General features: G+C 33.4%; 2 protein-coding genes, 1 long non-coding RNA gene and 2 pseudogenes across 4 annotated transcripts; all 5 read left to right on the plus strand.

Annotated features, from left to right (window-relative positions):
* The first annotated feature begins 2,707 nt into the window (after positions 1-2,707).
* Positions 2,708-3,661, plus strand: LOC144553759 (S-locus-specific glycoprotein S13-like). The gene has a single exon (XM_078301958.1). The coding sequence runs from the start codon at positions 2,708-2,710 to the stop codon at positions 3,659-3,661; it is 954 nt and encodes a 317-aa protein (XP_078158084.1).
* Positions 3,662-4,888: 1,227 nt separating this feature from the next.
* On the plus strand, positions 4,889-6,011 carry LOC144554606 (G-type lectin S-receptor-like serine/threonine-protein kinase At2g19130). The gene is given in 2 exon segments (XM_078302922.1): positions 4,889-5,669; positions 5,672-6,011. Coding segments are annotated over 2 exon segments (1,047 nt in total). The 3' UTR covers positions 5,938-6,011.
* Positions 6,012-7,544: 1,533 nt separating this feature from the next.
* On the plus strand, positions 7,545-53,727 carry LOC144554607 (putative aldo-keto reductase 1; annotated as a pseudogene). Its single transcript, XR_013511663.1, has 8 exons — positions 7,545-7,620; positions 51,150-51,317; positions 51,656-51,854; positions 52,024-52,196; positions 52,369-52,465; positions 52,815-52,968; positions 53,178-53,355; positions 53,548-53,727. The product of XR_013511663.1 is annotated as a putative aldo-keto reductase 1 (transcript).
* Positions 28,002-29,009, plus strand: LOC144554626 (uncharacterized). Its single transcript, XR_013511670.1, has 3 exons — positions 28,002-28,073; positions 28,175-28,273; positions 28,917-29,009. It is a non-coding gene; the product is annotated as an uncharacterized LOC144554626 (long non-coding RNA).
* On the plus strand, positions 40,928-48,389 carry LOC144554622 (G-type lectin S-receptor-like serine/threonine-protein kinase At2g19130; annotated as a pseudogene).
* Positions 53,728-72,089: the final 18,362 nt, after the last annotated feature.

A 72,089-nucleotide genomic window follows, 5' to 3' on the forward strand; every position in this document is an offset into this window, starting at 1 on the left:
ATTGGTTGTTCACTTTTGATTGACTCGCATGTGCATACTTTTTCTATTGATAGATCGAGTCCTTAAAAAGCAAGAATGATGAATTACCAAAATTAAGAGCTGAGTTGGATAACAAAGATGAAATTCAAAAGAAGCTCGAATCTGAGGTACTAATCGTGGAGTATTATTTTTCATACTTTTTTAATTGGTTGTTCACTTTTGATTGACTCGCATATGCATTTGTTTTTCTATTGATAGATCGAGTCCTTAAAAAGCAAGAATGATGAATTACCAAAATTAAGAGCTGAGTTGGATAACAAAGATGAAATTCAAAAAAAGCTCGAACCTGAGGTACTGATCGTGGAGTATTATTTTTCATACTTTTTTAATTGGTTGTTCACTTTTGATTGACTCGCATATGCATTGGTTTTTCTATTGATAGATTGAGTCCTTAAAAAGCCAAAATGATGAATTACCAAAATTATGATCTGAGTTGGATAACAAAGATGAAATTCAAAAGAAGCTCGAATATGAGGTACTAATCATGGAGTATTATTTTTCATACTTTTTTAATTTGTTGTTCACTATTGATTGACTTGCATATGCATTGGTTTTTCTATTTTGATAGATGAAGTCCTTAAAAAGCAAGAATTAATGATGAATTACCAAAATTAAGAGCTGAGTTGGATAACAAAGATGAAATTCAAAAGAAGCTCGAATCTGAGGTACTGATCGTGGAGTATTTTTTTTAATATTTTTTTAATTGGTTGTTCACTTTTAACTGATTCGCATATGCATTGGTTTTTCTATGGATAGATTGAGTCCTTAAAAAGCAAGAAGTCGTTCAAATGTTGGAGGGTGTTGTTGAAGTTTTGATGCCTCCAATTCCGAGTTTTCTCCAAAGGCTTGTGAATCTTTAGAATGATTCCATGTACTGTGTTGTTGGTTAAAGACTACAACAGAAGTTGGTGCCTGTTGAATTTTCATGTACTGTATTTTATTATTGTTGTTGTAATTTCCTATTTCCGTTTTATTTCATTAAGTTATGAAGTACTTCTACTTATTAAGAACCTCGTTATTCTATTGTTGAATTGGAGTTGGATATTAAATTATTGTTGACCGTTAGGCATATTCTATATCCTTTCTCATTTTAACTATTACTCCTTGCTGCATGTGTTAATTTTTTTTATTTTTTTCTTAATTAAATTGAAATTTTTGTTATGTACTTGCTTCATGTTTAGTTATCTGTTTCATAATGATCTGCTTAGCAGGCATCCATTTTTCTGAACTTGATCAAATATGGATCAGATAGTACATACCGAACATTGAAAAGAGCAAAATGTATTTTTATGACATTTAGATATAAGCCCATTATAACTTGTTCAATTAGATATTTCCCCATTCAAAATTGAAAATTAGTTATTTACCCATCTAAATATAACTATTTTATTAATATACCCATTCTTGATTTTTTTCACTAAAAAAATTAAATTAATATTAATAAAATATCTAAGTGACAATTTTGCCCCTTACTTTAAACTATACTGTTATTCTGAATCAATTCCAGGCTGCCTTCCTTCAGTACGTGAAAATTTGAGAAACTAAAAAGCGGAAGTTGAAAGTACATAAATTTTCATATGTACTCATAGTCTAAATTTCGTACGAACTTATCTTCAATACTTGTTATTCTTGTTTTGTTGTTATTCTGGTACACATTTTTCATTTCTCAAGTTTCTAACTTTCGCATATTTTCCATTTATTGTTATTATGGTACTGAACTTCCATATCTACTCATTTTAAATCAATGACTATAGCAGTAAAAATCAATTTTCATATATTCCACCTTTTATGATCTACTGAAATGAGTAAATCAGAAAACTGAACAGTTTTGCCACATTACCAGAATACCAGAAAACTGAAATGAGGTTCGTGCGTGTGACGGGGTAAAGCTGGATGGAAAGTGCAGCGAAGGGGGAGGATCACATGTGACGGTGGAAGGTCGCGCGGGGAGAAGGAGGGTTGATCCTTGAGAGAAGCTAGCTCTGTCTCATAGCTGGGTGAGATCATATACTCTCCATTATCTATTTTATTGAGGTCCATGACAATCTCAACCATAGCAGTAAACCTCCGTAATGTATCCTCTTGCATTCAAAATCAGTATTTACTAATTTGTATAGGTGCCAATAGTAAGGTACTATACTGCTGTACCAATTTAACAAAGAAATATTATTTTTAAATTGGTATATAATGTAGGTGCCACCGATTCAGGAGCCGTTTCCCATGCCAGCAGCACTGATACGGTTCATTAGACCAAGCAAGCTAAATTTTTTGTTCATAATAATTCCCATAATTGCCATAATTGCTATTATCTGCCAGTAAATGGACATAGGAAATGAAAGACCCGAGTGAACCAATGGCGAGGTCAAAATTGGAAGGAAGGTATCAAACAGGCTCGATGGAACATCTTATAATCCTGCCTAGATCTTGAACGAGATCTCTCAACCCATACTCGGACTTTTTTTTCTTTCAGTCACCAGTACATTGCATCTTGAGATAGCTTCATAAAGAGCTTTAATTCAACGGATTTTGCACTTTCAATTGGAGCAAGGCACTCCTTGCAACCAAGTGCTACCAGTACCAATGCATTATTCATTAATTAAAGAAGAACAGATATTCAGAGGAAAAACTTGCCGATGCACTATTCATTTTCACTATCATCATCTTCATCATGGTAAGTCGTCTCTGTAAAGCCAACGACACCCTCCTACCTGGTCAGACTCTTTCTGGAAGCCAAACCTTAGTTTCCAAAAATGGTATCTATGAACTCAGCCTTTTCGGTGGTTTTATGGGGTCTTATGACCACTACTTGGCAAGTCGAATTGCAAACTCTTCTAATTCTTTGTTGTGGGTTGCCAATAGAGGCAATCCTATTCAAGATCATCTTATGTCTGAACTGCATATTTCTTCTACGGGCAATTTAGTACTGACCAAATCTCAAGAACTGATCCAGTCAACACATCTGACAAGATCGAATGAGACAACCTCCACCATTGCAGTTCTTCTTGATACCGGCAATCTTGTACTAAAAGTAGAGGATAACATTTCTAGAATGGTATGGCAGAGTTTTGATCACCCAACTGATACTTGGTTCCAGGGAGCACCACTTGGATTTAATGCGGTCACCGGAAAAAATGTTCACCTCACATTATCTGATCATTATTCAGGTTCTATTGAGTTCAATTTGGAGTTAGATCCAAGTAGAGCTAGGGGGTTCATTATAAGACAATTATCAAGAAATGTTACATATCATGGTATATTTCCACAATTAATTGATATAGGGGATCATGGTATATTTCCCAACAAAAATCATACATTCATACAATTATACAACTGGTTCGTTATGATGTATTGGCCTAATGACCCTTCCAATTATACTACTCTTTGGTCTAGTCCTGATACTCGGTGCGATTTTGATTCAGTTTGTGGTCCATCTAGCTTCTGTTTTGCAGCTGGTACCTATGCTGGTACCATGGTTCCGGAAATCGGAATCGGAATCGGAATCGGACTTTTAACCGCCGAGTCAGAATCGGATAAATCGGCCGGAATCGGAAGAATCAAATCTTTAACTCGGATATTTTTGGCAGAAGTCTTGTTTTGTAGCAAAAAAATAGGAAAAAATTAATAAAAATAATATGTAAAAAAATTATGTTAATTAAGACAATATTACACTCAAATAATCCACTAATTATATAATTTATTACAAATATTATAAACAAAACACATTTTTATTGCCAGAAGCTATATCAAGCTGACTGAATTATCTCATTGTCCTCTGTATTAAAATACAAATGAAAATATTATTGTACAGAGTCAAAAAATAAAAACATTAATATAATGTCAAATAAAAAATTAGTAGGATGTCATTTCTCAATTCCTGTCATTCTTCCATTTTATTTTTGTGAAATGTAAAAAAATTATGGAGTCCAATAAAAAATTTTCTTTTTCATTTCTTCTCTTTTGAGGGGCCCACATATCTTTAATCTCTCACTCACGTGGATGAACCTGGAATCCAAGAAAAAAAGAAATTCAACCCGGGGCCCACATATCTCTACTTTTTCATTTATGCATTGACCTTCTTCTTCACGATGTCCACATGGGTCAAATTCAACCCGTTCGCCCTTTCCTCTGCACTACTTGCTTAGAAAAACCAAATTGAACAAAAAATAACGTAGAATCGGTGAGACAATCAACCCAAAACGTGAGAATCTGTCTGGAATCAGTGCAGACTTTCTTCACTCAGCCAATTCATCACTTTTCAACCAAGATTTTCGAAGAAAACTTGCTCGCCGTGTAAGTTTGTTTAAAACTCAGCTCAACTCGGTCTAACACGGCTCAACTCGGTGTAACTCGGCTTGACTTGGCCGGAAAATCAGATAACTCGGCCGAGTCAAGCACTGTTCATCCGAGTTTTGCCGAAAAACTCGCATAGGCGTGAGACTCGGGTGAAACTCGGATCGGACATGGCCGATTCCGAGTTGACTCGGAATCGGCCGATTTCCGGAACCATGGCTGGTACCTCATATGCAAAATGCTCTTGTCCTGATTATTTCCATCCTACAAATCCAGAACTATGGGGAAATGACTACGGTGACGGTTGTTCAAGAGATATATCACTCAATTGTCATATTAGTAGAAGTTCCAGTTCTGATCATGTATTCTTCCCAATAGAAAACATAGATAAGTATCATGATAATCCCCAATTGCTTGTGCTAAAAGATGAAAATGAGTGTGCCACAGCATGTCTTAATAATTGCTCTTGTACCGCTTATTCATATCAGAATAACTGTAGCCTATGCTTTGAAGAACTAAAAAATACTGTCCTAAGAAGTGACTAGCAATTTGCAACATTATGTCAGCCATAGGGGTTGCAACATTATTGGTTGTTGGGTTATTGGTTTCTTGGAAGCGCAAAGCAATTTGCTTTATCTTCAACTGAAAGGAAATAACTGGGGACCAACTGGTAGCATTTTCATATGCAGAAACAAAAAGTATCACCAAGAATTTCTTTCATAAGCTTGGAGAAGGAGGCTTTGGTAGTGTTTTCAAGGGATCATTACCATATTCAACTGCCGTGGCTGTTAAGAGAATGAAAAATGCTTGCTCTGAAGAGAAGCAATTTAAAATGTACGTGCAAACGATAGGAATAATTCAGCACATAAACCTTGTTAAACTTCTTGGATTTTGTTCCGAAGGTCCTAGGCGGTTGTTGGTGTATGAGTACATACCAAATGGTTCTTTAGATTCTATTCTCTTTTCAAATCAATGTGTTGGTTTAAAGTGGAACACCCGTTATGAAATAGTGGTTGGAATTGCAAGAGGTTTAACTTATTTGCATGAGGAATGCAGAGACTGCATTATTCATTGTGACATTAAGCCTGGGAATATACTTCTCGATGCCAACTTTTGTCCTAAAATTGCTGATTTTGGTATGGCAAAACTACTGGGGAGAGGTTTTAGCAGAGCATTAACAGCAATGAGAGGAACAATTGGCTATCTTGGACCTGAATGGATTTTTGGGCAACTGATTACAAAAAAAGCCGATGTCTATAGTTTCAGCATGATGCTTTTCAAAATCTTATCAGGGAAAAGAAATATAGAGAAATTCCAAAATCCATAATGCACTTACTTCCCTCTTATGCTGCTATGAAAACTAGGCAAGGAGAGATTGTGTGCCTGTTAGATGATAGGTTGCAGGGAAATGCCGACATGGGGGAGCTAAACATAGCTTGTAAGGTTGCTTGTTGGTGCATTCAAGAGATGGAAGCAGATAGACAATCAATGTGAGAAGTTGTACAAATGTTGGAGGGTGTTGTTGAAGTTTTGATGCCTCCGATTCTGAATTTTCTCCAAAGGCTTGTGGATCTTGAGAATGATTCCCTGTACTCTGTAACTGGTTAAGGTTTACACGCAAGAAGTTGGTGCCAGTTGAATATTCATTAGACTGTTAAGTTTGTTTCTATTTTTTTTGTTGTTGTAATTTTCTATTTCCGGTTTATGTAGTTGCATAAGTTATGAAGTACTTCTACTTATTATTAGAAGTTTAGAACCTCATTGTTCTATTGTTGAATCTGAATTGGATGGTAATTAAATTATTAGTGAACGTTAGGCATATTGTATATCCTTTCTCATTTTAACTAGTACAACTTGCTGCATGTGTTAAGTTTTTTTTCTTAATTAAATTGAATTTTATATGTACTTGCTTGGAAGTATAAGTCTCAATATAAATGCTGTAATTTAGATAATGTTTAATTTTATGTTTCATAATGATCTGCTTAGCACTTGGCAGGCGTCCATTTTTCTAAACTTGATATCTTTTGTCAAGGGGTAACCCCAACCCGGAAAAATCTCTTGTCACCAAATTTCGTATGTAATACATCTGCAACAAATTGTGTAGCGGGTAGAACTAAAGTAGGTATTGGTTCGTGTCAGCTGCTTCACTTTCACTATCATTACCTTTGTCACAGAATAAATTTGGCACAACAAAAATGCGGTGATGTGTTTAACCATGACAAAAATACGGTGCCTATTCGGGGATAGCACAGGGGCGCAGTATTATTTTTGCTTTGAGATTCGTACAGAACGTATTTGAACGGTTGAGATTTTCCATAAAAACACTTAAAGTTTGAGATATCTCAGAAGATGTGAATTCTGAATCTGTGTGGATCTGAGAACTTTGCATAGCTTTGTTGTGTGTTAAAGTCTTACATTTACCCTGTTTAAAGAATCACACACCAAAAGTTACACAATTTTAGCCTTGTGTGAAAGGTCTGTAATGCTGGCTTCAGGTGATGACGCACAACACCAGTGGTGGTGGAGAGGTCCGATGACTGGCGAAACACCTTGAGTTTCTTTGAGAGTTCATCATCAGTTGCCTTGGCGTATAACAAAGAAACTTCTGATAATTTTACAATTTTATCTATCGGCAAACTATATATAACAAAGAAATTTCCCAAATTATATATTCATCAATGATGACATTTTATTCATATTGTAACACTTATCAAGTGAATTATATTTTTAATTGTCTGAATTTAATTATCATCTTTAAGCATCAGCAAACTATAAACAAATTGGCAAATTATATCAAATTTGTTCATTATCAAGTACATGCTATTTCTTTGCAAAAGTCTTTATATAATTTGGCCATATTAAATTAATTTAAAAACAGTACTAAAAATTGTTCATTATCAAGTACATGCTGTTTATTTAATCCTTAAAATCTATTCCACAAACTTGTTTATAATGTGAACTCAGGTTAATAACCCCACTTTTGCTTTTTTAATAGCCGTAGTCGTTTTCCTTGTTGAAATTTTTATAGACTTTTTGAATAATTTATTTGTTAAATTATTCAAAGTCAAATATGACTCACTTGCATATAATTGATCTCCGCCAGTATTACAAAACTTGATGCGTCCAGTAATTGTTTGGGAGCCTGAGGTCAACATTAAATATTGAAAGCAAAATGGATTGCAAGAATTGTTTTAAAACTGGAGATGATTTCTCTGTATTTGTTCAAGAAGAAAAACAGAGCAAGCACAGATGGCCACTTCTAGAGTGAAATTGGGATCCCAGGGATTAGAGGTACTAATTATTTTGACACTTTTTTGTAATTTCTTTTTAAAAACCCTTTCATGCACAGTTTTACAGAGATAATTGCGGTTATTTTTGCAGGTATCAAAGCTGGGTTTTGGATGCATGGGGCTCTCATATGCTTACAACTCTCCAGTGTCTGACGATGACGGTATATCGATAATAAAAAAACACGCATTTGACAGCGGCATCACCTTCTTTGACACTTCCGATGTGTATGGACCTCATACCAATGAAATTTTGGTTGGCAAGGTTAGTTCTTGTAACATCCCAAAAAAAAAAAAAAAAATTGTTGGTCTTTTAGTAAAATATTTTGTTTGTGTTAATGAAAATATAAAGAGATAATTAGTATAAGAATTTGATTTGCTAATATCTGAATTCTAATTGTTTGGAGATAAACTAATACTTTTTATTTCCTTTCTTTCATTATTTAATTGAAGAATTATAAATTAATTTGCCTAAATGAACAAACTATAGTAAATATTAATTGCTACAATTATTTATTTACCATTTTTGCGGGTGATTAAATAGGAATGCAATTTCGGACATTTAATTGTCTATGCCGTCTCCTCTTTACATATTTTGATTAAATATATAATTAGACAGTAAATAATAAAAAGGAAATAAAAGTGAAAACGACGCCTTGTAAAAGGCGGTTATGCACGGCAACTTTTCTATTTCCTTTGTCGGTTCATATTTCGCTCTCTATAAATTGAAACCTCCTCTGTTTTAATTGAAACCGCTCCATTTATTTTCATTTATTCAACCTCTTACTAATTCCCCTGCATTATCATCTTTGTTCAAGATTAAAATAACCGCCTCCTCAATTATTTAATTCTTTCTCATTTCACCCTGCTTTTGTGGCAAACTCATCAGCAGTTTATCAAACTATTCGACTAGGTATGATTTGTATCTATCTCCTATTTGTGCTTACTGACAAATAATAATTTAATTATTCATTTTAAAATGAATACACATCTTAACATTGTGATAAATTTTCTAAATATTGATTATTATTCGATTGTATATCTGATCGAGTTCTGAATTCTGACTACGTCGCAGTGATTCTGAGTTGTCATTGCAATCCGATTTGAAATTCTGAATATCTCACTATCACGTAACCGGACTTCTCTATAACTGTGATTTCGTTTTGTATGGTTGTTTTGAATATTGGTATTGCATATTGAATTATGATGGTACCCTGATCTCAAATCAATCTTGGAAAATACCGCCGCACCTTGTAGTTGGTCAAATAAATCATCAATGCGAGGAAGAGGGTATTTGTTTTTGATTGTCACTTTGTTCAATTCTCTATAGTCCACACACAACCTCATACTCCCATCCTTCTTTCTCACAAACAAAACTGGTGCTCCCCAAGGTGAGGTGCTGGGTCTTATGAATCCCAACCCCAATAATTCTTCAAGTTGTGACTTTAATTCCTTGAGTTCCACTGGTGCCATGCGATATGGAGCTTTAGAAATAGGTCGTGTTCCTGGTTGAAGGTCGATGCGGAATTCAATCTCTCGGTCAGGGGGTATCCCTGGTAACTCTTGGGGAAATATGTCGGTGTACTCAGAAACTACCGGCACTGTGGTAATCTCTATTGTGTCGGTGTGGTGTTGCATTACCGTTACTAAGTATGCAGGGCATCCTGTCTCTATCAACCTCCTTGCGTTCATAGCAGATATAGTGGAACATCGTTCTCCCTGCTTTCGAAGTTGGACTACACAATCGGGGAGTCCGGGTCTCTTGATTACCATCTGTCTTTGGGCAGTTAATACTTGCATTGTGTTTTGTCAACCATTCGAACCCTAACATGAGGTCATAAAGACCTGTCTCCGAGACAATTGGGTTTAGGGAGAATTCTCTCCCTGCGATTTTTAGGGTTAGTCCTACGCAACGAAGTTCCGGGGTTGTGTATTGTAATGCTGGCGTCTGGATTTGCAACATTTTTCCAGTAGTTTGGGTAGGTATGTTGTTTTTATGTACCCACTCCTTAGATAGTACAGAATGACTACACCCGGTGTCTATAAGCACGTAAACAGGATACCCAGATAGTTCTAGCATACCTGTCATGAGGTCCGTTGCCACCCCTTCCTCTCCTGTCGCTTCCTCCTCAGGTTCAGCTTGGTCCCCACAATCACAACTGTATTCATGTGCATGCACTCCTACTCGACCGTTGTCCTGGTTTCCATTCCTGTTGTAACCCGCAGGTCCTCCGGTGAAGGGCGCTCGGTTGGTAACATTACCAATCGGTGGTCTAGCATAGCCTCGGTTAGAACCCCCATTCCGAACTGGGTTGTTATGTACAACCGGTCCTAGACACTCCCTGGCAATATGTCCTGGTTTACGGCATCGATGGCATAAGCCATGGAGTACGTTACACAGGGAAGTTGCATGGTTTCGGCCGTAGTGGTCACATTTTTCTTCAAGGTTAGGCTGGTAGTTGTTTCTAGATTGGGAGAATTTAGAGTTCTCCTCAATCCTTGGTCGGACATTCCTAGGGCCATGGTTCTGGTGGATGCGGGCTTCATAGGACTCTGCGGTGGATGCCCTAGACATCAGGTCAGCCAGTCTCTCTACCCCTGGTAGGTCAATGAGTTGGGCGAGGCGCGGGTTCAGGCCACCTAGGTACTGTTGTTTCAAACGGAATTCATCCCGAACTATGTCCGGTGCGTACCTCATAAGGTTTTCGAATTTGGAGTTATATTCTGTCACCATACTACTTCCTTGTTTCAGGCTCGTAAATTTTTGGCGGAGTAGTTCACGAGACCTGATATCCATATACCTTCCTTCAAACACCCTCTCGAACTCAACCCAATTTATAGGACCCGCGTTCTGGCGCTTAATTTCCTGCCACCAGAACCGTGCATGTCCTTCAAATAACTGTGTAGCTAACTCCACCTTGTCCGCTTCTGGAGCCCGGAGGATTTGGAATTTGTCTTTGATGTTAGAGATCCAGTTTTCAGCTGTGGAGAAGTCACCGGTTCCATCGAATGTCGGAGGTCGCAGAGAGTTGAATGAGCGATAAAGCTCAAAGAAAGGGTCTACTTCACGGGGCCTTCTTTGTTCCGTCTCCATGGCTACTCGAGCAACTCTCTCGAGACCCTGTAAGAGGGTCTGTAGTTGGTTGACAGCCTCTTGGGCATTGGTCACAGGTGGGACAGTTCCTTCAGTGTTGCGATCACTTGTTCCTCTTAGGGGGCGTCCTCTCACCATTTCTATAAATTGACAAAATAGTCTACTTATTATTGGGGAAATGGTTTTTTTTTTTTTTTCGCAATTGCTTGAAAATATGTCTACCCATTTACCTCACAAGATTTTAGAGATACCTGTTGTCAATTGAATTATGGTAGTGTTCTTTAGTTTAATCAGAGACCCTTGGTTTATATATAATACAACTAGACTACTTATGTTATGAATTATTAATTCCCCCGAGATTAATGTATTAAATATATTACTGTATTAATTGCTCTAACTTATTAATTATATATGTATTATCTCAGACTTTACATAGTACGAATGATGACCATTATAAAAATAATAATGACATATGGGATTTATAATGTAATAGTGAACGTTGTATCTAAGTTTATTTCTATATATCTACAAATGTTATCATTATCTTTTTACTTGTCACTTCATTATTATTATATACATATAGTAATACAATAAATTCATATCACATAAATAAACTGAATGATGAGTGAATAATACTACAGATGACGACACTAAACCAGACAGATTTTTCATATGAGATTCGAAATTGGTACATAGGTTATATATATATTAGATAATTATAACTTTAAAAATAGATCATTCAGAACATCAAATTTCAATTTGGAATCCACTAAGATAACGTCATAGATAACGCGGACTAAAACAACGTTGGATTACTTTAACTTAACTAAGATACATTGTCATAATTAAGCAACTCTAGTTCACTCTTACTTCTCTAACTACTAAACTTAAATAAACTTAAACAGGGATACAACTACTAAACTTTTTCGTATTACAACTTAGTTCCCATACAACCTATCCAGCCTTGACAATTCCTTTGCTCTCTCGGCCTCGCTCGTGGTTATCGGACCGGTTATTTCTATTGGCTCCACTTCTAGTGCTGATCCTATTCCTCTTGATAATTCTAATTCAGCACTTATGTCGGAATCTTCTTCATCCAGTAATTCTTTACGGTTGACATCAAGTAAGGTTTCGATGGGCCGGAGTACCATCATGCCGTTAGCTTCCTTTTTAAATGCTGCTTCTCGAAACTCCCGTCCGACTATTCTAAACGTGAGTCGATGGTGCAGGTTGTCCACAATAACATTGTTATCCTTCAGCCAATCTAGTCCTAAGATTAACTCATAGTTCCCTGCATGACCTACGATTGGGTCTACTGACCATAACCCGTTATGGGTGTTGATGTAGAGGTTAGGGCAGTAGAGTTCCTCTTCTCTAATTACTTGGTTTCTAGTTCGGAATGTGTGAACCCTCCCTGTTTTGAAGATCTTGAATCCAGCTCCTATTGCCGCATCATGTTTTAGGTATGAGCGTAAACTACTTGTCGATATGTGTGTATGAACTGATATTCCGGCTAGATCACACATTCCGTCTAGCCTCTTCGGTACTTTCGAGTAGAAATTCGGGTGCAACTTCTGTTTATCTACCTGTGACTTCAGAAGCATGTTCTACAAAATGTAGCGTATTACTACAAGTTAGTTTATTATATTTATTATTATATATATATTTCTAAAGACCAGACCTTAGTATGTTCTCTCTTAATGGTTAATTCATTGATATTGTATGTGCTGGCTCTGATACCAACTTAGTTGTCACACCCCGAGACAACCCACCACGTAATGATACATAAGGCGTGTGCACATCACATACATTATCAATAGATAATACTTATGCAATATGTAAAAGTCAAACGAAGTCTTTTAACACCACAAGTAGTTCAAACACACAACATAAATTCAACATGAGATCAAGACAAACATGGCAAACAAACCGATAATTGCCATGTCAATCAATGTATCCACTTCTAAAGAGAGAATTTAAAGTTTAACTAAAGAAATTAAAAAGATAATTGAGCAGTCAGCTCGTTGCCTTCCTGATCCGCATCCCTCCTATTCATGCTCCTCGCCGGCTTCATCATTTCATGGAACCCACATAAGTGGAAACGGGTGAGAGATCGAACAGTCTCTCAGTACGGGATTTAGTTCCAGTCCCAGAATTTATCAAATTTACTTATTATTACAAATAGGATATAATTATTATATCCTCACATGTCATGCAATATTTAAAACACACACACACACACACATACAATTCTTTAATTATCTTTCAAGTTTTCCATTAATCTATTTATTTGCCAATCCAGTGGGAAATCCATCCAACACCGGAAGACCGCCACTCCGCTGGGAAATCCATCCAACAACGGAAGACTTCTCACTAGGCGGGGAATCCACCCTACGCTAGATATTGGCTGTCTCACTAGACGGGGAATCCACCCTACGCTAGGTCTTGACCCGTGACGGGAAATCCATCCAATGCCACGTTGACGAGGGGTCTAGTCGAACCTAGACCCAATGTATACATTCCAACATGCATTCAACACATGTTGGCCCCTTTCCTTTAGTATATCCGTTACCTTTTACGTTTGTCATTTAACACTACACGATATTATGCTCAACACACCCTACTTACAAGTCTCATGATCGATATGAAATAATCATATTGTAATTCTAAACAAGCCAAAGGGATCGTTCGATTCAACATGCACAATTCCAAACAATTAAATAAATAATATGCATACAAAACGGTAAGTACAATTTGACAAGGTCCAGGAAATCCGTACCTGCTATTGTGGTGTAGTTCGCTACCGTTTCTTCATCACTCTTTACTTTAGAACTCAAACCTAAATCATGTAACAAGGTTTCTAAATTAGTACTTATATATTTTTATTTGACTGTCATTCAAGATATAATCAAATATATTTATTGCCATCTAATCTAACTTATATAAACAAATTTCATAACATAGTCGAATTCCAAACTAACTCTCGGACTATTATCAAATTAATTTATATATATGTATATATATATATATATAATACTCAAATACAAACCGAAAGGAAACAGAAAAAAAAACAAAGGAGACATACATGAAAAGACAAGGAGGCATAATATGACTATCTACACGTAAGCATGAAATATATATATAAGTATTATAAAATAATTCAATTTCAAATCCGAAATGCAAACAGACAAAAACTAACGACACAAGTTTCTACATTGATTAAATACAAAAATTGAAACGTATCTGACTATCTAAGCAAGGTATCTAAGCAAGGCATGTTTATATAAATATAATATAAGACAATCAAATTCCAAATGAATGTAACAAAAAGAAACAAACAAAACGCAACTCAAATAACTATTAGTTTAATGAAATTGAAAACATTGGTTTGCACGGATTGGTCAGTATATGAATGAAAAAGAACAAAAAAAATTGACAACAAGGATAGAGTTTGATGACCTCTGTGACTATGGCGGAAGAAAAGGAATAAACAATTGAGAAGAATACAGAATCGGTGAAGATGCGGAAGAAAGAAATAGAGAGATGCGAACAGACGGTTATTATCACATATATAACGCGGCTTCTAACTTGAATCAGGGGTTAAGTGCCGACTATTCTGAGCAGTTGCGACTCTTATTTCGAGTTACTAATCAGATATATATATATATACACAACTATATATCTATGTATTGTGGCTGTCGGTTATTTATACTAAACTTTGAGTCTTGTATTTTCGGGTTATAATCATACACTATTTACATACTATTTAAATACTGCTATATACATATATACGATTAAATTTTATTTTTTTGAGCATAACTTTACATGATTTGTGACTATTCAAAGATGATAATACGTTAGTTCTGGGTCTCTGGTTTTGAATAATCATAACAGTTTAGAAAGAGGAGAAATATATATATATATAAGGTTGACTAAGATCAAAGTGGTAGTTCCTGACCTTTGGTGCTACCAATTCGTTTTTTAATTTTTAAAGTTCAAAACGTCAATCCGAACCGTTCTAGTTGTTCTCCATATTAAATTTTTGCTGATCCAATGGTGGCTTCTAATTTTACTGTTTTGTTAAGTCACCGTTGGATCAGTGATTTTCAAAGTGACTTAATAAATAGTAAAAAAATTCAAAAAAAATGTAAAATTTGGTCTCCAAGCACAATTTAATATGAAGAACAACTTGAACAGTTCGAATCGACGTTTTAAACTTTGAAAATTAAAAAACGAATTGGTAGCACCAAAGCTCAGGAACTACCACTTTGATCTTAGCCAACCTCTCTATATATATATATATATATATATATATATATATATATAATTATTAACATCGTACCTTAATTTAATATTTTAATTTTCGTGGTGTTACAGCATTTCCCCTTAACTCCTCAAGTATGCGTAAAAGCCACATACTAGTAGGAGCAATAAGGAGAAATGCTGTCGAACTTTTCTCAAACACTAATTAAATCCCGCTAATAGTTCACATCCTAAATGAGACACAATATTCAAAGAGCAGTCCCAAACGAGGGACTATCCAAAATTAATTCCTATTGGATTAATTTTGAACGGGCATGGACCTAAAAGCATCAATAGGTCGGTTATTGGATCACAATACACTAATTATTTACATTATCTAAACAAATCAAGCATGCATGCATTAACAAATAATTGACATAAATAATTAAGCAATAATAAGTAGCAGAAAATTAGAGAAAGAAAAGAGGAAGACTAACCCTAGCAAGATAGAGAGGAGAAATGAAAATTAACTTCAAAGATCTCAGCTCCGGTCTCGATCCTTGTGCGCAGAAATCAGACCAACATTCAATATAGAGAGAGGGAGAGAGAGAGTATTAATTGATCAAAACAGCATTGGAAGAAGGCCTTTTTGTAATCCTAAACCTTTCTACACGGACATTTAGCTATAAATCTGTGTAGAAAGTCGAGAGAGCTACACGAACTTTTATATAAACAGTCGTGTAGAATTGTTTTTTTAACACTTTTAATTAAAAGAAAAAAAAACTTTTTTTTATTCTACCTTTCTACACGGCTCTTTATTAAACGTCCGTGTATGTCACACCCCGGGACAACCCGCCACGTATTTCTACGTAAGGCGTATGCACATCACATACATTATCAATAACAACAAAACATAATGCCACATTTATTTCATAAACAACTGAGTTTAACAAACGATCATGGTGGACATGGCTAGTAGCACACGCACTGCCATGCCTGCTCAATGTATCAATTATTGAATCATGAAAAAGAAATATAAAAACTAAACAATATGTGGCAATTATTAATCATGGGTCTTTCCACTTAGTCTCACTCTTGTCCTTGCTCGAATCCTTCCTCTTCATTACCTGGAACCCACATAAAAGTGGAACGGGTGAGAGATCAAACCTTCTCTCAGTGCGGGATTTAGTTCCAGCCCAGAGCTTATAAAACCTTTACTTACATTCACAAATATGATAAGAAAATAAAATGCGTATGCTTCTTTTTAATGCAATGCATGTTCTATCATTTCTTACTACTTTCATTTATTTAAACAAAAATCCGTTAATCTTATTCATTTGCCTCACTAGACGGTGAATTCATATGCCGCTAGGTCTTGGCGTGATAGGACCGCTTCCGCCTACAATCACGTCCGTGAAAGGACCGCTTGCGCCTACGATCACGTCCGTGAAGGGACCGCGTCAGCCTACAATCACATCCGTGACATGACCGCTTTCGCCTACAGTCACGTTAATGAGGGATCCAGTCGAAACTAAACCCAATATATACATCCCAATATGCAAGCATATTGGCCCCTGTTCAATTACCATATTCGTTCTTTTTGGAAAAACACATTTATTCAATCACACAGTTCATGCCATGCTCAACACATCCTATTCATGCAAGTCCATTGGTCAATATATGAATCCTATCATTTCATGCAAGTTATTTGTGTCTACTCAAGTCATACGGATGGTTCGACAACAACATGCATAAATTCAACTAATGCAATAATAATAAACAATTGAATGACAATAGGAAAGTAAAATAGTTTTATAAAGTCTAGGAAACCCGCACCTGATCATATTTGAATAAATTCCTGATCGTCTCTTACGTCTCCTAAATCTTTAGAAGTCACACCTAATAATTAAACATACTTCTAATCAGAACTATTTACATTCATTTGTTGTCATTTTCTAAAATTCTACACTACTCGTTGTTTTATATTCACATACTATAATCCTAATTCTTAATATTGTGTATAACAAAGTTAGCCAAAATATAATTTAGTGTGGAATTAATTACAAAATTCTCTTGGTTACATTGGTTCAATTATTATCCATAATTTAGAAAGGAATTTATAATCTTTATAACTGCTGAGATTTATTTTTAAATCTATATATAAAAATATAATAATTGTGAGTAAATATGAAAATCAAACATTTATTTCTAACTTTAAATAATGGAGTATCTATATAATATGCTTGTTGAAAGTTAACTAAAATCTATATAAAAAAAACATTCTTGATATCAATATTCAATTATTAAAATTTACAATATACTAATAAATTCTAGATGATTAATTGTCTACATGAAAAAATACTTAATAATAGATTAAAGTTTCAGATTATAATAGATCTAGAGAGAATACTTACTAATAAAAGGAACTTTCAGATTTTCTGTTTTGAGAACGGACAGCAGTCACTGTTTTGGCCATATCTCGGTGGTGGAAACTCAGATCGAGGTGAATCTAGCGCTCAGTCGTCCGTATCTTCGAGTACTACAACTCTCGTGTTGAACACTTCTTCAAAATATGGACGTACGGGTAGCAGTTCTCTGCGGAAGTCAGCTGGCTGGTTTGGGTCCAGCAGGGTTTGAGGGGGGATGTTTATATAGAGATCACACTAGGGTTGTCTTCAGATATTGGTTTGTTGGATTGGGCTTTAATGGACCATAATAAATCAATCTTACCGACTTGGGCTAATGACAAATTATGTTTTCTGCAGTTTTAATTTTCATCCTTAAAGATAAAGTTACCTAGACTTATAGGTTCGTAATTTGGGAAAATTTACTACATAATAGTCATAGGATTTTATGTTATGGTTTCAACCAGACTGATTTTAACTTAATCGGAATTTCCAGTGAGTATGAATTGTTAAATTAGTCAACATAGGTCTGCAATTTCCGAACAGCATTGTTTACTGATTTTAGAATTTTATGGAGAATTCTACGTTCGGAATTTGGGGTAGGTTTATAAACAAAAGTTGTAGATACTGAAGTTAGATTTTCAGGTATTAAATTTTATTAAATTCCGAATTAATATGAGTGAGCTGCGATTAGAATACTAACGACTGTCTGTCTGAAAAATTCAGCTGAAGTTAAATTTAGAAGGTTATCAAAAATATGATAGTTCAAATCTAGGTTTTAATTATAGGTTTGATTAGTATTTATGTCCTATTTATTGCTGTCAGGTAAGAAAACATTTATTTTAGAAATGTTTGTATTTTTTTCTACAAGATTTATTACGATATTTTTTATATAGATAACTATGTGTGCAATCCTAACTCAAGGTGTGTGTGTATTAGCTTGGTTTCTCATTTGGACTCTTATTTTACAAAGTGCTTAAACTTTCTTTACATTCTAAAATGTACCTAGTCATGATGAAGTGTTACATATATATATTATAATAATCTTTATGTTCTCTCGTAATGATTTATGTTAATAACTAAAACGTTAACGTGACGGAACGTTACAGTGTAGCATTGTATTTTTTTTTGTTTTTATGTTTTTCAGATAGCAAAACATTTCCAAAACAGAGAAAAACATTTAAAATCCAGAACTCCAAAACATATATAGCAATTTGAACAAAAAATTCATATACACTAATTTATACAAAAATTATACAAATTCATATTGAGCATTAATTACAAAAGTTAAATTCATATAAACTAAAAATTTCTATTAAGGACTGGAAGAGGTGGGTATATGAAGGACCCTCAGAATTGGATGGAGAGTCGGATAAAGTGTCGGACGATCTCATCAGACTCTTCATCGACTCCCCATCCGGCTCTGGTCCTTCATCCGACTCTTCATCCGACTCTTCATTCGGCTCTGAAATTATCCTCCAAAAACACTTTAGCGCACAAATTAGACCAATTAATTGGGGAAATAAAGCAATTTGCATGGGAATTCGAGATGTAGGTTATCAATTATATCAGATCGGTCATCTTATGAGCTCCAAAAATAGTAGCTCATCTTTATAGATTTGCGATCTGAAATAATTGATAAACCTAAATCTCCACCCAATTGTTAACTGCGAGAGGGAGAGTATAAATTGATCAATACATGTTTTAATAAAGAAAGAGTTGAATAAATAGATGGACAAAGGACCATCAAAAAAAAGGGATCGAACAGGTGCATGACGAAGGACCTTCAGAGCCGGATGAAGAGTCGAATGAAGAGACAAATGATCTCTTCATCCGACTCTAAAGGTCCTTCATCCGACTCTTAAGGTCCTTCATCCGACTCTGAAGGTCCTTCATCCACCTCTTCATTTTTTTTGAAGGTCCTTCGTCCACCTCTTCATCCGACTCTGAAATCCGACTCTTCATTTGGCTCTGAAATTATCCAGTAGGGTTCTTTCCTTTTCCTTTTGGTGCCAGTAGGGTTTACAGAGAGTAATATGAAGATACATGGTTTAATAAAGAAAAAGTTGAATAAAAAGTTGGATGAAGGACCTTCAAAAAAAAAGGGAAGAGGTGTATATATGAAGGACCTTCAGAACCGGAGGAAGAGTTGAATGAAGGATCGAACGATCTCGTTCGACTCTTCATTCAACTCCTCGTCCGGCTTTGACCCTTCATCCACCTCTTCATCCGCCTCTGAAGGTCCTTCAACCACCTCTTCATCCGGCTCTCTGAAATGATCAAAAAATCCTAAAATCCTAAAATAACATTTCTACACGGCTCTTTATTAAATGTCAGTGTAGCTCTCTAAAAGCTTTTCACACTATTAATTACACAAAAAACCGTGTATAATTTGCACCTTTCTACAAGGCTCTTTATGAAACGGCCGTGTTGCTCTCACAAACTTTCTACACTATTATTTAAACAAACATCCATGTACAATGCCGACCTTTCTTAACGGTTCTTTAATTAAATATCCGTGTAGCTCTCTCAAGGTTTTCTACACTGTTATTTAAATAATAACCCGTGTACATTTCCTAATAAACGTCCGTGTAGCTCTTTCACGTCTTTCTTCACTGATTCTTTAGTAAACATCCGTGTAGAGATCCCACACATATTTCGGACTTCCAAAAAATTAGAATTTCTCCATGGTTTTTAGGTAAAATTATCAAATCCGTGTAGAATGTGCAGTGTACAATGACCATTTATGTAGTAGTGATACCAGTTTAATTATGTAGTAATGATTTCGTTAATCTTAATTTCATATTGAGGTAAATTTTAAACCATATTGCTTATTTCCTTATTCTGACGGCTCATATTGGTTATCCAATCATCTCATACTAATTTTCCTTCTGATTTTTGGTTAAATTATATGCCCAATTAGAAAAAAATCATAATTAAGTTACTGGTTAAAAGCTCTACAAAATAATGAAACAATGTTACACAGACCACACTTCATAATACCAAAAAATGGTGTCTATTGATTTGTATCTCAAAGACAAGTACATCTTACTGGTAATGAACTAATTATTTTTCATTACTGAAAAATAGACAAATCACCCAAGATTTGTGGGGGAGCATTTGGAGAAGAACAAACAATTGTTTTTTCGGCTTGAGAGCCTAGCAAAGAAGCACAAATGCACAACTGCTCAACTAGCTCTGGCATGGGTTCTTCACCAAAGGGATGATGTGGTTCCCATCCCAGGTTTGCTTGATTTATTTTCTTTCATTCCTTCTGAAATAATTATTTTTTAGAAAACAAACATTCCTTCTCAAATGGTTGTAAACAATATATGCTTGTTGTTATAAACTTTTCATGGAAGGCCAATTGCTATAACAATAGCAAAACAATGACTAAAATAATAATACTGACAATTGAAATGTAATTTTCTTTTTGTGGGTTATATCAGGAACAACCAAAATTAAGAACTTGGAGAGCAACATAAGTGAACTGAAAGTGAAACTCTCAGATGAAGACATCAAAGAGCTAACTGATCTGGTAAATGTAGATGATGTGGCAGGTACTAGATCACTAAGTGGAAATGAGCTTGCAAACTGAAAATATGCAAATACACCACCTCTTAATCTGTGAGAAAAATGAACATCTTTGACGATTTACTATTTTTGTTTACTTTCCGTTTTAATAAATTGGCAGACGATCAGCTATTATATTGTAGTTACTTCCATTTTATTTTTGTTTTGTTGGTAATATCTCCTCCAATTACTCTCAATTTATCATAAACTTGACAGTAAACTACAAAAAAATGGCAAAAAATAAAATGACCCGCCATAACTAAAATAGTCACACAATACCTTACAAAGAGGAAGCAGCAAATGATCTCTCCAAAGTAGCTGTTAATGTCATAAGGTATTTATAAAGGATAAGTGGATCACTAACCCCAATAAATAAAGTCACAAAATGGGTCCTATCATTTTTCAATGTCCAGTGAATTTGATTGCTGTGATCGTTCACACAGGCGTTTGGAATTGTTAGTATTACATAAATATCAGATGATAAAAAATTGGATATATTGTAAAACAAAGTAAATATGATTTATGTGGATGTTCATTATGTAACTTCTAATATTAAGTCTCAATTTATAATCCACTACCTCATTACTATTGGTATTTATTTTTTCCTTTATTATTATAACGTCTCATCATGTACAATTTCTAACCTATAAATAGAGACTTTGTAAACATAAAAAAAATGGACACAAAAGTAGATAATAAAATTATAATATTGCTCTCTCTATCTATCTCTCTTGTTATATATTTACTTTTTTTTTGGTTTTAACTTTACTTTAATTTTACAACAATTTTATATATATCTTAAATTTTTTATTGTTCTCATGCTTGAATACCAAAAAAAAGAAAAAAAAAACACCTGCTCTGTGAGGCTCTCAAGTTCTTTCCGATTTTAAATTAAAAATATAAGAGTATCACAAGTTGATAAGGGGATCGATAAAAGACTGCTATTTTACAGCCCTTGGGTTTGGCACCAGGTTACATGCTACAATCACTTTAGAAAATTGCAAATAAGCGATAGACTTGAAAATTTAGTTGTTTCAGAGAATATGGTTCTCTCGACAATTGATCCGGGCAACGCAATTAAAATTGTCAATAAGTATCTCCGATCCTATAAATGATACAATACTTAAGTTTTGCTCACCAAATTTTCTTTGATTGAATAATCGATACAATACCGCGAGCAAAGCTAGCTTGTACTATGATCATCAAGAGAATTTGATGAGTGTAACTCTAAAATCTATTAAAACCGTTGAAACTGATCAATTTCACAAGTGATATGTGTACATATAAATTTTAAAATTTTAAAATTCGTTTCGTATAAAATAAAATGGCAAAAAATAATGCAAAATAAATGTATTAAAATAACATGTAGAACTTCACTTCTTTTACCTTTCAAAATTGTACTAAATAAATTCAAAATGTTCAAAATTTTGCATGTAAACACATTACTCGTAAAGTGGATCGGTTTCAATGTATTGAATTCGTCACCAATAAAAAATAATAGATTCAAGAGTTATGCTCACCAAGTTTCACCATATTAAATTCACTGTTTTTCATAAAAAGAAGAAGTGATTTCGTACCTATCTAAAAAAATAATATTTCTTTTTCAAAATAACTTAAAATTTGGCCGTCAAACACATTTCATACGGATATCATGTTAAATGATTCTAATCGATTGTTTGAATATTAAAAATAATGATAAAGATGTAAGGTATGAATGAGACAGAGAAAATATTCCAATATTTTTCTAGGTGTAAATAAATTAGAATGTATGCATCTCCAGCTCTATACGTTAGACATTATTCATTCCCAAGTTAATCTTTTCTTGCATGGCTCGCAATATTTCTCCTTTGGATTGTTGCATCCTCATTCTTGGATATTTGCTTTATTCTCATTCTTCACAAGCCCTTGAGGAAAGCATTGTTGTTGGACAAGTATCCTCTCCATTACTGTAAAAGATTCCCTTCACTTTACGGTTTGAGATTAACACTCAGCTGCTTCGAGATTCGGGCTAGCACAAGTAGAAGTATTAATGGGCTTTGAAATTCGTGCCAAGTTAAAATAAATGGTCCAGATCCAGTAATTGTAAAAGATTCCCTATTACAGTACCAGGGATCATGTGAATTCCATGTTTTTGATGTCATATATCTCCTGTCTAGCTCTGTTTTCTCTTCTCCAATATGTGCATTACAGTCTTGCGTAATCTCTCCATTTATGCGAATTTCATTTTTTGTTGTTGTTGTTGTTGTTATTGTTGTTATTAGCTTAAATAAATAGCAGATAATGAACGGTTCAATTAATTTCTTTTGTTACTACAATGGTGATTTCTTTTAGATTGATAATTTGATGTGATAATTGCTAGGATGCACCACAGTTTCTAAATTAGCAAATTTTCTTTAAAAAAATATTTTTTTAATGACACGCTAGCTAATTAATTGGTTCAAATATTTTCTTTCCTTATATGTAGCACTCTCACTCTATAAATTGCAATTCATAATTAATTTTTGGGATGGAGTGATTTAGAAATTATGAATCCCTTAATTGCTAAACTCAGTGACGTGGCTAATTTTAATTTCTAAACGTTTTCTGAGATAGAGATGCTCTTAATTTTCCTTTCAATCTATGTGTGGTACCTTTTCGTTTTGATTTTGTTTTCTCTTTTGTAAATTTGAAGCTTAATTTAATAATTCATAAGAGGTGTAAAGCATAATTGCAAGACAAGGAATTGGTCAAATGCTCTTGCTTTTAGTAATGTGGATATCCATATGTTTTATTCTTTACTTCTTTCCTCTTTGATGATATGAAAATTATTTGCTTGAGAGACTAGCTACGTACTCTTTCCACTTTTAAACCCCTTAACAAACCAGAAATTTTAAATTTACCATTCATTAAAAAAAAAGAAACCAATTCACCACGAATTCTATGGAATTCAAAATTCACCGTCCAAAATTGGGTGGACCCCGCATTTTTTTTTGGCCACTCAAGTTGGTTAAAAATGGAAGTTTTTGGATGCAAGACTCAACTTGAAGTTGCATCCATGCTAAATTTCAAATTCCCACAAAATCATGGTTTTTTTTTATTTATCATTTTTTCATGGTGAAAATAAAAGTTTCGGCTTAACAAACAATTAGATTTCTTTTCCTTTACTTTATCATGTTTTTCTCTCTTTTTGTTTTCCTCTTCCAAACAGGTTATAAGAGGAAGATAGGTATATTATATAGGGGTATCTTTCTTTTACTTTTAAAAGAAAGGTATATTAGGGGTTTTTTTTTTCTTTTTTTTCTTTTACTTTTCTGTTTAGCAGGTATATAAGAGGAAGATCTCTCCCTCTCTCGTCTCACTATCAGTTCTAAATTTTGGTAATTCCATACAAATAATTTTCCTTTTATCTTACATATAGTGTAATTTGAGCATCAATTTTAGTGTTCAGTGTTAAGGGAGAATTACAAAAGCAGAACAACAAACTAGAAAATAGAGAAACACATGGAATGCTAGAGCAACAACTTCTCTATTTTGGATCATATCTTTTACAAGGTAAAGATTTTATGTTGTCTTCAATCTTTCTATCTTTTATTATAACCATCTCTATTATGTATATGGATCATATCATTGTATAATTACTTTATTATTATGTTACGATCATTGTTACCATTATGTACTATTACTTACAAGTGTCATTTGATATTTCAAACGATTTTAGTATGATTTTAGTGGTAATTTCATAGTGGAAGAGAGAACATTTATATATTCTTAAAATTCTGAAATTCATATTGATATCAGACTATGTTTTTATAAACGATCTTAAAAACGATCCAGTTGACTAGACGGGGGAAATTACTTGAGTCCACCACTCACAAGTCTCCAGGGAATAACCAAAAAGGAATTAATGTCATTCTTAGGCGTTTGGCGTTGGGGAATTAAAGTAACAAGTCATTTATATATCTTATTAGGACAGGGTGTCATTTAATAACTTAATTAGTTCAATTATTATTTAAATATTTTAATACGACGGTGTGTTTAGAGGCTAAAATAAGTCTAATCTTTAGTCAAAACCTTCCAATTCAAGTTATGTATGAATTGGTTTTTAAAGTATAAATTATAAATGTTAAAACCGAGTATGAAAACACAAATTATTAAAAAAAACGTGTATAATTCATATTTATTTAGAAAAAGTACCAATCAATCTTAAATCTGAATTCAAATGATGCACTACATTAACCAATATACCAAAAACACTAAATTAAATTTCAAAAAGATATAAATTAAAACACAACACAAATAAAAAAAACTACATTTACCAATATAAATAAATTTACAATTAAATTAAACAAATTGTTAAATGAACAACATTCTAACTAAAAAAAAAATGTAAATATAACATAAAACCCAAGGTTTGAGACTTTATACATTTACATGATTAATGTCTAAGAAAAACTATTAGAAAGAAAAAAAATTCATCATAACCTGAAAAATGGAGTTATGCCTATAGGTTATAAAGATTACAGATCTCCTCACAAGCTTTCTGAATTAGGGTAGAACACTGAAAATCGAACACTCGAGCGAAGGGTTGCATCCGTTTGAAGTAACAAGTTATTTATATATCTTATTAGGACAGGGTGTCATTTAATAACAAGTTTCTTCATCTCCCATTGCCTTCTCAGTGAAAATATCACCTCCCTAGTCTAACCTCTCACCTTAGCATCATCTGTTTAGAAGAGTTGCCTCAAAGGAATATGTATGTACATGGAAGAGATGTTTTAGACATGAGAGACATGTCTTAGAAAATGATAGATAGAGCTGCATTATAACAGGAGGGTACGGATCGATGACGTGAAATTTTTTGCATTTCTTTTATCACACATGGATCATACAAAAAAATTGCATATGATTACAAGCATAATTTTTATCTAAAAAGCATAATTTTTTTAATACTGTACATTATTCTTGGAGCACATTTATACACGGTTCTTTATAAAAATATGTGTATGAATATTGAAGGTCATTTTCAGAGCGCACTTCGCAAAATGAGCTACAACATTTATACGCATGGATTTAATGAAAATTTTGAGAAAATGTATATGATGTACCTTAGTTGATTAGCTTTTTTGCAGTAGTGACACGTCGCAAAATATTTAATTAATTCGGACAGAAAATGTTTTTGCCGACCATCTATATGAAAAAGGAAAATTACCTTGGGTAGTTAAAGCTAAAAGAGGAGAATATGTACGCCGTATTATCATATATATTATAAATATCAGTACCTCAAACAAGAGTATGACGAGGAAATGGTCCTCTAGGGTATTCTCATTGCTCGAATAATAAAAAATTAAAGGTGCCAATACAAGATTTTGCAATTTGCATTGGTGTCTGTGCAAAAATGTAGAGGATGCAACTAGGTTTTTTTTATTAACAATTACATCATTTCATGCACGGAGATGACATGCTTTTGCGTGTTTAATTAATTGCATCATTGCGTGTTTAATTACATCAAGTATATATTCATCCAGGAACCTCTAAGCCTACAAAACAAAGCAATCAACAAATGCAGCAATAATTTCATCGTCGCTAGTGTACTCAAATTTTTACCGAAATGGTATGCTCTATCTTTTTTTATATATATATTTTTTGAGTAAAAGTTGGAGGTCAAGCCACCCTACAATTTAGTACCTTTGTTATTATAACAAAGGATTTCCCCCATCCGGGTTTCGAAGCCATGACCTTTTACATAAAGACCATGTGCCTTTATCACTAGATCAAATGCTAGTTCTCCTATCTTTTTTATATAGATGTCAAAATGAAGGTTTTCTATGGAAAATGAGTGTTCAGAAACTAATTAGAGAGAAATTCCTCTAATTCATATATTAATCATCTTTAAAATTCCTTTTGCGCACTGTGTGATTTAATGAAGGCATCAACTCAAGTTGTCATAAAGAAAGTCGGGCCAGTTGGCGGGAGTGGTGGGGTAGTGAAAGATATGAATATCAATGGCATCAATCGCATTGTTAAGATCAGTGTTCGACATGGTTCTGTTATTCATGGTCTTATTGTACATTTTCTACATGATACCGGTGAGCAAAGTACCGAGGTGTGGGGTGGACGAGGAGGAAATCTGGCAGAGGTACAACCTTTTTTCATCTCTAAACTAATAGAATTCCAACTCTGTGAGTGAGAAGTGAAAAGTCTTATTTCTTGGTAAAGCAAATTGACCACATTGATCCATTACTTGATAATAATAGAGGAAGAATGTAACGAAATGCAGGACATTACACTACTGTTAGCAGGACCACTTGAACTGATACTGATAATTGTACCAATGGGGCTTCTTAAGTGATGAAAAACAAAATAATATAGGGACCAAGGATTTTTCTATGAAATTTGGCAGGAAAAATATAAAAGTAATCATTAAATCGAACCTACACTTATGTTGGAATGAAATGAAGTTAATTTTGTCACCAATTTTGAACTTTGATTAATGTGTTCATCAATAGTAAATGTTGATTAATGTAGCCACCAAAAGGATATTAATGATATGTGATATTAATGTAGTTAAATCTTGAAGATTCTGAGTACATTACCTTCGTTAAAGGCCACTATGGTTACTACTGGGGTATGATTGTTTTGAGATCACTTAAATTTGAGACAAACATGAGATCTTTTGGACCATATGGTCCAGGAGGGGCATTCCCTTTTGAATTTCCAGCAATTAGTGGTCAAATTATTGGTTTCTATGGACGCTCAGGAAAATATCTTGATGCACTTGGAGTTTACATTAAGGTGTGTAATAATATTATTATTATTGATAATAAATATCTCTATTTTATCTATTGTAAAATCCATCTAAAATCAAGTAACATACAATTTCAAAAAATATTCTACATTATTAAAATGTTAATCCAAAATACACCTTCAGATTTGTAAACAAAACATAATTCTTGGACCCAAATATAGATCATATCATGCTCCCATTCTCTTCTCTCTCGTGTACTTCCACCTTGTATTGTCTAATAGAAAATGTATTAAGTTGACCTCCAGGTAATTGTCTTCTAATCTGTATTCATTTCCTCCTTTTGGAAATTAATATCTGCAATTTACTTCACACAGGACAGAGAAGAAATCATCAAGAAAGAACTTGAGGATTGCAAGCAGGTCTCTTTTTCTCACCATATTCCCCGCATATATATTTCTTACATTGTTTAATGAGTCACTTGGAGATTGTCAATATTGATTTTTCTCTCTTTCGGACACAGAATTTGAAACACACAGAGGTCAAATATTTGAAGTTAATGCCAAAATTAAAAGCTGAGTTGGATCACAAAGATGACATTCAAAAGAAGCTCGAATCTGAGGTACTGATTGTGGAGTATTATTTTTCATATTTTTTTAATTGGTTGGTCACTTTTGATTGACTTGCATATGCATTGGTTTTTCTATTGATAGATCGAGTCCTTAAAAATCAAGAATGATGAATTACCAAAATTAAGAGCTGAGTTGGATAACAAAGATAAAATTCAAAAGAAGCTCAAATCTGAGGTACTGATCGTGGAGTATTATTTTTCATACTTTTTTAATTGGTTGTTCACTTTTGATTCACTCACATATGCATTGGTTTTTCTATTAATAGATCGAGTTCTTAAAAAGTCAAAATGATGAATTACCAAAATTAACAGCTGAGTTGGATAACAAAGATGAAATTCAAAAGAAACTCGAATCTGAGGTACTGATCGCGGAGTATTATTTTTCATACTTTTTTAATTGGCTATTCACTTTTAATTCACTCACATATGCATTGGTTTTTCTATTGATAGATCGAGTCCTTAAAAAGCAAGACTGATGAAATACCAAAATTAAGAGCTAAGTTGGATAACAAAGATGAAATTAAAAAGAAGCTCGAATCTGAGGTACTGATCGTGGAGTATTATTTTTCATACTTTTTTAATTGGTTGTTCACTTTTAATTCACTCGCATATGCATTGGTTTTTCTATTGATAGATCGAGTCCTTAAAAAGCAAGAATAATGAAATACCAAAATTAAGAGCTGAGTTGGATAACAAAGATGAAATTCAAAAGAAGCTCGAATCTGAGGTACTGATCATGGAGTATTATTTTTCATGTTTTTTAATTGGTTGTTCTCTTTTGATTGACTTGCATATGCATTGGTTTTTCTATTGATAGATCGAGTCCTTAAAAAGTAAGAATGATGAAATACCAATATTAAGAGCTGAGTTGGATAAGAAAGATGAAATACAAAAGTATCTCGTATCTACAGTACTGATCGTGGAGTATTATTTTTCATACTTTTTAATTGGTTGTTCACTTTTAATTGACTCGCATATGCATTGGTTTATCTATTTGTAGATTGGTTTTATTGTTCATAGACTAAGTTCTTAGATAGCAAGTATGATGAATATGAAAGAGTAAGACGTAAGCGGGAGATGCAAGAATTAATTGAAAATTTTGGAGAAGAACTCATATCTAAGGTATTGATTGTGGAGTATTATTTTTCATACTTTTTTAATTGGTTGTTCACTTTTGATTGACTCGCATTATGCATTGGTTTATCTATTTGTAGATTGGATCTTACATGCCAAATGTGAATGAGTGTAGCGTCATGTAATTTTAGGTACATATGATCTAATTGAAAATTTCATTTCAAAAATATAATCAATTATGTAATGCCACATAATTAAAAATACTAAATTACTGTATGACATAAATAATTGATATATATATTTATTTGTCTTTCTATATTATCGTTCTTTGTTTTTTCAACTTTCATTTAGATATGTCTATTTAACAAATTGTCCAAATTAAACTACCTTGAATAAAACCAATATGTGTCGATGCATATCAGTATTTTAAAGGTATATAATTATAAGTTAACCAAACACACAAGGCCCGATTTAACATATTATTAGTTTCGGCAGCCCACAATATATATATATATTGTTAAATTACCCAAATTAGAACAATAACTTCCCAAAATAACCACCTTACATTTAGCGTCTTTTCGCCTTGTAAATAGCAACTGCTTTTATAATTCAATTAGGCAAGAGTAGCTCATTAAATTAACTCATCTGTAGCGTACGCTCTCTCTCTCTCTCTCCGCTTTCTTCACAGAAGAACTAGAAAAAGGTCAGACCTCTACGAAAATATTTGTCTTTTCATTAATTATTTTCCTAGTAACTAATTAAGATGTTCACCCTGTTGGGATAAGAGTTCTTATGTTCAACCTTACGTTATATTTATTTATTTCATAATAATTCCTGAAAATTATATAATTTCTGAATATTATTTATAAGATTCCTTATATTTATTATTGCATATAATCGGTGGAATTCAAGATGGATTTTGATTGTCAGAAAATTAAGGGATTTCATAAATCAGTTGGTTAAATAATAGTCAAATATTTTAGATAATCATACCTTGTCTTTTTTTACTCTTTCAGAAATTCCGTATTATCTATATATAAATGATGTCTCCAAAATATTACTAACTTCCTGATACATACATATATATTTCATCAAAGCATCAAACTAATTTAATTATATGTATTTTATTATTTTTATATAATATATTTTTCTTCTGTCTCATCACTGAATCAATATTTTGATCTATACAACTTTGATTATTATAAATATTAACATTTTTAATTTAACTTACAATTAACCTTCCTGACTTGAAACTAATTAAATTGTTTATATGTCTCCAGTATATAAAGGCATATAAATCGTACTATGTATATATTCACAAATTGATTCTAATTATGTTATTTATATTAAATAGTAAAATTTCACCAAAGACCTCGAGATTATTCACTGATGACCCTGAAGTTATTTTTATTATAAACAAGCCTAGTTATAATCTTAATCAGAATCCTTATTGTTTCGCGTTCACCTGCTGTAATAGGTACTTAGCATAATCCCGTCTTGTTTAATAGATATAATTTTGTTAAATGAGAAGTGTATATAAATATTAATTAGAAATCATGTTTCATGGTCTAGATCCAAGTGTCAAAGTAGGAAAAGACGTAGAGACAACAGTGAATTGCCACACGACAACAAGTACGAGTTTCCTGGATATTGTCAAATTGTTACTTACCATATTGTGTGCATTTTATTTATTTAGTTTTGGAATTGTGCATGTTGAATTGAACGATCCCTTAGGTTTGTTTAGAGATACAATAGGATTATTCATATCGATCATGAGACTTATAAGTAGGATGTGTTGAGCATGACATTGTGTAGTGTTGAATGAAACAAACATGGAATGCAACGGATAAGTTAAAGGAGAGTGGCCAACATGTGTTGAACTCATGTTGGGATGTATACATTGGGTCTGGGTTCGACTAGACCCCTCGTTAACGTGACTGTAGGTGAAAGTGGTCCTGTCACGGGTCAAGATCTAGCGTAGGGTGGATTTCCTGTCTAGTGTGACAGCCAATATCTAGCATAGGGTGGATTCCCCGTCTAGTGAGAAAGTCTCCCGTTGTTGGTTGAATTTCCAAGTTGGTTGGCAGTATTCCAATGTTGGTTGGATTTTCCATTGGATTGGCAAATGAACGAATTAACAAAAAACTTGAAAGATAACTAAAGAGGGGTGTCTGTGTGTATGTGTAATTTAAAAATGCATTAGTAAGATTGCATGTGAGGATATATTTTCAAATATCATATTTGTGTTAATAAGTCAATTTTATAAAATTTGGGACTGGAACTAAATCCCGTACTGAGAGACTGTTTGATCTCTCACCCGTTTCCACTTTTATGTGGGTTCTAGGAAATGATGAAGCTGACGGTCAGCACAAATAGAAGGGATGAATCAGAAAGTCAACGAGTAGATAGCTCAAGTATCGTTTTATTTTTATTTTTAATTAAGACTTTTAAATTTTCTCTCTGAAAGTGGATACATTGACTGATATGGCAATTATCGATTTGTTTGTCATGTTTGTATTGATCTTATGTTGAAATTATGTTATGTGCTTGAACTATTTATGGTGTTAAAATACTTTGTTTGATTTAAGACAAGTTGCACGAAAATTTATTATTAATAATGTATGTGATGTGCACACGCCTTACGTGTAAACACGTAGCGGGTTGTCTCGGGGTGTGACAATGAGTTACTGCAGACTAAGTTTAATTAGTATAGAGGTCGTGCTTTTGATGCACTCGCAAGAATTGAGAGCCATATTATTTTTCATAGTTTTTAAATTAGTCACTGAATTTTGATTGATCCACATATGCATTGGTTTCTCTATTGAAAGATTAAGAACATAGAAAATGAGAATGAGAAAATGCAGACTAAGGAGAAGGGTTTGGAAGATGCAAACAAGGAATTGCTACAGTCAAGGTACCTATAGCTTTGTATACCAGTATGAGGTCTGTTCAATTTATTTTTAATCAGTTCTAAGGTTGAAGTAAACAGAAATAAAGGGAAAGGGAGTATGACACAGTTTATATTTAAGTCCTACGGGAGTATGTTGTTAATAAATAAATATAAATATTTCATAAAACTGTCCTTATTTGCATATATATAATGTTTATTTGCTTTTCTTATCTCCCTTAGTTTCCTTAATTTTACATTTGTCCTCGTAAATTATCAGAACTACTAATTAATATTAGAAAGTATATATGTTGGTAAAATGTTGTTCACATTATTTAGTTTGTCCTAACGCTAGATTAAATATTCGTATGGCAAATCAGCAGCCATGTCAGAAGAGCAGTTATAACACTTCCTCCAGTTCTATCCCATGCCATCCGCTAACTTCCTCCAATTCTAACGCTTTTGGACCCACATTGCAGCAGAATTTACCCTCAACGGTCACGGACAGCCCTTTAATAGCGGGGCCCATGGTTCAAAAAATCGGCCGATTCCGAGTCAACTCGGAATCGGACGGGACCGGGTGGAGTTTCACCCGAGTCTCGCGCCCATGCGAGTTTTTCAGCAAAAATTGGATGAACAGTGCTTGACTTGGCCGATTTTTCGGCCGAGTCAAACCGAGTTAAACCGAGTCAAGCCGAGTTTTACTCCGAGTTGAGCCAATTCAAAGAAAAAATAGCAGATTCTCACTAACCTCGACTGAGTCTCAGCTGGCTTTGATGTCGTAGGGTGACTTGGACCGCATAGAGGCTTGAAGAAAGGCTGAACAAGGAGTTTGTGGCGATTCTCTTCTATTTGAGGCTGATTCCGCATCTTTTACGTGTTTGATTTGAGAAGATTAAGTGTCGATTTGAGAAGATTTTCGATTTGGGACAAAAGAGAAGAAAGATCTCTGTGAGGAAGGAAGAGAAATGTATACACTTTTATAAATGAATTTGGTTTATTAGACCACTAGGTATGGATGTGGAAAAGGTGTATGGTCTACAGTGGACCAGTGGTAACAAAAAAGAATGAGTTGAAGATACATTTAGTTAAACAAACATTCATTCCAGTAAAATCTCAAAGATCAATTGGCACATGAGATTTGCTCCTCAGCATACTATTCTTTGGAAACTCAATTATAAAATTAATTTGAACTATCATATAAATTGAGAAATTATTATAATATGAATTGAGAAGCTATTGGATAAAATTCATTCGAATTGTATTTAATTTAATCATTTAATAAATTCTATCCATATTCTTTTGTATTGAGGCTCACCTTTCTATTTAGTTTTCTTATAAATTATTTTTTTTATCAATTTTTTCTATATTTTAGCTACAAAACAAGTTCTGCCAAAAATATCCGAGTTTCCGATCTATTCCGACTGATTCATCCGATTTTGAGTCCACAGTCAAGTATCCGATTCCAATTCCGATTCCGAGTTTCAGAACCATGGTGGGGCCCAAACTCAGCGTCCCTGTTTCATTTAATTTCTGCCCAAGCCATTAACCGTGCTGCCCGGTTCCTTCTCTTGCTCTCTCTTCCTTCAACTGAGTGAAAATTAGAATCAATCCACCCCAATTCATTCTCTGCATATGGCATTTTCCTCCCCATGTATGAATTAAGATTATGAATTAGATTAGTGCTTTCCTTACTCAAATCATCTTCGGCTTTTTGTAACAAAACAGTTGCGCTTCTGATAAAAATATGTTCAATTTAAACATGTTGATTGAAATATAAAAAATGGTTTGTAGTGTTCAATATCATAACACGATTTTCATTAGTCAAATTAGATCTACTGTTACATCATATGGTTTAATGGTTGGCATCTAAGTTTGATGCAATATACATTCCATAGCTTGTCCAATTTTATCCAGTAATAATAACCTGCGTACCTTCCCCTGTTGTCTAACATTAACCGAAATCTTCAGAGAAACTTTCAAATCACATTTTTGTAGTATAATTTAGAAGAAAAACACCCCATGAATGCATCTAGTTATGTAATCCTCAGATTATTGTATAATTGTCTTCTGATGCAGATATATATTTATATAGAGTAATAGCTATATAGAGTAATATAGTTTGCAAGATTTTACCATTCACTTTCTATTCTGTTGAACTTGTTGAGGCCATGAAATGTTCTTTTTCACATGAACAAAAAAAGTAAATAGTGTATAAGCTTCTAAATTTCAAAACCCTAGTTTGATGAGGAAATTAAAAATGTTATGTACATTTTATATCTTCTTTACTTTCATTTCATATCTTAGTGTTTTTATCATTGTTTTTATGTTGTTAATTAAATTAACGGAATGCAAGTGCAGGAAGAAGGCTTGTTGCAAGTCGAACATCACAATCCTTGTCCTATTCGGAGTTGCATGTCTTGGGATTGCTTTAATCGTGTTTAAAATTATCAAGGTTTACTTTTTTTTTGCCTTATCATATCATCTACTCCTTAATTTCGAGCTTTTGACTTTGTTTACTTTTGCAATTTGTATGTATTGTTCAAAAGTAGCATATTTAATTTTTTTTGGTGGGAGGCAGCGAGCTAGATTGATTGGGATTGCACGTAATCTGATGGATGTACTGTGTTATTAAATAAAATGATTTATGCATATCAAATTATTACCTTTAATATATTTATTCACATATAATATGAGGTAGATTCGTCAGTCATCTAATAAACTTGATTTTTCATGTCATAAAATTCAACTAATGTTACGTTATAATTCTGTGATTTAATTATTAATATTAACTTTAAGTATAGTTTAATTTTTCATTTCAGTTTTGATTATGTGATTGGTAGTTTTGATCTCACTTAAATCATACAAAATTCTGTGATTTAATGATTTATGCAAAAAATGTGCTCCGAGACCATTATTTTTTTTTAAAAAAAACTTTAACTATTTTTTACTTAGATACAAAATTACTGTTTCTAGCTAGACTCTCTAAAATTACTATTGAGATTGAGCATGAGAGAGAATTTGGTTCGATGTCTATCAGACCCCCTTTGTTCCCTTGTAAAAAATGTTGAATTGTGAAAAATTTTCTGAGTGTGAAAAATGGGTTGTGGATTGTGAAATTAAAATTGAAATGAATATAAATCATTTTTGGAATTTTTTTTCCTAATTGATTTGGTTTAAAAAGCCAAAGCATAGATAGAAGTGGGATACATAGACAGAAAAAGAAAACTCCTTTATAAATAAAAACGAATATGGTGGCAATACAAAGAGAGAACACTAGGGGTGAAAACGGATCGGATACGGATCGGATAGTGGTAAAACCATATTTGTATTTTTTTATTTTTCGGATACGGATACAGATTGGATATTAGACGGATACGGATACGGATCAGATATTAACCGAATACGGATACGGATATCCCATTTTTATAATAGTAAATAACATAAAAAAATTTCATAACATATATTAAACTATATAGTATATATCTACTATTCAGATACATATAATTGAAATTTAAAATCATATCCTTATCCGTATCCGCACGGATATTCAAATGTTGGATATCCATATCAAATTTTCGGATACCGATTCGGATACGGATTCGAATACGGTTGGATAATATCCGATCCGTTTGCACCCCTAGAGAACACCATAAATGAGAAAGAAATAAAGATCAACTAACACAAAAAGCTTCAACCAAATTGAAATACATATTAGTTTTTCAAATGCTGTTAACAACCTAATGTCAAAGCACAAAATGCTGTTAAAAACAATATACTTAATAGCACCGACTCGACCATTCCTTCACATACAAATAATCTAAAATTGCAATGACTTCCACCGTTGACCCTCAGTACCTCTCTCTGTCTCTGCAATAGCAAAGGGTTCAAATCATAACAATTAGCAAATATTTTCAATGCCAAAAAAGGACAAAGGAAAAGAACTCCAGAACTCAGAAAAAGGAACTCACATTTCAATTTATCTTGGTCCAGTTATCATCATATAAGCAGTTCCATGTTGTAAGTGCCAGGGATAGTTGATGGGTAAGGCCCATGGAAAGGGTTAGTTGTGCCAGGATTGACTGACAGGTGGGGTTTCGGGTGCTGATTTGTGTCGAGAATTGTGTGTACATTAAAATTGTATATTGGTAAATTGAATGGATATATCTTAATGCGAATCACACGGCTCAGATCTGACAAGAAAGGATGCATAAAAGTTCGATGTATTTTTAGTGCTTATTTTTTTGTTAATGATGTGAGAACTTGGGTTATCTATATAACCAGAGTTGTTTATTATTTTTAACTTGGGGTTATCTACAAAAACTGTTGATTAATTAAGAGCACAATAATTATTTTCTTTCTTAATCATTACTTTAGATTTAGTAAACTTAGAAATAGAAACATTAATAAAAAAACATTTGTTTTTGATGGATAAATATACAAATTAATTTAATGTTGTGATGGACAAATGTTTAATCCAAGGGATTATATACATGAACACGCACAACTTTATATATGAACTAACAATAATAAAACCAAATGGATGAACCAATAAGACCCAATAATTCAATTCCGGCCCAAACAAAAAACTAACCAGGACTGAGGCCCAGTCCAAGGATGGGCAATTCACAGATCGATCGAGAGATAAACAACGGCCTAGACAATTGACATTACATATGAATTAAGAGGAAGGATCAAATATTCCATTAATTTTGTATTTCAATCGTACCTCACAATTGAAGTTAATGTGACGGCTCAACTGTTTTCAAGGTTGTTGGAAAAATTAATGCGATGGTGGTTTCCAGATGTTGACAAGAGAAGACTTTGACGAAGTCAACTGTTTTTTATGCTGATGTATGTTATTAAGTACTATGTCACTACTATAAAAATATTGAGTATAAATGGTTAAAATTATGTACAATTCATATTTCAAAAAAAAGATACCAATTAAAATCTAAATCTGAAATGAAATTAAACACTACAATTACGTACCAATATACCAAAACATTAAACTAAATTTTAAAAAACTATGAATTTAAACACAATACATACCAACAACAGTATATTTTCCAATATAAACAACATACAATAACTTTACACAAAATGTTACATAAATAATATTTTAACTAAAAAAAATAAAATACAACAAAAAATCTTAAATCTTAAACTTTAAAAAAGTATAATAAAAGAATACAAAATAAAATATTAGAAAATAAATTAAACTTAATTAATCAGAGATTTCAAATTACTTTTCTTCCTTCTTTTTCTTTATCCACCAGTCAAGGACTTAACAGGAACCATGCATTCATTCAACCGTATTAATTATTCTGAGCTTCTTTATTTGTCTTATTATAGAAGTAAGACATCTCTTTGTGTAGGATAAAGTATGTGTGTGTCTCGCACCCTCTCACACCCACAAACCTTTGGTTTTGATTAAAGAAGAACAGATACACAGAGGAAAAACTTGCCGATGACACTATTCATTTTCACTATCATCATCTTCATCATGGGGAGTCGTCTCTGTAAAGCCAACAACACCCTCCTACCAGGTCAGACTCTTTCTGGAAGCCGAACCTTAGCTTCCAAAAATGGTATCTATGAACTCAGCCTTTTCGGTGGTTATGACCACTACCTGGCAATTTGAATTGTAAACGCTTCTAATTCATTGTTGTGGGTTGCCAATAGAGGCAATCCTATTCAAGATCATCTTATGTCTGAACTGCATATTTCTTCTACTGGCAATTTAGTACTGACCAAATCTCAACTCCAAAAGCAATGCGTTCCTAAAGCTGATATGCAACTGTACAAATATAAAGTATGCCCAAAAAGGGTATTTTCAACCCCGGTTTAGAGCTTGAAATAAAAATAAATAAAGCAAAGATAATACAAAAGATAGTCATGATCTGAAAACCCTGAAGTACATGCCTTAATCCATCCAAAAACTTTTCTTTTTCATGTCTGTCTAGAGGGTAAAAAATGAAGCAAAAGAGACGATGCTCTTTTTTATTTTGGTTTCCGCGCCAGACTTCATAAACTATGGCGTTTGCTTATTTTCAGAAATTTTCGAAAACTGATCTAATTTTAATTATTAACTTTAATTCTTGTTAATAAAAAATTCGGGTGGGTCTCTCCCCCATATCACTAGCTTAATATATAAATAAATAAAAAGGTGAATTGTCTCATTTATTTTTCTCCCAAATTGTTCATCAATGATGAGATTTAGACATATTGTAACGCTTATTAAGTAAATTATATTTTTAATTGTATGTTATTATCGCCTTTAAAAATCAGCAAACTATAAATAAATTGGCAAATTATATGAAATTAATTTGTTGGATGTTTCTTTCCAAAAGTTTCTTTAATTTAGTCTTAGTTAAATTGATTTAAAAACAGTATTAAAAATTGTTCATTATGAAGTACATGCTGTTTTACTTAATCCTTAAACCCGTTGTAAGTTATCAGAAATAAAATATATTCCAAAAACTGTGTATCAGAGATTGTGGATTTACAAGAATGATATGTGTGTGAAGAAAAAAAATAAAAAACTTGTTTATAATGTGAACACAGGTTAATAAAAGGCACTCTTGCTTTTTAAAAAGAAGCAGTCGTTTTCTTTGTTGAAAATTTTTATAGACTTTTTGAAGAATTTATTTGTTGAATTATTCAAAGTCGAGTCTAAATCATTACACTTTGCTGCTTTCAAGTCAAATATGATTCACTTGCATATAATTGTTCTCCGCCAGTATTACAAAACTTGATGCGTCCAGTAATTCTTTCAAAACTGAATATATCATGTCACGCTCATCCTTTTTCTAATTTAGTAAATCGTGTGTAGATGAGAACTGACTACAAATGTGTTTATTGAAAATTTATTACGAATTATTTTTGTAATATAATTATCTGATAAAATAATGAACAAAATCCTATTCGTACTAGATTTATAATATATAAATGAATTTCATTATTTCACATCTCTTTAATTGACTTGACTAACAACTTGACTAACGACTAATTGTCTTGTTAAGGACTTAAGTACTATGCGATTAATCAAAGCTCTCTTGTCAAGGACTTCAGTGCTAGGCGACTAATCAAAGCTCTCTAATATCAAATCTCTATCCACGAGTTAAATAGATAACAGGAACTAGGTATTCATTCAAATGTGACTGTGGCAATCATCTATCAATCATAAATGTCAAACTATTATAGATCATGTGAAGCTTCTCTCTGTGTAGAAAGAGTGGCCTTCTCTTATTGTAGGAGAAAGTTTGTGTGTCAGTATGTGTCGGTTAAATACATAAATCTTTGCCATCCTTTTTTACTTTGAGAGACAAGAGAATGCTTTATCCCTTTGTGGATAATTTTGATAAAAGAAGAACTCACAGAGACGCAATTCCCATTCATTTTAGCCATCATCATCTTCATCATGGGGAGTCGTCTCTGTACAGCTAGCGTCACCCTCCTGCCAGGTCAAACTCTTTTTGGAAACCAATCCTTAGTTTCCAAGAATGGTATCTATGAACTTGGCCTTTTCACTCATTCTGACGACCCTTATTGTCATGACTACTACTAGGGAATTCGGATTGTAAACTTTTCTCATTCTTTGCTGTGGGTTGCCAATAAATACAATTCTACTTATGATGATCCTCTTATGTTTGAACTGATATTTTCTTCTACTGGCAATTTAGTACTGACCCACTCTCAAAAACTGGTATGGTCAACAAATCTGACAAGATCGGATGAAACAACATCTACCACTGCAGTTCTGCTTGATACCGGCAATCTTGTACTAAAAGAAGATGCAAGTATTTCTAAAATAGTATGGCACAGTTTTGATCACCCAACTGATACTTGGTTCCAGGGTTAACCACTTGGATTTAACACTGCCACGGGAAAGAATGTTTACGTCACAAATGATTTTTATTATTTTGATTCTAATGAAAACAGTTTCAGTTTGGAATTTGATCCAAGCAGAGCTAGGGGGTTCATTATCAGACAATTAACTACTAATGCTACATATCATGGTATATTTCCACCATTAATTGATATAGTGGATGATGGCAATGGTTTAGTAACATTTAATGTTCCCGACAAAAATCATACATTCAAACAATTAGACGCCGGGTTCGTTAGCATGAATTGGTTCAATGGTCCTCCAAATTTTAATAAACTTTGGTTCAGTCCTGATACTCTGTGCGATTTTGATTCATATTGTGGTCCATCTAGCTTCTGCTCAGGTACCAGGTACATAGGAAAATGCTCTTGTCCATATGGTTTCCAACCTGCAGATCCAGAAAAAAGGGAAAACAAAACCGACTACAGTGTTGACTGTGCAGGTTGTGCAAGAAATATATCACTCAATTGTCAAATTAGTAGAAGTTCCAGTTCTGATCATGTATTCTTCCCAATAGAAAACATAGATAAGTATCATGATAATCCCCAACTGCTTGTGCTAAAAGATGAAAATGAGTGTGCCGCAGCATGTCTTAGTAATTGCTCTTGTACTGCTTATTCTTATCAGAATAACTGTACCACTTATTGGCATTTCGGCTTGTAGGGCTGGGACAGAATCTCGACTTCAAGAGGTAACACTGCTTCGACTCCAAACACGAGAGAGTAGGAGTTGATTGGGTGGGTGTTTGATATGTTGTACGATACACCCACAATGCTTCGGGCAACCATATGGTTTGAAGAACTAAAAAATACTATCATAAGAGGTGACTATGGGAATGGATATAAAATGAACATTCATCTTCAAACTCCAGCTTCCAACCATAATCATCGAGCACATCGATTTATCGTTATGTCAGCCATAGGGTTTGCACCCTTATTGGTTGTTGGGTTATTTGTTTCTTGGAAGCGCAAAGCAATTTGCCTTATCTTCAACCAAAATGAAATAACTGGGGACCAACTGGTAGCATTTTCATATGGAAAAACAAAAAGTATCACCGAGAATTTCTTTCACAAGGTTAGGGAAGGAGGCTTTGGTAGTGTTTTCGAGGGATCATTACCAAATTCAACTGTTGTGGCTGTTAAGAGAATGAAAAATGCTTGCTCTGAAGAGAAGCAATTTAGAACGGAGGTGCAAACGATAGGAATAATTCAGCACATAAACCTTGTCAAACTTCTTAGATTTTGTTCCGAAGGCACTAGGCGGTTGTTGGTGTATGAGTACATGCCAAATGGTTTTTAGATTCTATTCTCTTTTCAAATCAATGTGTTGGTTTAAAGTGGAACACCCGTTACGAAATAATGGTTGGAATTGCAAAAGGTTTAACTTATTTGCATGAGGAATGCAGAGATTGCATTATTCATTGTGACTGTGGTTTTGTGAAAAATGAATTGTATTTCTTCATTTTTCTCATACAAGCCTATATAGGCGTTACATCTTTCATTCGAGTCCCTAAACTATTCTATAATCATTTTTACCAAAAGGACCATACAAAATCCGAAATACCAAAAACATACAATAAATCTCAACACTCTCCCTCAAGATGGGCAAAAGATATCCATCAAGTCCATCTTGTCACATAACCTAACTAGATCTATTGAGTGTGTTCGGCAGCTTGGCTTAAAAGATTGGTACTCAACAATGAGTTGATGTTCGGCAACAACTTAATGGATTAAGTTTCCGACATTCAACCCTACTACTGAAGTAGGGTCGCTCTTGTTGCCTACTGGGCCAGGGCACCCATCTGTGAGACTGCCTCCTCGGCTGATCAGACACCCCGGGAATGTGTGTTTGGAGGGTAAGGGAAAGTAGGTTGAATATAAGGCCTAACCCGGATCTATCCCGAAGAATATACATTTACTCACCCCATGCAAGTACCAAGAATAGATGAGGCTAAGGGAAAGTTTACCTTGATGGCTAGCCATGATTGAAGAAGATGACCAAGCAAGCTTCCAACACTTGAAACAAGCACACAAAGTACAAATTCAAAAGGAATTTCATGAAGTATAAGAGATACACTGGGGGCATCTTGCTGAGCTGTTCAATCTTATGGGCTTCACACCCCACCCAGGTGGGGGGCATTTGTTGTACCCTAAATTGTTGTCAAGTTAAATAAATAGAAATTGGCAATATTTGAATGCTTGGAAAATGCCAAAAATGCATGGAGGCTCTTCAAGATGAATTGATGATGGCGTGTTAAAATTCATGACAATATTGTACATGTGAAACCAGGAATTTTGATATATTATACACATCCTAACTCAAAATGGTTGAAGATTTAAAATTATCTGACATGGAAGCCCTTGAGTGGTGCCACATGGCGCAGGTTACCCATAGCATTTATGCATGTCAATCTGGGTGCAAATTGAAGCACCAAAGCAAACCTCCAAGATGTGGGCCCACATGTCAGTGGCTTAGTGAATGATTTCGCTAGGAATCACAGATAGGAAGACATGGTTCATGAGAAATAAGTCCTATACACCATGATGTTAGTTGAATGGTTTACCAAGGACCAAGTTTACCTAAACCATACAAAGGAATTAAAATCCAGCGCTTCGGCGCCTTTGAATCCCTGGTCGTGCATGAACCCGATATACTAGACCTAAGTTCTATAAACTAAACTGTCAGTGCTTCGATTCATGTTGGACCAAAACCATGCAAATAAAAAATAAAACAAAGGAGAGAGGGGATGCGAGTCAGAGCAGTCGACAATGGGGCCCGCTGGACTGACCTTCTTCTTCCTCTCTCCTTCACTCTGAGCTCGATTTTGAGCTCCAAATTTGACCAAACTAGAAGGGAATTGAAGTAAAGCTCATATGAACTTGAAAGAGCTACCTTCCTTCTCCTCTCTGCCCAAACCTTGAGTGTTATCTCTCTCTCTCTAACAAGAATGTCTCCCGAGAAGGTTGGATGAGTGAAAATGAGAACTTGAGTTTGAATGAAAATTGGGCTCTGATATTTTAAAGAGATATTAAATAGGCATAAACGACGCCAATGGAGGCCTCAATTTGAAGAAATGCGCATTGAATTGAGCCTGTAGAAGATGGGGGTCCAGTGACAGCTCTGAAACACTATTCCAGCTGTTAGTTGAATCAATTGGTCCCCTGGGCACGTGTTGGCTAATCCCTGGATGATGAAAAGAATGGAAGATTCCTCTCCAAGGACGCAGGAGTCATGCAATTACTCATGCCCCTTTGGAATGTCAGAATATCAAGGGCTATGATGCCCTATGCTGTTTTCAATGCAAATCAAAGGCTGAAATCACTCCAACAAAGGATCAATGACATGTTAAAACCTTATTGGACAGCCTATGCCAAGTATACACAGGGAATGAAGCCAATGCACTGTAGCAACTGATCAAGCACTTGATGTGCAAGATGGATAACACATCAGCAGCTACAATCATGAAACCTTAGATATTGCCCTATAAATGGCACCCATAGCCTATGTAAATCATAACTTGAAATCCCCCAAATCCCTGCTAGGTTAGATACTATAGTAAAAGCCTTGAAATATAGTGAATTAGCTCAATAGAGGCTTGAATCCCCTTTGCTACTGTAGCAACCTCTCTGATAGGTAATCATAGCTTAAGAAGATGTAAGCCATAGATGGCTAGGTGCTTTGTACATATATCTTCATGAATAAAGAGCTTTTGATGATTTCTTCCTCTTCTCCCTTACTGTTTTGCACTTTTTTGTTTATTTCTTTGATGCATTACTGTTCTATTTTGTTCTGATGCTTTTTAGATGTTAAAAAGTGAATGTCTATGCAATACTTAAGTTTTTTTTGCAAAGAACTAAGGATATATGGACCTAATGATCAATAAAAGTTCCTTTTTCTTATAATTTCTGCTTCAAATCATAATAAAATAATACAAAATGATATTTTAGTATATTTTGATTCCTTTTATACTATTTTATGCTTCTTTGCAGTTTTAAACAAAAATATGATAAAATATGTATATAAAATGTATAAAAATGTCTGGAAAGTCCCTTTTCTGCCTTTTTCTCTTATTTTCTTTCATGAACTCCTTGAATCCTTTGCTGAAATGAATAGTAATGAAAATGTAGAGAGTTGAGCCAGCTGGTATCCTATCTACATCCAATTTACTTGAAGTTTCATGCCAAAAGATTCATTAAAAGGGGTATAAAGTGATTTAAAAACAAAATTAAACACACAAGGGTCATAGAGTTGAGCCAGCTGGTATTCACTATTGATTCCTTCATCTAAAGGCCCATTTGTGAGTAAATAAGACCAAAAAGAGGGGTGTTATGCTGCCAAAATGTAGAATAACAACTCTTTTGAGGTCCTATTTGCAAATGGTGAGAGATAAAGGTCCAAAATGCAAATAGACACTAGCTTAGGCTTTGTATCAGTCATTTGTATTTTTGAATCAATGACATCTCAATGATAAGCCTTTGAAGATGTACAAATATGCATGAATCAGGTGTTTCTGTGTACAACTACCTTGGTCCCTGATACTGACATGCATATCTTGTATAAAAATCATGATTTTGAAACAATTGAACTCTTCGATCTCTTTTTATGCTTTACTGGTACAAAGAATGTTGTTTAATTACCTTAAAATGTGTTTAAATTGGTCTAAATGATGAACCAGACCAATGCCAGTGTATCTGACCCTCCCTGATAACCCCTGGTATGGTACCAAGTCAAGGACCAGCATTACAAAGCAATAGAAGTGCCACTGGTACAATGGACTGCATTGAAATGTCCATTTTTAACCTCTGCTGGTAAATCAGCAAGTATCAAATGACAAAAATAAATACACTATCATGTAGAGAATAAAAAATCACACAAGGTAGACCCAAAATTTGCATTATTTGTACTTTCCTACACAGAGATACGATCTGTCAAATTTCAACTTTAAAAAAATGGAAATTCTGTATTTAAAACTGCAAAATTACCAACAATGCCCCTGATGGTAATTAAATCCTTAAAAATGCAAATAACTTCCCTAAAATGGTAAAAATTGGCACAGGTGTCTTTCATATACCCCATTATGATTCTATAAAAGCAAATCTACTCCTTGTGTACAAAATTCACAAGCAAAAGATCAAAAAGGGACTGAATGCAAGCTTTCATGCTTCAGATTGGACCAGAACTCAACTCAACCTAAATAAACCCTTTGACATGCTCAAATCTCTTCAAAATGACCAAATGAAGGCCTCTGAACCCTTGAATCAGTTTTAGTGCCTCTGTATCAGTTAATGGTACCCAATCGGTACTGGAACCAAAGCAAAAAAGCTTGATCCATGTTCAAAACCCCTCTAAAGGCAAAATTGATGTTGTCAATGTTCTTTATATGATCACACGATGTCAACTGATCAAATTATTGAAGAAAATCGTGACAGAATCAAAGGGAACCGGATTAAACACCCATCGGTACCGGTATCGACCTTCTCAGCTTCAGGCCGCCGTCTCTGGTGAACTTCAGCCGCCGACAAAGGCACCAGTGTGTTCCTGGCGATGAGGTGATCACAGCCGTATTCTCGGCCAGAGCCGCTGTGACCGGGATCGGCCAAACACGATCTGTCAGAGCTAAACCCTAGGCTATCAGTGACCTAGCATGAATTTCAAAGTCCGTGTGCGGATCTTGACGTAACAGGAATAGATCTGATGGGTGATATTTAAACCTGTGAATTAACGGACCTCTGACATAGGGACCCACTTCTCAGTTACTCGGGTTAATTAAAAAAACTAGTGCGAATCTTAAAATCTAAATGTTATGAATCCAAAGCCCAGTGCACCATTAATACATTAAGCGCAAATCTTGAAGCCTAATGATCTCAATCCAATGGCCAGTACACATCTCAAAGGCCCATATCCAAAAACTTAAAGGCCCAGCACAAATCTCAAAGCCCAGAAATGATTAGCACAGAAGCCCCTGTAAATTTAAATAAATCCCTTTTGTACCTAAACCCCTCTATTTATTAAAAATTAGCACAAAAGTCCCTGTAAATTTACAGAAATGCCCCAGGCAGCATAAAACCCCTTCCAACAGGCCCTTGAAAGCCCAATTTTAACTTCAGACCCTGTCAAAATCTTAAATTATAGCCTCAGGTCCCTGAAATTTACAAATAGGCCCCTAAAAGTACAAAACTTCATAGACAAGCCCTTTTCAGTCCTTTTTGGCCATAACATCTTCGTTTTAAGTCCAAATCGACTCAAACCAGTTCCAAATGAACTCAAATTCAATTCACTACAATTCTAAGTAGTAATTGAACATGTTCAAGTTTTAGTCATAAGCTGAAATGACTAAAATGCCCCTCTAGACACATTTTTATAAACAATAATATAAACGTGATATTTAAACATGTCTTTTCAAGCTTAAATCATGAAAATGACATTTTCATGCATACCCCCATGCCTTAAAATATGAATGCACATGCACATGTACATGTACATAGGGCCAAAGTAAATGTCCGAATCATGTCCAAATGAACTGAAATCCTACCAAATGGTCCAGTTTACATCAAAATAGGTGTAAATTTCGGAATGAACGAGGTATTCAGCACTGACCCAAAAGGTTGTCTGATGTGATTAACGGCGGGGGCTTGCGCCCATCGGGAGTTAAACATCCCCACAATCAATAAAACCCCGATAGACTGATTATGAATCGTAGGTCCATCACAAGGGTGAACCAGCAGGAATGCGGAGAGATATCCCGGGATCATGTTCCCCAGTGCACTGAAAGGGATCAGCACATAAACAATTAAAAAAATATGATCTCTCATTCAGGGCAGCTCTTAGCCACCTACACGTGTATCTCTCGTAAAGACCCGATCCTGTACCCTCAAGACGGATCTAAATCATCTCTCCCTTGCTTCTTCTCTTTCTTGACCCGTTCTTGTACCTTCAAGACGAATCTAAACCATCTCCCCCTTGCTTCTACTCTTTCTTGACCCGATCTTGATCTATCTCATCAAGATTCGAGCCCAAACTCGATCAAACCCGATCGAGAACCCAAACCAAACTCGGATCTCGGGTATCATAGGGTAAAGGCCCCTTATGCCGGCCAAATCAACACAAGGAGCCAACTTAGACTAGGGCTGGCCCTAGGAAAGAGGAGCTCAGCCTCGGGAAGAGAGGAAAAGGCGAAGAGGGGCTCGGCTCGGCTCAGAACGGAGGAAGGGTGCTGCTAGGCTGCTAGTGCTCGGCTGCGGAGAGAGACGAATCTACTACAGTATCGAGCTACAGTGCCACGCGATGAACAATAGCGACTCCTCTCAAACCCTAGATCTAAAATAGCTCTGACACCATGTGGTTTTGTGAAAAATGAATTGTATTTCTTCCTTTGTTCTCATACAAGCCTATATAGGCGTTACATCTTTCATTTGAGTCACTAAACTATTCTATAATTCTTTTTACCAAAAGGACCCTACAAAACCCGAAATACCGAAAACATACAATAAATCTCAGCAGTGACATTAAGCCTGGGAATATACTTCTCGATGCCAACTTTTGTCATAAAATTGCCGATTTTGGTATGGCAAAACTACTGGGGAGAGATTTTAGCAGAGCATTAACAATAATGTGAGGAACAATTGGCTATCTTGGACCCGAATGGATTTCTGGGCAATCGATTACAAAAATGCCGATGTCTATAGTTTCGGCATGATGCTTTTCGAAATCATATCAGGGAAAAGAAATACAGAGAAATTCCAAAATCGGAATGCAATTACTTCCCTCTTTATGCTGCTATGAAAACTAGGCAAGCAGAGATTGTGTGCCTGTTGGATGATAGGTTGCAGGGAAATGCCGACATGGGGGAGCTAAACATAGCTTGTAAGGTTGCTTGTTGGTGCATTCAAGAGATGGAAGCAGATAGACCATCAATGCGAGAAGTTGTTCAAATGTTGGAGGGTGTTGTTGAAGTTTTGATGCCTCCGATTCCGAGTTTTCTCCAAAGGCTTGTGGATCTTGAGAATGATTCCATGTACTCTGGTGTTGGTTAAGGTCTACACCAGAAGTTGGTGCCAGTTGAATTTTCATTATACTTAAAGTTTGTTTATTTTTATTTTGTTGTTGTAATTTCCTATTCCCGGTTTATGTAGCTGCAATAAGTTTTGAAGTACTTATAGTTATTAAGAACCTAGTTATTCCACTGTTGAATCCGAGTTGGATGTTAAATTATTGTTGACTGTTAGGCATATTCTATATCCTTTCTCATTTTATCTGTTACTCCTTGCTGCATGTGTTACTTGCTTGGCAGTACAAGTCTCAATATTAATGGGGTAATTTAGATAAAGTTTAGTTATTTGTTTCATAATGATCTTCTTAGCAAGCACCCATGTTTCTGAACTTAATTTGCAGGGACAACCGCAACTAGGGATGCAAACGGATCTGATACGGATCAAATAGTACATACCAATCATTGAAAAGAAGCAAAATGTATTTTTATCTAGAGCAATTTAGATATTGCCCCATTCAAAATTGAAAATTAGTTATTTCCCATCTAAATATAACTATTTTATTAATATACCCATTCTTGATTTTTTTTCACTAAAAAAATCAAATTAATATTAATAAAATATCTAATTGACAATTTTGCCCCTTACTTTAAACTATACTGTTATTCTGAAAAAATTCCAGGATACCTTCTTTCAGTACGAGAAAATTTGAGAAACTAAAATTGCGAAAGTTGAAAATACATAAGCTTTCATATGTACTCACAATCTAAATTTCTGACGGACATATCTTCAATACGTGTTATTCTCATTTTGTTGTTATTCTGGTACCCGTTTTTTATGGATGGACATACACATTTTTCATTTCTCAAGTTTCTGAACTTTTGCATATTTCCATTTAGTGTTATTATTGTATTGAACTTCCATATCTACTCATTTTAAATCAATCACTATAGCAGTACAAATCAATTTTCATATATTCCACCTTTTATGATCTACTGAAATAATCAATAAATCAGAAAACTGAATAGTTTTGCCATAATGCCAAAATACCAGAAAACTGAAATGAGGGTCGCTTGTGTGATGGAGGTAAAGCTGGGCGAGAACATATACTCTCCGTTATCTATTTTATCGAGGTATCTAGCAATCTCAACCAATGTAGTCATCTTCCCTAATGTATCTTCTTGCATAAAAAATCAGCTAGTATTTTTACTAATTGGAATATACTGTAGGTGCCAGTAGTAAGGTGCCAGTAGTTAGGTACTATACTGCTGTACAGATTTAACAAACAAATATTTTGTTTCAATTGGTATATACAGTACGTGCCATCGATTCAGGAGCCTTTACCATACCAGAAGCACAGGTACGGTTCATTAGACCGAACAAGCTAAAATTCTTGTTCAGGTCAGTCTTGCTCTCAAATACATTTAATGCACACACCGCCGCAGAATCCAGCCTCATCCAATCCAAACTGTACTTCTTGAGAGAACCCAAGGCCCCATAATTGCTATCATCCAATCCAGCCCCATAATTGCTATCATCTGCCAGTAAATCAACATAGGAAATCAGAGACCTGAGAGAACCCAAGGCGAGGTCAAAATTGAAAGAAGGTATCAAACAGGATCGATTGAACCTCTTACAATCCTTCCCAGATCTTGAACGAGATATCTCAACCTGAACTCGGACTTTTTTTTCTTTAAGTCACCCCATAAAGAGCTTTGAATTCAACGGATTTTGCACTTTCAATTGGAACAAGGCACTCCTTGCAACCAAGTGCTACCAGTACCAACTCCACATTTGTGAACTGACAATCATAGAGAAATTCATCTATGCCGACTCCACATATTGAAGAAAGGGAGTCTGGAAATGATTGGGAGTAACAGTATAGTTTACAATAAGGGGTAAAATTGTCAAATAGATATTTTATTAATATTAATATGATTTTCTTAGTAAAAAAAATAAAGGATGGGTATATTAATCAAATAGTAATGTTTAGATGGGGAACAACTAATTTTCAATTTTGGATGGAGAAATATCTAACTGAACAAGTTATGATGAGCATATATCTAAATTTCTCTTTTATCTATTTGTAGTATGCAAAATACATAATGGTGAAAACTGCAAAATAGAGAATTATATAAAGAGAACTGTGAATTGTCTCTTTTATTTTCTCCCAAATTTCCCAAATTATATATTCATCAATGATGACATTTTATACATATTGTAACACTTATCAAGTGAATTAGATTTATTTTCTGAAATTATCGTCTTTAAGCATCAGAAAACTAGAAGTAGAATGGCAAATTATATGAAATTTTGTTGGTATATATGTTTCTTTCCAAAAGTTACTTTAAATTGATTTAAAAACTGTATTAAAAATTGTTCATTATCAAGAATGGTCTGTTTTATTTAATCCTAAAAATATATTACACAAACTGTGCATCAGAGATGGTGGATTTACAAGAATTATATTTGTGTGAAGAAAATAAATACTTGTTTATAATGTGAACTCCTGCAGGTTAACAACCCCCCTCTTGCTTTTTTAATAGCAGCAGTTGCTTTCCTTGTTGAAATTTTTTGTAGACTTTTTGAAGAATTTATTTGTTCAATTATTCAAAGTCAAATATGATTCACTTGCATATAATTGGTCTCCGCCAGTATTACAAAACTTGATTCGTCCAGTAATTGGTTGAAGGCCTGAGGTCAACATTAAATATTGAAAAGAATGGATTGCAAGAATTGGTTTAACACTGGAGATGATTTGGATCATGCTACTAACTATGATAATATGATGTCACTGCTTCCCTAATCAATTAGTAAAGTATCATTCCCTAACAGTATAAATATCAAAGCAACTCCTCTTTGTACTTGTTCAAGAGGAAAAATAGAGCAAGCGCAGATGGCCACTTCTAGAGTGAAATTGGGATCCCAGGGATTATGGTACTAATTATTTTGATACTTTTTTGTAATTTCTTTTTAAAAACACTTTCATGCACAGTTTTACAGAAATAATTATGGTTGTTTTTGCAGGTATCAAAGCTGAGTTTTGGATGCATGGGACTCTCATATGCTTACAACTCTCCGGTGTCTGACGATGACGGTATATCGATAATAAAACATGCATTTGACAGCGGCATCACCTTCTTTGACACCTCTGATGTGTATGGACCTCATACCAATGAGATTTTGGTTGGCAAGGTTAGTTCTAGACTTCAATTTCATACAGAGGATTTAGATTTAGAATTTGTAACTGCAAGCTTAGTGCAGTGAGACGAGCCCTCATCTCTATGGAGATAAACATGTTTAATTTTTGAAAATAGCATCTTAAAAATGCCAGAGTGAACCGGGGACCTTTAATAAAAAAAATTAAAATAATTTTCCTTTCATACTTGATTTTGGAAAATTCAACAGAAAAATTAAATTCGGTCAATTATTTTTTAAATTTACTGATAGGAGAAATTGAAACTCAATACATCAATTTGAAATTCAATTATTTGAAGTTTCTTATGTTCCTAACAAATGTCTTCACTTATCAGGCACTTAAGCACTTGCCAAGGGAAAAGGTGCAAGTGGCTGCCAAATTTGGGAATTCAAGAAATGCTGCTGGAAATCTAGTGATATGTGGCAAGCCAGATTATGCTCGTGTGTGTTGTGAGGCAAGCCTTAAAAGACTTGGAGTACATTGATCTCTACTATCAGCACCAGACTAATACAACCATTCCAATCGAGGAAACTGTAGTTAAGTTCTTATCCAATTAATTCTTTATTACTTCTAATTAACAATTATCAATTCATTGGGCCTGCTCATCTATGCCCAAAACCTTAATTTGGTAGATTTGTTTACTTAAAGTACTACCAATCAGTAAACAGTAGCCTTATGTGATTGAGTTTTTGTTCTATATAGGTTGGAGAACTAAAGAAGCTAGTTGAAGAGGGGAAGGTGAAGTATATAGGATTGTCAGAGGCAAGTCCTGATACAATTAGGCATGCACATGCGGTGCATCCAATCACTACTTTGCAGATGGAGTGATCGCTCTGGTCTCGTGATATCGAGTCAGAAATTGTGCCACTTTGCAGGTAATACTTTTTCTTCTCTTTATTCTTATATGAAACATGCTAAAATACGGTAGATTATATGGTTTCAGTTGAAGGTTCTTTCATAGACAACAGCACATGAAAAAAAACCCAATGACACACAGATATATGAGTATTGTTAAGGTTACTTATTAGTTGCATTTTGGTTGCACAGAGAACTTGGCATAGGAATAGTAGCTTACAGCCCACTTGGTCGTGGATTTTTCGGTGGAAGGGGAGTTGTTGAAGAATTAAAGGACGGCTCATATTGGGTAAATTTTAAACCATATTGTTTCTTGCCTTATTCTAACAAATTCACCTTCAGTTCGTATACCAGTTTAAACCATATTGCTTATTTCCTTATTCTAACGGCTCATATTGGTTATCCAATCATCTCATACTAATTTTCCTTCTGAGTTTTGGTTAAATTATATGAAAATCAAACCCCAATTAAACAAAAATCATAATTAAGTTACTGATTAAAAGCTCTACAAAATAATGGTACAATGTTACACAGACCACACTTCATAATACCAGAAAATGGTGTCTGTTGATTTGTATCTCAAAGACAAGTACATCTTGATGGTACTAAACTATTTTTTTTTCTTTACTAAAAGATAGACAAATCACCCAAGGTTTGTGGAGGAGAATTTGGAGAAGAACAAACAATTGTTTTTTCGACTTGAGAGCCTAGCGAAGAAGCACAAATGCACAACTGCTTAACTAACTCTGGCATGGGTTCTTCACCAAGGGGATGATGTGGTTCCCATCCCAGGTTTGCTTGATTTATTTTCTATCACATATTTTCTCAAATGATTAATTTTAGAAAACAAACATTCCTTCTTAAATGGTTGTAAACAATATATGCTTGCTATTATTAACTTTTTCATGTAAGGCCAATTGCTATAACAATAGCAAAACAATGACTAAAATAATAATACTGACAATTGAAATGTAATTCTGTTTTTGTGTGGGTTATATGAGGAACCACCAAAATTAAGAACTTGGAGAGCAACATAAGTGCACTGAAAATGAAACTCTCAGATGAAGACATCAAAGAGTTAACTGATCTGGTAAATGCAGATGATGTGGCTGGAAGTAAATCAGTAAGTGGAAATGAGCGTGCAAACTGGAAATATGCAAATGTACCACCTCTCAATCTGTGAGAAAAATGAACATTTTTAACGATTTACTATTTTTGTTTACTTTCCATTTTAATTAATTGGCAGAAGAGCGGCTATATATAACTAATTTATTATATTGCCGTTACTTCTATATTATTTTTGTTTTGTTGGTAATATCTCCTCCCATTACTTTCAATTAATTTATCATAAACTTATCATAAACTTGACAGTAAGCTACAAAAAGAAAGGCAAAAAATAAAATGACCTGCCATAACTTGAATAGTCACGTAAAACCTTACAAAGAAGGAGCAGCAAATGATCTCTCCAAAGTAGCTATTAAGGTCAGAAGTCTTTATGAAGGATAAGTGGATCACTAACTCCAATAAATGAAGTCACAAAATGGGCCCTATCATTTTTCAATGTGCAGTGAATTTGATCTAGTGTTCACACAGGTGTTTGGAATTGTTAGTATTACATAAATATCAAGATGTGATGATAAAAAATTGGTTATATTGTAAATTAAATTAAATATGATTTACGTGAATGTTCATTATGTAACTTTTAATATTAATTTTCAATTTATAACCCCACTATCTCATTGCTATTGGCATTCAATTTCTCCTTTATTATTATAGCGTCTTTTTATGTACAATTTCTAGCCTATAAATAGAGATTTTGTAAACATAAAAAATATACACAAAAGTAGATAATAAAATTATGTTATTGCTCTCTCTATCTCTCATGTTATATATTTACTTTATTTTTGTTCTAATTTTACTTTAATTTTACAACATCTTATATATATCTTAAATTTTTTATTGTTCTCATGCTTGAATACCAAAAAAAAAGAAAGAAAAAAACCCTGCTTTTTGGGGGTCTCAAGTTCTTTTCGAATTTAAATTAAAAATATAAGAGTATCACAAGTTGATCAGGGGATCGAAAGGGACTGCTATTTTACAGCCCTTGGGTTTTGGCACCAGGTTACAAGCTACAATCACTTCAGAAAATTGCAAATAAGCGATAGACTTGAAAATTTAATTGTTTCAAAGAATATGGTTCTCTCTATAATTGATCCGGGCAACGCAATTAAAATTGTCAATAAATATCTCCGATCCAATAAATGATACAATACTCTAGATTTGCTCACCAAATTTTCTTTGATCGAATAATCGATACAATATCACAAGCAAAGCTAGCTTGTACTATGATCATCAAGAGAATTTGATGAGTGTCACTCTAAAATCTATTAAAACCGTTGAAAATGATCAATTTCACAAGTGATATGTGTCCATATAAATTTTAGAATTTTAGAATTAATTTAGTATAAAATAAAATGATAAAAAATAATACAAAATGAATGTTTTAAAATAACATGTAGAACTTCATTTCTTTTAACTTTCAAAATTGTACTAAATAAATTCAAAATGTTCAAAATTTTGCTTGTATAAACACATTACTCGTAAAGTAGATCAGTTTCAACGTATTGAATTCGTCACCAATCAAAAATAATAGATTCAAGAGTTATGCTCACCAAGTTTCTCCATATTAAAATCATTGTTTTCATAAAATTCTCAACCATCCAAAAAAAAAAAAAGTGATTTTGTACCTATCTAAAAAAATAATATTTCTTTTTCAAAAAAACTTAAAATTTGGCTGTCAAACACATTTTCATACGGATATCATGTTAAATGATTATAATTGATTGTTTGAATATTAAAAATAATGATAAAGATGTGAGGTATGAATGAGAAAAATATACCAATATTTTTCTAGGTGTAAATAAATTAGAATGTATGCATTTCCAGCTCTATACGTTAGACATTATTCATTCCCAAGTTAATCTTTTCTTGCATGGCTCGCAATATTTCTCCTTTCCATTGTTGCATCCTCGTTCTTGGATGTTTGCTTTATTCTCATTCTTCACAAGCCCTTGAGGAAAGCATTGTTGTTGGACAAGTATCCTCTCCATTACTGTAAAAGATTCCCTTCACTTTACGGTTTGAGATTAACTCTTAGCCGCTTGAGATTCAGGCTAGCGCAGGTAGAAGTATTAATGAGCTTTGAAATTCTTGCCAAGTTAAAATAAATGGTCCAGATCGAATAATTGTAAAAGATTCCCTATTACAGTACCAGGGATGATGTGAATTCCATGTTTTTGATGTCCAATATCTCTTGTCTACATCTGTTTTCTCTTCTCCAATAGGTACATTACAGTCTTGCGTAATCTCTCCGTTGATTTCTTTTGTTACTACAATAGTGATTTCTTTTAGATTGATAATCTTATGTGATAATTGTTGGGATGTACCACAGTTTCTAAATTAGCAAATTTGCTTTAAAAGAAAACGTTTTTTCAATGACACACTAGCTAATTAATTGGTTCAAATATTTACTTTCCTTATATGTAGCACTCTCACTCTCTTAATTGCAATTCATAATTAATTTTTCGGATGGAGTGATTTAGAAATTAAGAATCCCTTAATTGCTAAACTTAGTGACGTGGCTAATTTTAATTTCTAAATATTTTCTGAGATAGAGATGCTCTTAATATTCCTTTCGTTCTGTGTGTGGTTAGCTTTTCCTTTTGATTTTGTTTTCTCTTTTGAAAGAAAATTTGTGGCTTAATTTAATTATTCATAAGAGGTGTAAAGCATAATTGCAAGACAAGAAAATGGTGAAATGCTCTTGCTTTTAGGAATGTGGATATCCATATGTTTTATTCTTTACTTCTTCTTTCCTCTTTGATGATATGGAAATTCTTTGCTTGAGAGACTAGCTACATACACTTTCCACTTTAAACCCCTTAACAAACCAGAAATTTTAAATTTACCATTCATTAAAAAAAAAGAAACCAATTCACCACGAATTCTATGGAATTCAAAATTCACCATTAAAAATTGGGTGGGCCCAGCATTTTTTTTTGGCCACTCAAGTTGGTTAAAAAAAAGAAGTTTTTGGATGCAAGACACAACATGAAGTTCCGTCCATGCTGAATTTCAAATTCCCACAAAATTGTGGTTTTTTTATTTATCATTTTTTTAATGGTGAAAATAAAAGTTTTGGCTTAACAAACAATTAGTTTTGTTTTCCTTTATTTTATCATTTCTTTCCCTCTTTTTTTTTCCTCTTCCAAACAGGTTATAAGAGTAAGATAGGTATATATATAGGGGTATCTTTCTTTTACTTTTAAAAGAGAGGTATCTTAGGTTTTTTTTTTCTCTATTTTCTTTTACTTTTCTGTTCAGCAGGTATATAAGAGGAAGATGTCTCCCTCTCTCCTCTCACTTCTAAATTTTTGTAATTCCATACAAATAATTTTCCTATTATCTTACATATAGTTGAATTTGAGCATCAATTTTAGTGCTCAGTGTTACGGGAGAATTACAAAAGGAGAACAACAAACTAGAAAATAGAGAAACACAAGGAATGCTAGAGCAACAACTTCTCTATTTTGGATCATATCTCTTACAAGGTCAATATTTTATGTTGTCTTCAATCATTCTGTGTTTTATTATAACCTTCTCTATTATGTATATGAATCATATCACTTTATAATTACTTTATTATTATTATTTTATGATCATTTTTACCATTGTATATTCTTAAAATTTCAAACGATTTTAGTATGATTGTAGTGGTAATTTCATAGTGGAAGAGAGAACATTTATATATTCTTAAAATTATGAAATTCTTATTGATATCAGACTATGTTTTTATAATATGGGTTAGTCACTTCTTAGTGTGATTGGACATAAAAAAAGAGAAAGAAATTCATCACATCGGAGCGAATTATAAGGCTTCAATTTGTTTCAATTACTTTTGTAGCCTATTATGTATACAAACAGCAAGGACAAGTATAAAAAAAAATTGGTACAGCTTTTTGATTTGAACTTATTAACTACAACTACAAGTATAAAAAAATTCAACTAAATAATTTAAATGATGTACTAGAAGTAGCAAATGTATACGATATTTTTTTTTTACTTTTTATAAAGGAATTTAAGGAAACTAATATTGATGCAACCTTTCCACTCACATTGTGACTGTCCTTTGATCTTAAAAACGATCCAGTTGACTAGACGAGGGAAATTCCTTGAGTCCACCACTCACAAGTCTCCAGGGAATAACCAAAAAGGAATTAATGTCATTCTTAGGCGTTTGGCGTTGGGGTATTAAATTAGCGCGCAAGTCATTTATATATCTTATTAGGACAGTGTGTCATTTAATAACTTAATTAGTTTAATTATTATTTAAATATTTTAATAGGACTGTGTGTTTAGAGGGTAAAATAAGTCTAATGTTCAATCAAAACCTTCCAATTCAAGTTATGTATGAATGTCGTAGAAAAAGATAGATATAGATGCATTATAACAAGAGGTTGACGTGAAATTTTTTGCATTTCTTTCATTGGATCATACAAAAAAATTGCATATGATTGCAAGAATAATTTTTATCTAAAAAGCCTCCTACCGAGCATTTATACAAGCTTCTAAAAATGAGCTAGAACATTCATACAGGTTTTTTTTAATACTGTACATTATTCTTGGAGCACATTTATACATGGTTCTTTCTAAAAATCTGTCTATGAATATTAAAGCTCATTTTCGGAGCGCACCTTCTTGCTATACACATGGATTTAATGAAAATTTTGAGAAAATGTATATGATGTACCTTAGTTGATTAGCGTTTTTGCGGTAGTGACACTTCGCAAAATATTTCATTAATTCGGAGTTCTAATTGAAAAAGTGTTTTTGCCGACCATCTATAGGAAAAAGGAAAATTACCTTGTGTAGTCTTATGCATGTTCATTTACTACGTACAGGAGGATTCTTGGAATTAAAGCCAAAAGAGGAGAATTTGTACGCCGTATTATCATATATATTATAAATATCAGTACCTCAAACAAGAGTATGACGAAGCAATGGTCCTCTAGGGTATTCTCATTTCTCGAATAATAAAAAATTAAATGTGCTAATACAAGATTTTGCAATTTGCATTGGTGTCTGTGCAAAAATGTAGCGGATGCCACTAGGTTTCTTTTATTATTAATTACATCATTTCATGCACAGAGATGACATGCTTTTGCCTGTCTAATTAATTACATCATTGCGTGCTTAATTACATCAAGTATATATTGATCCAGGAACCTCTAAGCCTACAAAACAAAGCTATCAACAAATGCAGCAATAATTTCATCGTCGCTAGGTGCTCAAATTTTTCCCGAAATGGTACACTTTATCTTTTTTTATATATATATTTTTTTGAGTAAAGGTTGGAGGTCAAGCCACCCAACTATTTGTTACATTTGTTATTATAACAAATGATTTCTCCCATCCGGATTTCCAACCCATTACCTTTCAAATAGAGACATATGCCTTTGTCACTAGATCAAAGGCTAGTTCTCCTATCTTTTTTATATAGATGTCAAAATGAAGGTTTTCTATGAAAAATGAGTGTTCAAAAACTAATTAGAGAGAAATTCCTCTAATTCATATATTAATCATCTTTGAAATTCTTTTTGCGTACTGTGTGATTTAATGAAGGCCTCAACTCAAGTTGTCATAAAGAAGGTCGGGCCAGTTGGCGGCAGTGGTGGGGTAGTGAAAGATATGAATATCAATGGCATCAATCGCATAGTTAAGATCAGTGTTCGGCATGGTTCTGTTATTCAAGGTCTTATTGTACGTTTTCTATATGATACTGGTGAGGAAAGTACCGAGGTGTGGGGTGGACGAGGAGGAAATCTGGTAGAGGTACTACCTTTTTTCATCTCTAAACTAATAGAATTCCAACTCTGTGAGCGGCAAGTGGAAAGTCTTATTTCTTGGTAAAGAAAATTGACCACATTGATCCATTACTTGATAATAATAGAGGAAGTAGTCAAATGCAAGACGTTGTCCTACTGTTAGCAGGACCACTTGAACTGGTACTGATAATTGTACCAATGGGGCTTCATATATAAGTGATGAAAAACAAAATAATATAGTGACCAAGAATTTTTCTGTGAAATTTTGCAGGAAAAATATAAAAGTAATCATTAAATCAAACCTACACTTATGTTGGAATGAAATGAAGTGAACTTTGATTAATGTGTTCATCAATAGTAAATGTTGATTAATGTAGCTAGCCACCAAAAGGATATTAATGATATATGTTAGATGCTCTTTGTCTTGTAGTTAAATCTTGAAGATTCTGAGTACATTACCTCCGTTAAAGGCCACTATGGTTACTACTGGGGTATGATTGTTCTGAGATCACTTAAATTTGAGACAAACATGAGATCTTTTGGACCATATGGTCGAGTAGGGCCATTCCCTTTTGAATTTCCAGCAATTAGTGGTCAAATTATTGGTTTCTATGGACGCTCAGGAAAATATCTTCATGCACTTGGAGTTTATGTCAAGGTGTGTAATAAAATAATTATTATTGATAATTAAGTAACATACAATTTCATAAAATATTCTACATTATTAAAATGTTAAACAAAATACACCTTCAGATTTGTAAACAAAACATAATTCTTGGACCCACATATAGATCATATCATGCTCCCATTCTCTTCCCTCTCATTTACTTCCACCTTGTATTGTCTAATAGAAAATGTATTCAGTCGACCTCCAGGTAATTGTCCTCTAATCCGTATTCATTTCCTCCATTTGGAAATTAATAAATGCAATTTACTTCACCCAGGACACAGAAGAAATCATCAAGAAAGAACTTGCGGATTGCAAGCAGGTCTCTTTTTTCTCACCATATTCCCGCAAATATATTTCTTGCATTGTTTAATGAGTCCCTTGGAGATTGTCAATATTGATTTTTCTCTCTTTCGGACACAGAATTTGAAACACACAGAGGTCAAATATTTGAAGTTAATGTCAAAATTAAAAGCTGAGTTGGATCACAAAGATAACATTCAAAAGAAGCTCGAATTTGAGGTACTGATTGTGGAGTATTATTTTTTATACTTTTTTAATTGGTTGTTCACTTTTCATTGACTCGCATATGCATTGGTTTTTCTATTGATAGATCGAGTCTTTAAGAGCTGAGTTGGATAAAAAAGAAGAAATTCAAAAGATACTCAAATCTGAGGTACTGATCGTGGAGTATTATTTTTCATACTTTTTTAATTGGTTGTTCACTTTTGATTGACTCGCATATGCATTGGTTTTTTTATTGATAGATTGAGTCTTTAAAAAGCAAGAATGATGAAATACCAAAATTAAGAGCTGAGTTGGAAAACAAAGATGAACTTCAAAAGAAGCTGGAATCTGAGTTGGATAACAAAGAAAATTTTCAAAAAACGCTCATATCTAAGGTACAAATTATGGAGTATTATTTTTCATATTTTTTTAATTTGTTGTGCACTTTTGATTGACTCGCATATGCATTGGTTTTTCTATTGATAGATCGAGTCCTTAAGAGCTGAGTTGGATAAAAAAGAAGAAATTCAAAAGATGCTCAAATCTATGGTACTGATCGTGGAGAATTATTTTTCATACTTTTTTAATTAGTCGTTCACTTTCGATTGACTTGCATATGCATTGGTTTTTCTATTGATAGATTGAGTCCTTAAGAGCTGAGTTGGATAAAAAAGAAGAAATTCACAAGATTCTCAATTCTGAGGTACTGGTTGTGGAGTTTTATTTTTCATACTTTTTAATTGGTTTTTCACTTTTGATTAACTCGCATATGCATTGGTTTTTCTATTGATAGATCGAGTCCTTAAAAATCAAGAATGATGAAATACCAAAATTAATAGCTGAGTTGGAAAACAAAGATGAACTTCAAAAGAAGCTCGAATCTGAGTTGGATAACAAAGAAAATTTTCAAAAAACGCTCATATCTAAGGTACAAATTGTGGACTATTATTTTTCATATTTTTTTAATTTGTTGTTCACTTTTAATTGACTCGCATATGCATTGGTTTTTCTATTGATAGATCGAGTCCTTAAGAGCTGAGTTGGATAAAAAAGAAGAAATTCAAAAGATGCTCAAATCTATGGTACTGATCGTTGAGTATTATTTTTCATACTTTTTTAGTTGGTTGTTCACTTTTGATTGAGTCGCATATGCATTGGTTTTTCTATTGATAGATTGAGTCCTTAAGAGATGAGCTGGATAAAAAAGAAGAAATTCAAAAGATGCTCAAATCTGAGGTATTGATTGTGGAGTATTATTTTTCATTTTTTTAAGAGGAGGGTTAAAACGCACTCTCTTTTTGTGCTCCTAATGTGCACCCTCTCCTCATATCATCATTTTCAAAATTTAAATTATCAATTCGAACCTTTGAACGTGTTCTTCATATTAAAATGTCCTTGGAGACCAAAGTTTAGTTTTTTTTAGAAATTTTCTACTATTTTTTCAGAATTTTTGAAAAACATCACTTTGCTGAACTTTTTATAATTGTTTAGTTTAATCAAAAATTCTGAAAAAATAGTAAACAATTTCCAAAAATTGCTAAATTTGGTCTCCAAGTACATTTTAATATGAAGAACATGTTGAAAAGTTCAAATCGACTATTTAAACTTTGAAAATGAAGATATGAGGGGAGAGTGCACGTTAGGAGTTCAAAAGGGAGGGTGCATTTTAACTATCCTCCTTTTTTTGGTTGTTAACTTTTGATTGACTCACACATGCATTGGTTTTTATATTCAAAGATCGAGTCCTTAAAAAGCAAGAATGATGAAATACCAAAATTAAGAGTTGATTTGGATAACAAAGATGAAATTCAAAAGAAGCTCAAATCTGAGTTTGATAACAAAGAAGAAATTCAAAAGAAGCTCATATCTAAGGTACTGATTGTGGAGTATTATTTTTCATATTTTTATAATTGGTTGTTCACTTTTGATTGACTCGTATATGCATTGGTTTTTCTATTGATAGATCGAGTCCTTAAGAGCTGAGTTGGATAAAAAAGAAGAAATTCAAAACATGCTCAAATCTACGGTACTGATCGTGGAGTATTATTTTTCATACTTTTTTAATTGGTTGTTCACTTTTGATTGACTCGCATAGGCATTGGTTTTGTTATTGATAGATCGAGTCCATAAGAGCTGAGTTGGATAAAAAAGAAGAAATTCAAAAGATGCTCAAATCTGAGGTACTGATCGTGGAGTATTATTTTTCATACTTTTTTAATTTGTTGTTCACTTTTGATTGACTTGCATATGCATTGGTTTTTCTATTGATAGATCGAGTTCTTAAGAGCTGAGTTGGATAAAAAAGAAGAAATTCACAAGATTCTCAATTCTGAGGTACTGGTTGTGGAGTTTTATTTTTCATACTTTTTAATTGGTTTTTCACTTTTGATTAACTCGCATATGCATTGGTTTTTCTATTGATAGATCGAGTCCTTAAAAATCAAGAATGATGAAATACCAAAATTAAGAGCTGAGTTGGAAAACAAAGATGAACTTCAAAAGAAGCTCGAATCTCAGTTGGATAACAAAGAAAATTTTCAAAAAACGCTCATATCTAAGGTACAAATTGTGGAGTATTATTTTTCATATTTTTTTAATTTGTTGTTCACTTTTGATTAACTCGCATATGCATTGGTTTTTCTATTGATAGATCGAGTCCTTAAGAGCTGAGTTGGATGAAAAAGAAGAAATTCAAAAGTTGCTCAAATCTGAGGTACTTATCGGGGAGTATTATTTTCATACTTTTCTAATTGGTTGTTCACTTTTGATTGACTCACACATGCATTGTATTTTCTATTGATAGAACGAGTCCTTAACAGCTGAGTTGGATAAAAAAGAAGAAATTCAAAAGATGCTCAAATCTATGGTACTGATCGTGGAGTATTATTTTTCATACTTTTTTAATTGGTTCGTCACTTTTGATTGACTCGCATATGCATTGGTATTTCTATTGATAGATCGAGTCCTTAAGAGCTGAGTTGGATAAAAAAGAAGAAATTCAAAAGATGCTCAAATCTGAGGTACTGATGGTGGAGTATTATTTTTCATACTTTTTTAATTGGTTGTTCACTTTTGATTGACTTGCATATGCATTGGTTTTTCTATTGATAGATTGAGTCCTTACGAGCTGAGTTGGATAAAAAAGAAGAAATTGAAAAGATGCTCAAATCTGAGGTACTGATCGTGGGGTATTATTTTTCATACTTTTTAAATGGTTGTTCACTTTTGATTGACTCGCATATGCATTGATTTTTCTATTGATAGATTGATTCCTTACGAGCTGAGTTGGATAAAAAAGAAGAAATTGAAAAGATGCTCAAATCTGAGGTACTTATCGTGGAGTATTATTTTTCATACTTTTTAGTTGCTTGTTCACTTTTGATTGACTCGCATATCCATTGGGTTTTCTACTGATAGATCGAGTCCTTAAGAGATGAGTTGGATAAAAAAGAAGAAATTGAAAAGATGCTCAAATCTGAGGTACTGATCGTTGCGTACTATTTTTCATAATTTTTTTAATTAGTTGTTCACTTTTGATTGACTCGCATATGCATTGGTTTTTCTATTGTAGATCGAGTCCTTAAAAATCAAGAATGATGAATTACCAAAATTAAAAGCTGAGTTGGATAAAAAAAATGAAATTCAAAAGAATCTCGAATCTGAGGTACTGATCGTGGAATTTTATTTTTCATAATTTTTTAATTGGTTGTTCACTTTTGATTGACTCGCATATACATTGGTTTTTCTATTGACAGATCGAGTCCTTAAAAAGCAAGAATGATGAATTACCAAAATTAAGAGTTGAGTTGGATAACAAAGATGAAATTCTAAAGAAGCTTGAATCTGAGGTACTGATCGTGGAGTATTATTTTTCATACTTTTTTAATTGGTTGGTCACTTTTGATTGACTCGCATATGCATTGATTTTTCTATTGATAGATGAAGTCCTTAAAAAGCAAGAATGATGAATTACCAAAATTAAGAGCTGAGTTGGATAACAAAGATAAAATTCAAAAGAAGCTCGAATCTGTGGTACTGATCGTGAATTATTATTTTTCATTTTTTTTCAATTGGTTGTTTAGTTTTGGTTGACTCGTATATGCATTGGTTTTTCTATTGATAGATCGAGTCCGTAAGAGCTGAGTCGGATAAAAAAGAACAAATGCAAAAGATGCTCCAATCTATGGTACTGATTGTGGATTATTCTTTTTCATACTTTTTTAATTGGTTGTTCACTTTTGATTGATTCGCATATGCATTGGTTTTTCTATTGATAGATCGAGTCCTTAAGAGTTGAGGTAGCTGCGGTGCATGACAAAGAAGAAATTCAAAGGAGGCTATCTGAGGTATTGATTGTCGAGTATTATTTTTCATACTTTTTAATTGGTTGTTCACTTTTGATTGACTCGCATATGCATTGGTTTATCTATTTGTAGATTGAAGACATGCAAAGGAAGATTGAGCGAAACAAGATTGAGCATAACATCGGCAGACCACAATATATAAATTGCCCAAATTAGAACAATAACTTCCCAAAATAACCACTTTACATTTAGCGTCTTTTTGCCTTGTAAATAGCAACTGCTTATATAATTAAATTAGGCAAGAGTCACTCATTAAATTAACTCATCTGTAGCGTACGCTCTCTCTCTCTCCGCTTTCTTCACTGAAGAACAAGAAAAAGGTTAGACCTCTACGAAAATATTTCTCTTTTCATTAATTGTTTTCATAGTAACTAATTAAGTTGTTCGCCCTGTTGGATAAGAGTTCTTATGTTCAACCTTACGTTCAATTATTTGCATATATAGTAATTGGAGTAAAACAATCTGTCATATTAATCATTTGTTGGATAAGATTTCTTATAGTTAGTATTTGATATAATATCCACGTTATATTTATTTATTTCATAATAATTCCTGAAAATTATATAATTTCTGAATATTATTTATAAGATTCCTTATATTTATTATTTCATATAATCGGTGGAATTCAAGAAGGATTTCGATTGTCAGAAAATTATGGGATTTCATAAATCAGTTGGTTAAATAATAATCAAATATTTTAGATAATCATACTTTGTCTATTTTTACTCTTTTAGAAATTCCGTGCTATCTATATATAAATGATGTCTCTAAAATATTACTAACTTCCTGATACATACATATATATTTCATCAAAGCATCATACTAATTTAAGTATACGTATTTTATATAATATATTCTTCTTCCATCTCATCACTGAATCAATATTTTGATCTATACAACTTATTATTAAAATTAACATTTTGAATTTAACTTACAATTAACCTTCCTGACTTGAAACTAATTAAATTGTTTATATGTCTCCATTATATACAGGCATATATATCGTATTATGTATATATTCACAAATTGATTCTAATTATGTTATTTATATTAAATAGTAAAATTTCACCGAAGACCCTGAGATTTTTCACCGATGACCCTGAAGTTATTATTATTATAAACAAGCCTAGTTATAATCTTAATCAGAATCCTTATTGTTTCGCGTTCACCTACTGTAAGAGGTACTTCGCAAAATCCCGTCTTGGTTAATAGATATAATTTTGTTAAATGAGAAGTGTATATAAATATTAATTAGAAATCATGTTTTGTGGTCTAGATCTGAGTGTCAAGTAGGAAAAGACGTAGAGATAATAGTGAACTGCCACACGACAACAAGTACGGGTTTTATGGATATTAACAAATTGTTACTTACCATATTGCATGCATTTTATTTATTTAGTTTTGGAATTGTGCATGTTGAATCGAACGATCCCTTTGGTTTGTTTAGAGATATAATAGGATTATTCATATCGATCATGAGACTTATAGGTAGGATGTGTTGAGCATGACATTGTGTAGTGTTGAATGAAACAAACATGGAATGCAACGGATAAGTTAAAGGAAAGGGGTCAACATGTGTTGAACTCATGTTGGGATGTATAGATTGGGTCTGGGCTTGGCTAGACCCCTCGTTAACATGACTGTAGGCGAAGGCGGTCCTATCATGGGTCAAGATCTAGCATAGGGTGGATTTTCTAGCGGGATGGTGGTATTCCAATGTTGGTTGGATTTCCCATTAGATTGGCAAATTAACAGATTAACGGAAAACTTGAAAGATAACTAAAGAGGGGTGTGTGTGTGGGATTTAAAAATGCATTAGTAAGATTGCATGTGAAGATATATTTTCAAATATCATATTTGTGTTAATAAGTCAATTTTAAAAAATTCGGGACGGAAACTAAATCCCGTAATAAGAGACTGTTCAATCTCTCACCGTTTCCACTTTTAAGTGGGTTCTAGGAAATGATGAAGCCGATGATCAGATCGAATAGAAGGGATGTGGATCAGAAAATCAACGAGCAGACAGCTCAAGTATCTTTTTATTTTTATTTTTATTTAAGACTTTTAAATTTTCTCTTTAAAAGTGGTTACATTGATTGATATGGCAATTATCAATTTGTTAGCCATGTTTGTCTTGATCTCATGTTGAAATTATGTTATGTGCTTGAACTATTTGTGGTGTTAAAATACTTTGTTTGATTTAAGACAAGTTGCATGAAAATTTATAATTGGTAATGTATGTGATTTTCACACGCCTTATGTGTAAACACCTGGCGGGTTGTCTCGGGGTGTGACAATGAGTTAGTGCAAACTAAGTTTAATTAGTATAGAGGTCGTGCTTTTGATGCACTCGCAAGAATTGAGAGCCATATTATTTTTCATAGTTTTTAAATTATTCACACAATTTTGATTGTCCACATATGCATTGGTTTCTCTATTGAAAGATTAAGAACATAGAAAATGAGAATAAGGAACTGCAGACTAAGGAGAAGGGTTTGGAAGATGCAAATAAGGAATTGCTACAGTCAAGCTACATATAGCTTTGTACACCAGTATGAGGTATGTTCAAAGGGAAAGGGAGTATGACACGGTATATATTTAAGTCCTACAGGAGTATGTTGTTAATAAACTTTTAAATCACATTTTTGTAGTATAATTTAGAAGAAAAACACTCCATGAGTGCATCTAGTTATGTAATCCTCAGATTATTGTATAATTTTCTTCTGATGCAGATATATATTTATACAGAGTAATAGATATATAGAGTAATATAGTTTGCAATATTTTACCATTCACTTTCTATTCTGTTGAACTTTTTGAGGCCATAAAATGTTATTTTTCACATGAACAAAAAAGTAAATAGTGTATAGGCTTCTAGACTTCAAAACCCTAGTTTGATGGGGAAATTAATTACAATGGCTGTTTATGTTTGCATAATGGTATGTACAGTACCAGTTATTTTTCACATAAAATCTTCTTTACTTTCATTTCATATCTTATTGTTCTTATCATTATTTTTATGTTGTTAATTAAATTAAGGGAATGCAAGTGCAGGAAGAAGGCTTGTTGCAAGTTGAACATCACAAGCCTATTCCTATTCGGAGTTGCATGTCTTGGGATTGCTTTAATCGTGTTTAAAATTATCAAGGTTTATTTTTTTTTCTCCTTATCATATCATCTACTTCTTAATTTCCATCTTTTGACTTTGTTTACTTTTGCAGTTTGTATGTATTGTTCAAAAGTAGCATATTTAATTTTTTTGGTGCGAGGAAGCCAGCTAGATTGATTGGGATGTACAGTATGTTATTAAATAAATTGATTCACCTTTAATATATTTATACACCTATAATATGAGGTAGATTCGTCAGTCATCTAAACTTGATTTTTCATGTCATAAAATTCAATTAATGTTATGTTATAATTTTGTGATTTAACTATTAATATTAACATTTAGTGTAGTTTAATTTTTCATTTCAGTTTTGACTTGTGATTGGTAGTTTTGATCTCACTTACATCATACAAAATTTAGTAAAGTTGGTCAATTGTATATTGTGGGTTCAAATGCCTCATGCAAAAAATGTGCCCCGACACCATTTTTTTTTTAAAACTTTTACTATTTTTTTACTTAGGTACAAAATTACTGTTTCTAGCTAGACTCTCTAAAATTATTGTCGAGATTGAGCATGAGAGAGAATTTGGTCCCATGCCTATCAGACCCCCTTTGTTCCCTTCTAAAAAATGTTGAAATGTGAAAAATTTTCTCAGTGTGAAAAATGGGTTGTGGATTGTGAAATTAAAATTGAAATGAATATAAATAATTTTTGGATTTTTTTTTTGCGTTGTACCTAGTTGATTTGCTTTAAAAAGCCAAAGCATGGATAGATGTAGGATACACTGACAGAAAAAGAAAACTCCTTTATAAATAAAAAAGAATATGGTGGCAATACAAAGAGAGAACACCATAAATGAGAAAGAAATAAAGATCAACTAACACAAAAAGGCTTCAACCAAATTGAAATACATATGAGTCTTTCTAATGCTGTTAACAACCTAATGTCAAAGCACAAAATGCTGTTAAAAACAATATACTCATAATAGCACCGACTCGACCATTCCTTCACATACAAATAATCTAAAATTACAATGACTTCCACCCTTGAACTCTCACTGCCTCTCTCTCTGTCTCTGCAATAGCACAGGGTTCAAATCATAACAATTAGCAAATATTTTCAATGCCAAAAAAGGAGAAAGGAAAAGAACTCCAGAACTCAGCAAAAAGGAACTCACATTTCAATTTATCTTGGTCCAGTTATCATCATATAAGCAGTTCCATGGGCACGACTACTACTGGCGCCAACACACTTCCTGTTGTAAGTGCCGGGGATAGTTGATGGGTAAGGCCCAGGGAAAGGGTTAGTTGTGCCAGGATTGACTGACAGGTGTGGTCTAAGGTGCGGATTTGTGTCGAGAATTGTGTGTACATTAAAATTGTAAATTGATAAATTTAACGGATATATCTTAATGCGGATCACACGGCTCAGATCAGACAAGAAAGGATGCATAAAAGTTGGATGTATTTTTAGTGCTTATTTTTTTGTTAGTGATGTGAGAACTTGGGTTATATATCTATATGACCAGAGTTGTTTATTATTTTGCACTTGGGTCATTTACAAAAAATGTTGATTAATTAAGAGCAAAATAATTATTTTCTTTCTTAATCAATATTTTAGATTTTGTAAACTTAGAAATAGAAACATTAATAAAAAAACATTTGCTTTTGATGGATAAATATACAAATTAATTTAATGTTTTGATGGACAAATGGTTAATAGAAGAGACAATATATTCATGAACACGCACAACTTTATATATGAACTAACAATAATAAAACCAAATGGATGAACCTATAAGAATCAACAATTCGGTTTCCGCCCAAACAAAAACCTAACCAGGCCTGAGGCCCAGTCCAAGGATGGGCAATTCACAGACCTAGAGATAAACAACGGCCTAGACAATTGACATTACATATGAATTAAAAGGAAGGCTCAAATATGGCATTAATTTTGTATTTCAATCATGCCTCACAATTGAAGTTAATGTGACAGCTCAATTGTCTTTTCAAAAATTAATGCAATGGTGGTTTACATATGTTGACAGGAGAAGACTTTGTCCAAGTCAACTGTTTTTTATGCTAATGTATGTTATTAAGTACTCCGTCACTACTATAAAAATATTGAGTACAAATGATTAGAATCATGTACGTACAATTCATATTTAAAAAAAAGATACCAATTAAAATCTAAATCTGAATTCAAATTAAACACTACATTTACTAATATATCAAAATATTAAACTAAATTTAAAAAAATATATAATTTTTACACAATATATACCAACAACCGTATATTTACCAATATAAACAATATACAATTACATTACATAAATTGTTACACAAATTATATTTTAACTAAAAATTGAAAATACAACAAAAAGTCCTAAATCTTAAACTTTATACATTTACATGAACAATGCCTAAAAAAAATTATAATAAAAAATACAAAATAAATTCTTAGAAAATAAATTAAACCTTAATCAAGACTTCAAATTATTTTTTACTTCATCGGAAAGGAAATAACTGGGGACAAACTGGTAGCATTTTCATATGCAGAAACAAAAAGTATTACCAAGAATTTCTTCCATAAGCTTGGAGAAGGAGGCTTTGGTAGTGTTTTCAAGGGATCATTACCAAATTCAACTGTTGTGGCTGTTAAGAGAATGAAAAATGCTTGCTTTGAAGAGAAGCAATTCATAATGGAGGTGCAAACGATAGGAATAATTCAGCACATAAACCTTGTCAAACTTCTTGGATTTTGTTCCGAAGGCACTAATAGGTCGTTGGTGTATGAGTACATGCCAAATGGTTCTTTAGATTCTCATCTATTTTCGAATCAATGTGATGGTTTAAACTGGAATACCCGCTACGAAATATTGGTTGGAATATCAAAAGGTTTAACTTATTTGCATGAGGAATGAAAAGACTGCATTATTCATTGTGACATTAAGCCTGGGAAGATACTTCTCGATGCCAACTTTTGTCATGACATGCGGATTTTGGTATAGCAAAACTACTGGGGAGAGATTTTAGCAGAGCATTAACAACAATGAGAGGAACAATTCGCAATCTTGGATTCGAATGGATTTGTGGGCAACCAATTACAAAAAAAGGCGATGTCTATAGTTTCGGCATGATGCTTTCCGAAATCATATCAGGAAAGAGAAATACAGAGAAATTCCAACATTCGGAATGCACTTCCCTCTTTATGCTGCTATGAAAACTAGACAAGGACAGATTGTGTGCCTGTTAGGCATGACAATATGCAGTCACGAAGATAATCTTCTCATCTGCTCTTGATCTGGTCGGGTGCATGATGCAGCAGGGCGGTGAAAGCCAGATTGGCGGTGGCGGTGATCGGAGCTGTCAGAGGGTTTGATGGCGATGCCAAGATCAGATGCAATGTTGACATTGACAGTTGGGAGTGATCTTTTCTCTCTTTGCTGTGTGAAGAGATATGGGATGATAGGAATAGATTGGAATTAAAGTGGAGGGAATAGCAAGATATGAGGAAATAGGATAAGTTTAGTCTATGTAGCCCAGAATCTAAAAGCAATTCGTTCCTAGAGCTGGTAAGCAACTGTACAAATATAAAGTATACCCAAAAAAGGTATTTTCAACCCCTGGTTTTGAGCTTGAAATAAAAATAAATAAAACAAAGATAATACAAAAGATAGTTATGGTTTCAAAACCCTACAGTACATGCCTTAATCCATCCAAAAACATTTCTTTTTAACGTCTGTCTAGAGGGAAAAAAATGAAGCAAAAGAGAGGACGCTCTTTTTTTTTTTCTGCGCCAGACTTCATAAACATTGGCGTTTGCATATTTTCAGAAATTTTCGAATATTGATCTAATTTTAATTATTATTTTTAATTCTTGTTAATAAAAAAATTTGGGTGGGTCTCTCCCCTGTATCACTAGCACAATATGTAAATAAATAAAAAGGTGAATTGTCTCATTTATTTTTCTCCCAAATTTTTCATCAATGATGAGATTTATACATATTGTAACGCTTATTAAGTAAATTAGATTTTTAATTGTCTGATATTATCGTCTTTAAACATCAGCAAACTATAAATAAATTGGCAAATTATATGAAATTAATTTGTTGGTTGTTTCTTTCCAAAAGTTTCTTTAATTTAGTCTTAGTTAAATTGATTTAAAAACAGTATTAAAAATTATTCATTGTGAAGTACATGCTGTTTTACTTAATCCTTAAACCCGTTGTAAGTTATCATAAATTAAATCTATTCCAAAATCTTCGTATCAGAGATTGTGGATTTACAAGAATTATAGGTGTGAAGAAAAAGAAATTGTTTATAATGTCAATGCAGGTTAACAAAGGCACTTGCTTTTTTAAAAGCAGCAGTTGTTTTCC

Source organism: Carex rostrata, chromosome 5 (assembly GCF_964058835.1).
Source record: "Carex rostrata chromosome 5, lpCarRost1.2, whole genome shotgun sequence".
Lineage (NCBI taxonomy): Eukaryota > Viridiplantae > Streptophyta > Magnoliopsida > Poales > Cyperaceae > Carex > Carex rostrata.

What these genes read in the sequence shown, in the direction of transcription:
- LOC144553759 (XM_078301958.1), top strand. Translation starts at nt 2,708, where the DNA reads ATGGTAAGTCGTCTCTGTAAAGCCAACGACACCCTCCTACCTGGTCAG.